Source organism: Psittacula echo (assembly GCF_963264785.1).
Source record: "Psittacula echo genome assembly, chromosome: 3".
Classification (NCBI taxonomy): Eukaryota; Metazoa; Chordata; class Aves; order Psittaciformes; family Psittacidae; genus Psittacula; species Psittacula echo.
The window spans coordinates 67,488,686-67,560,513 of NC_137736.1; the positions used below are offsets into that span (position 1 = coordinate 67,488,686).

At 39.5% G+C, this 71,828-nt stretch overlaps 3 protein-coding genes across 8 annotated transcripts; 1 reads left to right on the top strand and 2 right to left on the bottom strand.

Moving 5' to 3' along the window:
- Window positions 1-1,522: 1,522 nt before the first annotated feature.
- TNFSF13B (TNF superfamily member 13b) lies at window positions 1,523-25,910 on the bottom strand. Of its 2 annotated transcripts, XM_080612844.1 has the most exons (7): window positions 25,829-25,910; window positions 14,070-14,487; window positions 13,881-13,986; window positions 6,104-6,160; window positions 5,707-5,819; window positions 5,460-5,610; window positions 1,523-3,758 (listed from the first exon to the last, which is right to left on the bottom strand). In XM_080612844.1, the coding sequence occupies exons 2-7, from the start codon at window positions 14,448-14,450 to the stop codon at window positions 3,646-3,648; spliced, it is 921 nt and encodes a 306-aa protein (XP_080468970.1). In that variant the 5' UTR covers window positions 14,451-14,487; window positions 25,829-25,910; the 3' UTR covers window positions 1,523-3,645. The 2 variants fall into 2 exon arrangements, with proteins under 2 accessions (XP_080468970.1, XP_080468969.1); XM_080612843.1 differs by lacking the exon at window positions 25,829-25,910 and having other exon boundaries at window positions 14,070-21,142.
- ABHD13 (abhydrolase domain containing 13) lies at window positions 21,739-31,830 on the bottom strand. 2 transcript variants are annotated; one of them, XR_013956409.1, is made up of 4 exons: window positions 31,369-31,465; window positions 29,709-29,744; window positions 24,049-26,959; window positions 21,739-23,265 (listed from the first exon to the last, which is right to left on the bottom strand). XR_013956409.1 is itself a non-coding variant. In XM_080612841.1 (3 exons), exon 3 carries the CDS (start codon window positions 26,922-26,924, stop codon window positions 25,911-25,913), a length of 1,014 nt encoding a protein of 337 aa, XP_080468967.1. In that variant the 5' UTR covers window positions 26,925-26,959; window positions 29,709-29,744; window positions 31,369-31,830; the 3' UTR covers window positions 21,739-25,910. The 2 variants fall into 2 exon arrangements, 1 of the variants encoding a protein (XP_080468967.1); XM_080612841.1 differs by having other exon boundaries at window positions 21,739-26,959; window positions 31,369-31,830.
- On the top strand, window positions 31,616-40,310 carry LIG4 (DNA ligase 4). 4 transcript variants are annotated; one of them, XR_013956408.1, is made up of 5 exons: window positions 31,616-31,728; window positions 32,367-35,111; window positions 35,231-35,359; window positions 37,203-37,222; window positions 38,299-40,310. XR_013956408.1 is itself a non-coding variant. In XM_080612840.1 (3 exons), the coding sequence occupies exons 2-3, from the start codon at window positions 32,393-32,395 to the stop codon at window positions 35,251-35,253; spliced, it is 2,742 nt and encodes a 913-aa protein (XP_080468966.1). In that variant the 5' UTR covers window positions 31,616-31,728; window positions 32,367-32,392; the 3' UTR covers window positions 35,254-40,310. The 4 variants fall into 4 exon arrangements, 1 of the variants encoding a protein (XP_080468966.1); XR_013956406.1 differs by having other exon boundaries at window positions 35,231-37,222; XR_013956407.1 differs by having other exon boundaries at window positions 37,203-40,310.
- The last annotated feature ends 31,518 nt before the right edge of the window (window positions 40,311-71,828 follow it).

A 71,828-nucleotide genomic window follows, 5' to 3' on the forward strand; every position in this document is an offset into this window, starting at 1 on the left:
AAGTTATTCAAGACAATTCAACCTGAGAGATAAACCAGAAATACAGAAAATCTCAACTCCAGCAGTGTAAGCTTGGCAAAAGTATGGGACAACCAAAATTAACATCTTAAAATGGCAAATGCTGAGCAATTCAAAACAGACAAAGGTGGGGGAGCCATGTAAATGAGTATAGTCTGTATGTATATACATGTATATATATATATACATGTATATGTATATGTATATGTATATAGCAGCTATATCTGAAGGGGGCCTACAAGGATGCTGGAGAGGGACTCTTCACTAGGGACTGTAGTGATAGGACAAGGGGTAATGGGTTAAAACTTAAACAGGGGAAGTTTAGATTGGATATAAGGAAGAAATTCTTTACTGAGAGGGTGGTGAGGCACTGGAATGGGTTGCCCATGGAGGTTGTGAATGCTCCATCCTTGGCGGTGTTCAAGGCCAGGTTTAACAGAACCTTGGGTAGCATGGTTTAGTGTGAGATGTCCCTGCCCATGGCAGGGGGGTTGGAACTAGATGATCTTAAGGTCCTTTCCAACCCGAACTACTCTATGATTCTATATACCTGCCAACTGCACATTATTAAAAAGGAAAGAACAATACAAGCTCACACTTTCTGTGAAAACATACTGGAAAGAAAATGCTCAAGTCGCTTTCGTTTGCCAAGATGCTGCTTAACACAACATGAAAAAGAACAAGGGTATTAGCGCAGATTGTTGCATTTGCAGAAACGTATCTTAAATGCTTGATATCCTTGATAAGAATGTGAAATATGGTATGAACCAACTCGATACTACTTTTTAGCTATCACACTTACTTAAATAACATCTATCAAATGCAGAAAGTTGTAGTAACTCCCACTAACTCAAGCACAAGCATCATTGTGGTCTGGATGCACTTTGCTATCTCATGCATCACCAGTTTGTTAGCAGAATTATCAGGAATGAAGTATTCTCCTTTTCTTCCTGCTTTGGTTAGAAACTGCTGATCTGTTAAAACTCAACTTTGTGCAGAAGCAGATTAATTTTGAGAAGACAAGTTTTCTCAAAAGCCACCAGAAAACTAATCCAGCAACAACAAAATTGCCAGCTTTGTCAGTAGAAATATCTGAAGTCTGTTGGCTTCCACTCTCTGCGCACTGGTGGAGGTTCTCGCACTTCACATTTTTTGTGAAGAAACTTGAGGTTCAGATTTTTCCTACTAAAGGAAAGGAACACTTTTGAAATCTTTTGTGCTCCAATGAGAAATGTTTCCTCCAAGCAATACCATACCCCAAACACTTTCCAAACTTTTGCTCTGTCCACATTCACCAGCCGTAGAAGGAAGAAACATGGTGAAGAAGAGAGCAGTGATGACAATTGATTTAGCTTCACATCATTTTTGCTATGATCTGTATGTTTAAAATGTTACCCTGTGTCTGTTTGTGTCACAGCTGCACCTTCTAAGAACACAAGCCCCTTCAGAATCGTCTTAAGCTAAGCACACGCAATTTCACTGAAACCACTGAGGAAAGTTACATACCAAAAGTCAAATTCGTAAGTTTAGCCATCAAGTGTCTGGGAAATTTCTATTTTCTAATCAGACTAAAATCAACAGGCTTCTGGTTAGAGATTCTGGGCATCTCTTTAATGTACATCAGTAATGACAGACAACTTGCTAAATGCTAATAATTGTTTTATCTACATGTAGCGACACACAAACTTTGGCTAAACTGAGGGTTCCTGTAGAGGATTTAAAATGTTGGTTGTTTTTTTTTTTTTGCAAACTTAGCACATCAAAGTTAAATAATTATAATAACAATAATAATGATCATCATTAGCAGCAGCAGCTTCAGCTCCAGAACACATAAATAAATTAATTTGTATAAGGAAGACTTGCAGAGATTTTGAAACTGTAGTTAAGCTACATAAAAATCGCAGTGTGGTAATCAAATACACATATGCTTATTGCTGAAATGTCTTCTTGAAGCCCGGAGAAGTGGAATTAATTGTTTCATTAGTTTACCATGGTCCGTAATTCCTAGTTCCAAATCTCTTATTTGTTGTCTGTCACTATGAGAACTCAATCAAATCAGCATGATTTATAAAAACAGACAAGGAGATTACAATATAGAAAGCTTATTTCTTTACTAAATGAGCTTATATGACATAAGTCTCAACCCCTAAAAATATTTTCAAATTAATTACAGTTCATTACCATGAGTTTTATTATTTTATCTATTCCAGTAGCACTTCAATACTTATTTGAAGATCAGTGGAGTAAGTATTCTATGTTTGCCTTACAATAGTTCCTAGACCACCACACTGTTACCATGCTATTACCTTGACCACGCAATACACATGGATTATTGGGATAAAAATAGACATAAGTCTTACCTACTAAACTAAGCATACAGAGAAAAAAAAAACACCACCACATCTATTTAGTCTTTCTACAGGTCTGATATATTTTATAAAACAGAGTTAATCAATCTATTCAAAACTGCAGAAAAAAGCCTATAGTTAACCGAAGGATTAAGCCCAGACTTCTGCATACAACAGTATTTTTTTAGTTATAAGACTGGTTCCAGGTTTATTGGATTTTTCTTTTTACTATATTGCATAGAATGGATCATATGAAAAAGCAAGTGAAATACAAAAATATGTATGTAGTAATATTTGCATTGGATGAGCTATTCAAAAGAAGATAAAATTCTTTGCCTAAATGTCAGAGGCTTATATATGTGTGTGCCCATACTTTCATATATATACATATATATACTGTATATATATACACATCTATATATGACTGCAGAAATTGTGAAGCCAGAAATCAAGTTCACCTACTGTATTGTGTCTACTCTCACTGTGTTTCTATCCTTGCCTTGCTTATGTATGTAAGTTTACACATATACCTTGATGAGTAGCAATGCCTTGAAGAGTGAGCTGTTGAAGCATCTCATATGTCCTTTTTCCAGTAAAATTAATTCTAATTACTAACTACTAATAGATTTTAGTAATTTATACCCCTTTCATTCACAGGGAAGCAAGCCAGCCAGTGGCTACTATTCCGTATATTTCTGAAGTGTTTGTTTCCATTATCCCATACGTTAAAACTTCCCTTCCCCAAAATCACGGTGTCAAATTAAAAACGAAGAACCCAGAACCCACTTGACACCTCCATTTTCTGATAAGGAATCAACTGTTCGATGTTTCTTCCACATACTTCATACTTCAAATATTTTATTAACGAAACAAAACGAATCTATGATGTACTTGTTTTCCTTTTCAGTTACGGATAATAGTTTAATAGTCAGTGGTCCTGTTTATGCTATACTTTTTGGTCAGCTCCTTCTTTGGTTTGCCTTCTGGACAAGATATTGTTTCAAAGCCCAAAACCCATTGCTTTACAATTGTTTTTTTAGAGTCTCCCATTGCCTAAAATAAATTTTTTTTCCGGTAATCACATGATGGTTATATCTCACAACTGTCTGGTGTGTTTCCTGTTTTGGGTTCGCTTATTAAACCGAAGAAAAGTTCTCAGAAGCTGGTGGTGGATGGGAAGAGTCTGAACTGGCAGCTTTACTACAATTCAATATTTCTCTGATAAAGGCATAGGAAAAGAAGAAAACTGCATTAAGCATACTAACAAAAATGAAGGGCTTCAGAGGAGTCTAACTGCACCAAAAAAAGTACCATCTCCATCCAGGGATATTTTGGCCCTTCTCCGTGGTATTGTAAGTTGAAGTTCATCCCCTTCTTCTAATTTTGCAATGCCTGGCAAAAGATTTGGAATATTTCTAAGTTAATATTTCAAATACATTCTTTTCGTAAACCATATTCAAAAAGTCATTACACATAATTTAAAAAATATAAGCATCTTACTTGTGCCAAGTGCTTTTTCATCTTCTAGGCACAAATCTTAGAAGTTGTGCCTAATTGTCAGCTACCCAAAGCTGACACTTAACATCCTCTGTAGAGCTAGACCTACTTTCCACTCTGCACTCAGCACACCAAAGTTCACTTATGCGATCACTGCAAAAATTCGTCACAGTGGTGTACCCAGATCCCTCAATGTATGGCTATGTGACAGTCAAGGTCAGCATTGGGTGTTGTTGGTCCTAGATCATTCTGTTCCCACACTTCTGGAGGAGGTCTCATGAGCTTTACCAACCAAATGAAGTTACCAGACATCAGCTGACTGATGCAACTGCAGCGCACAAAAGTTCACTTCCTGCCAGCTGCACATCAGCTGATGTGATAACTGAAAGCACCTCACCTTCAAGTTGCAGTCACTGAGCTGAGAGCACATCTAACATCTGCTGTGACACATGGTCAGCAGCATGAAATACTGCAGTGGGATCTGGTTTTCCAGCTGAAAGCAGAAGGGTGGGAATTTGGGAAGCAGGAACTGTGAAGTGGCAGGATGGAGTAGATATCATAGTTAAGGTGGGAAGTAATACAAGAGTAAGATGACAGATGAAATTGAAGGTGGGTATGGTCCCAGAATGTGTGGGTAGAGGGACAGGAAATTAAGGAAAACGATTGGACAGCCTCACCTGCTAGGAGGAAGTAGCTAATTTATGTTTATTTGTAAATAAAATTAGCTTCCTTCCCCATGCCATTTGTTTAATGCCCCTACTTGCCAACAGTCAACTCCATCATTCAATGTCACCCATTTTTTAATAAAGCATTGAAAGAAAAGATTTTTATCTTCCAGCAAGATCTGTGTAAATTAAAAGAGAAAACTCTCAAATCCACCATTAAGGGAGAAAGACAGATGAATAGGAGCAACCAAACAAGGTTTAATAGGCTTCGATAATAATTCCTAAATGCTCATGCAGGAATATACATATATAGTGAGCACTGAGGCTGCTGGACTTGCATTAAATATTTTAATTGGTGTTTCAAATTTGTGCAGTCAGAAAGAACTCCCTATAGGAATTAACTATTTTTCATCTAACCAAAGAGTAAAACAGCAGCAGCCATTGTAAGGAGAACTAAGCTGGTAAGAAATGTCTTTTGAAATCCTGGAGTAAGGTAGACAAAAATTGGGTGGCTAAAAGTAATATATGATGTTTTAAGGTAGAACATTACTCCTAAATATATATATGGTATAACTAAATGTGGGACTCAACACCTAAGTTAAACTAATTTCTTCATTAAGCATAGTATGTACTTTTAGATACTTTAGTTAGATGCCTGAAGTAGATAACACTAAAGTATCTAATTACATTATACAGTTAATGGAGAGAGGGGAATTGTTCAGATCACTTAAGTTAGATGCATACCCTCCAACTGCCAATACTTTATATAAAAAATATTTTTTGAAAGTATTCTGTAATTTTACAATTAACCAGATCCACAAATGCAGCCCATTTTCTTTACAACTATCACAACACTTAATCACCCAACACTGCAGATTCTATCTGATACAGTTTATTTGCAAACATAGGAAAGGAAAACTTAGATGTTTACCAGCAGTATAGCAAGAATTATTCGGATAAGACTGTGGCATATTTTGGATGCAACGAAACAATGTCACCAAGCTGAGATCATCACCGAAAACATGAGCCTTCTTCCTCTGTATTAGGTGTCCCATAGCAAATGTTGTATCCGTATATAACACCTACAAAATGAAAAGGTGCAGACTTCAAACATACTGTATGGAGACATTAAAAATCTTTTTAAAAGTCAGATGCTGAGGGGAATCGAACTTTCTCACCTGGCCATAAATGAAAAAATATCCTGTTTCTTTGATCACTATTTTATTTCCTTGTTCTTCCAGAGCTGTTCCACGTTTAAAGCTCAGAAGCCAAGGGACAATGCTTGAATCATCTAAAAGAAACAGTAATTTTTGGGTAATCAGAAAGAAAAGTCACTTTCCTCATTTTCATCTGCCAAAAATTAACAAAGCTGACTTCTAGTCAAGACTTCCAGTCCCACTAACTGGATTTCCCCACTGAAAAGAGGATATTTGCAAGAGCTGTCCAGATGCAGGGACTTTTTAATTATTTTTAATTAGGTGACATAACTCAGTCACTGCTTTGAAGTTAGACAAGATCAGATGGAAGAGTTAATACATGGAATAGTTAGCTATGAATCATGGAACATATTCTTACCTTTCTGTTGAATATCACTTTTGCTGTCAGCGATCAGTTGCAAGCAGGCCTGCAGCACTGTGAAGTGAAAGCATTTTGAAATCAAAGAAATAGAAACCAGTAGTAGAATAGAATAAGCTTTTGAGACAACTTAAAAAAAAAAAAAAATTCTCTTGGTCTCACCACAGATTTGAAAACATAACCTGTTGATTTTAATGCAGATCTTACTCAAATGTACAAAAACAAAATTCACACCACAACATGTATTAGATAACCTTCAGAGACCATGCAGCTAAGCAGGAGGCTTCAGATAATAGCACAAGTAATACTTGTTTGTTTTAATCTGTGGTCCTAATATGATTGAAATATGAAGCAATAAGTCAGATGAGCTAGGATCAGATCAATTAGCCTTGTGCATTTTCTAAGCAAAAGCTAAAAAAAAAAAAAAAAACAAAACCAAAAAAAAAACCACCCAACCCTGACAACTATGACAGATACCAGATTTACTAATGATGTTTACTATATGCTTTAAAGAAATTAGTTTCCAGTCATAGTTGCTGTAAAATATTAGTCATATATACTGGCAACATGATACTTGCCAAATAAATTCTCATGTGTATGTACTTTCAGTATGTTTTCAGATACTGACATTCAGTCGACCTGTACTAAGGCTAAGAGGGAAGATACTGAGATGACTGTTAGCAAATTAATGCACACATAACAAATAGCTTAGTATCTGTCAAAACTAATGTGTTGCTCAAAACTATGGAGACCAGTGACTAAGGAGAAACTGGGAGTTTTATCAAAGAAATCTGTGGCAGTATGTTAAAACATAGGCGCCAAGTGAAACAAAGATTTTGGGGGAAAAAAAAGAAAAACTGCTAAAAGGATAAAAAAAATAAAAGGATAGTTGCATTTGCTTAGAGCAGATTTTAATGAAAACATCTGGTTCTAGTGCTACTTTGAAGGATGGAAAACCAAGTAGGAAAACTTACTGCACTTGATAGAGACCAAATGCGTTTACCAAGAGTCAAGAGCTATGGATTGCTGAATCCCTCTTTTTGTCTACCTCTTTTTGGGTAAGAAGGCTGTGGGTCAGATTTGGCCACTCTTACTGTCATGAGCAGTGCCCTACTCCACGGGATGTTGTTTCTACATGTGCCAGCAGTATTCACATGTGCAAGCAAGTGCCCAGCAGCACAAACCTCTCACTGCACAGCAGGTGGTGAGAGAATTTGCCTAGAAAGCAGTCTCTCTCTAAGTCTCCTTCCCACAGAAGCCTGCCTGAAATTACCGGAAGGGGGCTGGATGCTGAGCAACACTCGGTGGCACCAGCTGGCATCTGGGAATGCTCCAATGTCACAATAATTACACAACCTGTGAGCCTACTTACATTAAGAGGACCACTGTCCTGCAAGCCCCCATCTCCTACACTAGAACATTTCCTTGAGTTCTACTACTTCTCATAAAAAATGTGCCAAAATCTATAGATTTTCAAACCAAGAATTTAAAGGCGTCTGAATTCCCTGCCTTCTGATAAGGAATAAAAAACCCAAGCCAACACAAAATCAAAAAAGGTATTACACTTCAGACATTTTTCTGTCACACTTGTGAGCAACAGAATTTTCTGAAAAAGAAACTTCCAAATAAAATAAAAATGTGGATTTCTGGAGTCGCACAACAAAGTTCATCAGGTGATTTATTTCACAAGGTACTAACGCACTCTTTTTTGGAGCGAAGTGTCTTCCTAGTGAATGGAATTTGCTGATTCCGGGTATTTCAGTAAGCTAAATAAAAATTTTCATTCCTGCTTTTAAAAGAACTTACTAGTGTGGCCACTGGATTTTCCACTAACCGAACAAGAGAGGATTGGGTGTGATTCGCACTAACCAGCTGCTATCCAGTGGGGTACAAATGAGTAGTGTCTACAAACAGTGAAAGTTATGGCTACTTTAGCAACTCTTATTAAACCTGCTCTGCAAACTCGATTGACATTATTGAAACTACCCTGATTCACAGACTGTGAGTCTGGATTCACGTTTCAGTTGTTTGCAGCATTGAAATACTAGTCATCATTGCTGCGAACAGCCACACAGTAATTAAAATCAGCAAGTTCAGGCCCATCGAAGATATTTTCTATATTTTTAAAACACATATCAACTCCGCTTTATTCTACAGATAGCAAATCCATGTATATCCTCTGGAAAAAAAAAAAAATAAATCTCACTAGCTCTCTTTTTTAGTGTATGCAAATAGAAATAAGCTCCTACGGAATATAGTAACCTAGTTTTTCATGGAAAAATATGGACACAATAGTGTCATTCATGACAATAAAGAGAACAGAAATTGGCACAGTGTCCGTTTTATCTAAAGCCACAAAGGCCGAATAATATCTAATGAAGCATTTGACAAATTGTACAACATGCTTCAAAAATATGTTCAGAAGCCAAGACAGACACATAACTATTTCCAGTATATACAAGTACTTCATTTTTACCTCAGTGAAACTACATACATGCTTAAAATTAAGTAATTCTTTGAAACAAATTCAAAGTAAACAACACTACTATTAAGGAGAAAATACACACATACAGAGTATATTTTCTGGATAATTAACAGAGATTTCCAGTAAAAAGTTAACATTGAAATGTTAGCAATTCTACTCCAAGAAGAACCCAAATCTTACCTGAAGTACAGTATCAAGAATATATGCATTACAAAATATGGGTTGGATAGTTACTATCGGTACTGAGCAGAATAAATCAAAAGCTCTACCTGAATGCCCTTCAGCACAGTGTAAATCAAACCTGAGTGTCAGTTTTGTAGTCTAAAGAATTTGTTAATAATTAATAATGCAAGCAGAAGATAAGGTTCATAAAATGTATTTTTAAAATGTGTAAAAATATCTAGACTAATTGTCACCATAAGGTCTAGCTGTACAAAACTGTGTGTTGAAAACGATAAAATGTGCCCCATCCTCTTTTGACTTTATAGCTTTGCTTTGATGAGCACTTTTTTTTCCCCTGATTTTAATAGCTCTGCAGGCTGTGGGTGGGAAGAACATTTCAGAATCGGTCTTCTTCCATGAACAGAACAGCCAATTCTGAAAAATTCAGTGACTCCAGATGCCTTTATAAACCACAGCCAGCACATGAAGGGATGTGTTCTCTATGTGTTGAGCAATGAAACCAACAGTATATAAAAAAAAATAAGTTAGCCTTTCCAGCAGGATAAGAATGCAGCCTTTGGCACATCTGCATGGTATCCGTAAAATCAGATTTGTTCTCCCATGCAAGTTTTTGTATTAGTTAAATTGCATAATCATTTCAGTACTTTGCAATCGAACTTCACAATCCATCCAAAAAAAATTTCAAGTTTATTATCTGTGAACCCATGCATAAATTTTTAAGTTTTGCTACCTGAGGCCCAAGTTACCTGTCTCAATTTTTGCTGAAATTAAAACAGGCAAAACCTCTGTCCTTTAAAAAAAAAACAAAAAAAACCAAAAAAAAACAAAAAAAAAAAAAAAAAAAAAAAAAACAAAACAAAAAACCAAAAGACCTACATGTTTAGACTCTTTCTTTGGTCTATAACTGTTCTCTGTAGACTTCTGAAAAGACACTTAAACACTAGATAATTCCATGTATAAATGATGTGCATGTTCTTGAACAATTTGCAATTGTTCTTCTCTTAACTTCTTAATTTCTTACCACAAGAGATCTTTTATTTTTTCCTTGTGCATTTTTATAAACTGTTTAATTGGGTGCTTTTTAATTAAAAAGTCTTTATATGGCATTAATCATGGATTAAGCCAATCTCTGCACTAAAATGGTTTGGTCATAGCTACAGGTATTATTCAGATCTAACAAATACCTTCAAAATACTAGTAGCACTATTTTGACCTGAACAGAATTACAAGTAACATGTTACAATCAGAATAAGAAGAAAACAATTAAGAATAATTTATGTAGACTTCTGTTACACAGTATAAAGCAGAATATTGTTCTTAAAAATCAGAGCATATTTTGTGTATTTTTGATTGCACCTTTTTCTGCATAATACACAGCACCAATTCATTCATTCAGTAAATAGAATTATCCATGTAAAATTGCATGCATTTTATAAAGTAATTTTCTATCTTTTGACATAGAAGAGCATAATTCCTTTTGAGTATGACTGTTGTCAGCAGAAACAAAAAAGAATAACATATCTTTTCAAGAAGTAGGCCTTTTTTAAAGTAAGAGAACTCATATTTCCCCTCTTCAAACAATAAAATAAGAAGTATTTTGAATATTTGGTGAGGGAAGTTTATGTGTCATTTAGACTAGCAACAAAAAGTTAGGTTTCTTGATTTTAGGATCACTAAAATCAAATTCTATTTGTGAAATGTCTTGCTATCTCTCTGTCACAGTGACCTAAACCAATAACCTACAGGGTCAAAACACTTCTAACCAACGAATGTACCAATCTGCCAAAGCAAATGTCACCTGATTGGAGTTTAGAGAAGACTTGATGCTCACCTCACTAGTTTTCCACGGGGATCAGAATCCCACAATAATTATCAGAATGAGGCACAAATAGCGCATGTAAACGTTAACTTGATATTCACACATTGAACTGGCTTAGGTAATGGAACCTGTATGTTGTTTCTGGACTAAAGCGCACATACAGCTTAGGGACAAACATGCAGACAAGGAAATCAGTAATTGTGAACAGGGTACAAAATTCAGGAGAGGATTTTGTTGTGCAGCAATCTTCCTCTACAGGCAAAATTTATTAAAAAAAAAAAAAAAAGACAAGGCTGATTACATCTGTTCTTATGTGTCCTGATATGACATTTGCCAGAAGTGCTTAGATGATCTATCTGCCTGCATATCAATAATGTGTACCTTTCAAAATCACTCATTAACTCCTACTCATTGCATCAAGAACTCTGGTTCTGACAGCTTTATTTGGAATTGATGTTTGAAACCCATCTCTTCAACCTACTTGAGCTGGAAATTTTCTCAAGACACAAAATGTGCAGCAACTGATGACTAATAGTTGTACGCATGAACACAGTCAAATATATACCCCATAAATATATGAAAGAACAACATTGTGTTAGATCCATTTTCATTCACTTCACGTTTTAATTAAAATTTATTATTTGTGGCCTCTTTCATGTGCACAACATCAAACAAATAGAAAAAAAATATGGGAGCTCCATATGTTCAAGAAGTGCTCTGCTGGACCTAAAAAGAATCATGAGGCATCTATTTCTGGAATTTAATAATTAAAATTTAAAAGACCTTAACAGAATCAAACCACAACTTTACTTATAAATAAAATAATGGTTCTGTACGTTACTTCTGCTCTCTGTTGAAGCACAAGAGAAGCAATTGTGTATCAGTGACATTTTCAAGTATTCACTTTCTAAGGAATCGTCTGTGCTAAAGTGAAATTATGGGTCAACAATTAATTATCAGACCTAACTCTACTTCAAGAGCTTGTTGAAGCAAACAGAAATAGGACAAGAACAAAGCACCTCACTCAATACCCTAACTTATCTGCCATTGTACCAGAATGAGTGCAGTACATCTGCAGGATGATTTGGAGGCTGCCAGGATTCTGGTACTGAGAAGCGGATGTGAGAAGATCAAAATGCAGGGCTAGTAATTCTGCATACATGACCAAGTAACAGACAGGATTCAGCACCATGAACACCACCGTGCTTTCCTATTTCACTCACTCTGCTGAAACAAAATTTAACATTGACTAGTAGGGTTCATGGTCATCGGTGAAATCTGATCTGAGAAAATGTAACATTTTACTAAACTCTGACAAATTTAATCTGCTGTAATTAGAGCAGGCAGAAAGTTAACCCTGTCTAACACATGACCTTTCATATAAATACAAGATTTTTAACTTACTTTTTTCTTTTTTATATACAAAAATATGATTGTCATGTTAGAAAACAGTTCTGTAGTAGGTCAACCTACGTAGCTTTTCCTCTTAAATAAATGTCCACATTTTTTCTGTGCTTTCTGTCACCCATTCTGAACAATTTTAAAGCCTTTTTTAGGAAAAGAAAAACCACAAAAACCCCCTTACAGAAATAAGTAGCTTATATAGAATTTTATGTGAATAAAGGTAAATAGGAATAATTACAGGTGGCTACTTCATGAGAAGAATTTTAAGCCTGCCAGAAGCACAGCTAAGAAGCCCATAACCCTCCTCATACACCCTCAAACAGGAATAAGAATAAAGATGAAAGCTGCTGTGAAAGGAACTGGATAACTTGCAGAGTACTGATCCTATAACATTAATTTTAAAAAAGACATGCCTCCTTATTTTTGATGATGCTTGTGCTTTAGATCACTAGTTTTTATTTGGGAGTTGCTAGAGTGGGGAGAGCAGAGAAGCTTCGAATGATAAAACACAAGAAATAAAATTTAAGCAATCTTGTCCTCAGTCCTGTTTGTGAAATCACTCTTAACAAGACCCTGAGCCAAAGATTACTAATAGAATAGAATAAACCCCATTTAAACCTATGGATTTTGGGTAATGTCCTAAATGAATATTCCCTTTTGAGAATATTGGAGGTAAGTAGAGTGATTATACACTAGAACTTAAATTTCATTTAGCTTGCTGAAGATTAAGCAAAATACATTTCACATTGATTAGTCCCTCAAAAGCATATTTTAAGCAAAGTGTGGTTTAGTCTTTACCTATGAATTGGTCCATTTAAACTTCATGTATTAATAATTTAAGATAACAGCTTTTATCCGTTAAAACAATCTGAAAGTACCTGTAAAAGGACTGAACTGATTTAGAAACTTTTTTGAAAGAAACATTTTTGATTACTCAGTGCAATTAGAATATGCATGCAAACGGTTTTAATGAAGTTCTGTATTTCATCCCATCAGGCATCATTGTGTTTGGGAAAAAAAAAAAAAAAATAGGCATTTTATCCCCAAAGAAAAATATATTTCATTAATATTCCAGCATTATAGTACACATCAGAGGTCTTCTATGAAGCACAGTCTTCAATGTTCTCTGCAGCACCTTTTAGAAAGGCCATGATAGAAAAAATCTTACTGGATAGGCATGCCTTTATTAACTTTGCTAATTACATTAATAGATTGATTTCATGTAGAAATTATGCTAAACTTCTGAATTTCTTGTAGTCTGCCTTTTTTGACAGGTACAAGTCAGCCTTTCTCTTTGAAAGCTCCTACTTCCCTAAATTAAGGATATTTCTTGTTACTTCTCTCTTTCAAGATGAGCGTGTTTTCCCAGAAAAATGACTTGGCATTTTTAATAATAGCCTTCCCTCCCTATTATTGATCAGAGAGAAACAAGTTAGGCATTACCCTGAGTTGAGACTGATGGATTTAGAACTGAGCAATTTACAATCTGAACGATTTGAAGTTGCTTTACTCAGCTTTACCATATCATCAAGAAATACCTCCATTACAAAAAGCAGATTTAGGATCTAATATTCAAAGTTCAACCTGCAGATAGCATGAATATCTGGTACCTTAAATAGTTATGTCCCTGCTCATTGCAGGGAGCTTGGACTAAATGGCCTTCAAAGGTCCCTTCCAACCCAAACCATTCTGTGATTCTGTATGGTGACCATTAAGAGAATATGCCTACAGTTAACACCATTCATTCAGCAGTAACTGTGGAAACTGTAATGGGTTCTGGGAGCACAGACGGGCTGACAGGAGAAGACACAACTCAAGCACTGCTGCTTCTCTCAAGACAGAATCAAACTGCATCATCTCATCCCACTCCACTGGATGCTATTTACCTGTTTCTTCTGTGTGGACAACAGACCTTCTCAACCTGTTTCTGCTCCCAGTCCAGATTTCCTTTTGGAAGCTTTCAGCTGGTCCAGGACCAGGAAGCCTGGTCTCCTAACGGGGAGAACAGACAGGCAGTGAAAGCAGCCTCACATTTGCCCACCCCCTGCAAGCTGAAAACCACCCCTCCAGCTTACCTGCCTGGTGCCAGCTGCAGACACTTGCAGAAAGGAAGGAACAGGGCTACTCGCTTTATTTTCATCAGGGGACATGGGTGGCAAGTCTAGCGGAGACCTTGCCTCGACCCTGTAGATCAGCTCACTGCGCAGAGCTTCTAGTTCTGTTTTCAGGGTGACAACATGGTAAAGAGACACTGCTGCAAGGCAAGAGGACAGGAGCATTGCAAAACACAGGAATGTGACAGAAAAAAGTCCTGTAGTGCCTGAAGCAGTGCTGGGGAGGGCAGAGGAGGCGGTGTTCTTCTGTTGGATGACATGCACAAGGTCCACGGATTTCATCGCTGCTCTTTCCTCACTAAAGCCAGAGGGAGAGTTCAGCTGTCCCCTTCCGAGGTGCATTCCATGTTACCAGTTGCTCTCTGAAACTAAGGGCATCCTGAATAAGTGAACAAAATGCCCAGATCATTTCCTGTCATATGAAGCCGTTGATACAACGATTAAACTTAATGTACAGAGTGAACGTCTAAGATTCAGTCTCCGTTTAGTTCTCTTCTTTCTGTGCTGCATTTTGAAAGCGAGTACTTTCTTGTGAGTTGCTTGTTTAAGCTACCTTCCTCCTTTCACTTTCAACTATTTATGTGGCAGCTTGATATTACCATTTCCCATTATCTTTAAATTTAGGCACAGCCAGTACCACTGGTGATATCTAGAAGTGCAGAAGCAATGTAAAGTTTCCTGGCAGCATATCATCCAGTGTACTTAAGACATACACATCTGACAACGTGTGTGCCTCTGTGTGTGTGTGTGTAGTTATATAGATGTACATAGCCTATATCATATATATTTTTATATATATTCATCTATAAAGTGCCTATATGCCTACAGAAGGGACAACCTATTCAAACTAAAATACTTGTGGTTTCCTAAGCACACAGTGAAAAATATTCACAGCTATGAGTAATAAATTACTGGTCTCTCAGCTATGTAAAGTTGCAGATTCTGCAGCTCAGTTCATCATATTAACTTGAAAAGGTATGACTTTTTATTAAACTTATCTAATAAATATGGTTTCTGTACAGAATTTGAGGACCTAGATTAATGCAGAAGGGGACACAGAGAAGTGGGGAGAGGAAACTTGGGGAAGGGGGGCTCAAAGGGGTGAAAACTAGAGGATGGGAAAGAATAAGAGAGGGGGAAATAAGAAAAGGGGCAGAGGGGTATTGAAGGAAAACAACATTTAGAGAAAAATAATAAAAAAAAAAACCCCAAACAAACTAAAAAACAAAATCCAAACAACCTTTAAACATGCATACTTTAATTTTTCAGGTAAATCTTAAGTGTGACTTAAGCTCATCTTTTTAATACATTCCTAATCCCTTCATCTTAAACCTGTGCATTAGGAATGCCTTTCTCTTCTGCAGCAGCAAGGCTACCTAAAGATCCTAAACATGCTCATATGCTTTTTGCATTGTCTTTTCACAGAAAATTAAAGTTTTACTCCTTTTTTAAAAAAAGTTTCAGTGATCTGGGACAGAAAGAAGATCTAAAGCATCACAATTAGGGCTAAAATGAACAGATCAAACTGATCCTTCCCCCACTGGAATCAAGATATTTTGCACAGTGTAAGTAAACTTTATCTTTTCAAGAGAGAATTTTACAGGTCAGTCTGAATGCTGTGTAATGAATCCTGATGGCAACACCCATCAGGGTACTTCAGATCAAGCTGACTCTGTTGGGAAGACGGAGCAACAACAGGCCAATAACTTTCATAGCCTTTCCAACTTCTATTTCTTAAGACTATGAGAAATTGAGAGTTATTATAAGCTTTATCATCTTTCAGTGTGATACAAGCTACTCTTTTCCTTACTTTGCTGCTTCTAGCAACTGCCCAATATCCTGCAGAGAAAAGTGCCTAAATGTAGAGGAATAAAAATATACCACTTATCTTAAGATGCCCCTAGAAGGCCCATACATACTGTGAGAAATGATGCAGAAATCAGTGCAGACTACCATACTGCTTCTGTACCTATTTTCAAGGCTAATTTAAGGTGTAAATGGGGTTGCACTGTGAAGGAAATTTAAAATTAACTTAAGTAAGGGGTTTTTTGGAACAGAATGAGCAATTATTAGAACTAAGCAGACATGCCCTGGAGACATGCCATCAGTAGACATCAGGACACTACCAGCCCAGTACTGATTGCTTTCCAAAGATAAAATGACAGTTGGAAAAGAAGTGCTATTTAAGAAAATGAAGCCAAGTGAGAGAATGGAAGTTATAACTAGCCATCCAGGAATACTGAGAAACAATTGGCCCATGAGGTCTTTGTGGTCATTAACACATAATAACAGACAGGTATATAATTAGTATCATTTCAGTCACTTCTAAAGAAAAAAGGCTCTTCCCATTCTCTACACCTTCTTTAAATGGGGTCATTATTTGGGCTGACAAAATACTTGTGGTGACACAGAGGACTTCTGTAAGATGCCTAGTTTTATCTTCCTTATCATTCTTGCCCTAGTTTTGCTGGGATAGAGTTAATTTCCTTCCTAGCAGCTGGTACAGTGCTACTTTAGTCTGAGAATGAACACTGATAACATGCTGATAAAAAACACCAAAAAAACCCATCCAATTTTGATAAATGAGAATTTCAAAGGGAGATGAGAAAAATCAGAACAGCCCACACATGGCAAATTAAATCCAACAGGTATTTCTAGTTGAATATCAAAACAGATCACTCTGTTTGCAGCTTTGTGTTGTTGTATATTTTCCTAAGTAGTTAAATGAGTTGAAAGAAAATACAATTTCAGTCAATTTTTGTGATGACAAAAACATAATGAAACAATAACAGTGAGAGATCAGTTATGAAAAAACACATGAATTGCCTAGAAATATACATAGTTGAATAACTTTCATTTTAACACATTCAAATGAAGCTTTAGTAAATTGCAGGCTATTAATTGCATTAAAATAAAAACTCAGAAAAATTACTTGAACTAATTAAAAACAAAACAAAAAAACCCTCCTGCAGAGCCTAGAGTCAGTGCCTCGATGCTTGCCACTATGTCTTTTCACAACACACTGTCCCTACGATTCAGCAAAGCTGCAAAGTAGTCCTTAATCTGCTTAAAGCAAAATCAGTAAGATTAACACAGAGGTAGTTTCTTTTGCATTTTAAACTAATGTATGACTCAAGAGGACTAGACAGTGCTCAGATTAGCCTCCTGTTAGCAGACATGGGAAAGTGTTGACTCCAACTGAACACAGGCTCTCAGTGGAACATTCGTGTTGAAAATGAAGTGTAATATTTGGTTATATATGCTGGAGCAGAATATAAAGCAAAAATAAGAGGTAGCAGTAATTATGCTTTTGTATCGTCAAAACTGTTTACATATAGTTATGACTGCCAGAACCAAACACTGAAAAGGGTTCAGAACAAAAATCCAGAATGACTGTAAGAGGCCTAAAGAACTTATCACAAACAAGGTATTCAGACTGTAGTTAGCAGTCTGCTTCTACTGGCCAGCTTCCCTGAAAACCCTTTTGCAACAGTTTGTACCATGTTAACTGGTTTTGGCTCAAGATGAACACACCGTGCTACATATGCATGCATGCACTAAAAACTTAGGGTGACAAGTAGCCACCTCGAGCTCAGTTGAAAGGAGTGTTTTCCAAACTATTTCTAGAAAAGAAAATGCTACTGCATGAAACTGCAGTAAACACCTAGTCCTGGTATCTAACTCTGGAAGCAAATAGGAATAAACCTTAAAGTTTAATAAATACCTAAAGGTGTTCTGAAAATGTGGTCCCATTTTTTATGCACAGCACAGTTGATGCATGCACACACAGTGAATCCAACCATTTAGCAGCTCCTTAACACAAAGAATGAGCTATGTTGAACGCTCAAGGTGACTGGCTAAGAGGCCTCTTTAGTTTAGCCAAGAAAAACTATTAAGAAATGCTTTGGCTAGTCTAAGAATGTTACTTAATCATATTTTTTTTACTTTGTGAAAAAGAGCAAACTTTTCAGTAAAACTCAAAATAAGGAAAAAAAAAAACCCAAACCAAACCTCTTCAAACAACCATTACCGCTGAAGACTCTTAATGGTCAGTGTTTCACTAGGGGAAATGGATTCCTGGACAAAATCAAGGCTGGCTAACCTTCCAGGATGTTAGAGCAGAAACAAACCCTGTAATTTCTGAAAGCAAGTAATTGTTTTAATTTCTGTTATGCAGAGTATCAGATTATGCGACCACGATGGGCCCTGGTAACTTGTAAATTTATAAGACAGCATCTCTACATCTGCAGGGAACCAAGGCAGAGATAGTAAGCAATCATACAGGAAATTTGTGGTTGAACCAGAAACTGAACTCTTGATTTCCTGAAATCCAGTACTGTCTTTTAACCACAAAAGCATCCTCTTTGAGGGGGAGGAAAACCCCATAATGAAGTTTAATGTACAAAAGAGAAGCAGATGATTCAAATATGAAGACTTGTGTAAAAACCCAAAGTGTAAAGTTTACTTAAGAACAAATGTTCTGTTTTCAAAAGGGAGGTTGTACAGATGCTACAACCCAGAGATCCACGCAAATGGCCATACGAAAAGTACGCCTCCAGTGGCAAAGGTCCAACTCCACATACTTCTGAAGTAGCCACAAAATCAAACTGGTCCCTGTGGTTATTAGAGACACAAAAAGGCCACAATAACTTGCCTTACCACACATGACAGTGCAGAACAGATAGAGGATCAAAGAATAAATGAAGGTTCCATTTTAAACACATTGAATTTCAAGTCCTTTCTGAAAATGGACAACATGGATGGATGATTATCCTGTATGACAGTTTTCTGCTATTACATACATCTGTATTAGAAGTATTCATAGATATCCCTCTGAAACAGTACACACTCCCTTCAAGGACACTTAATTAGATCTTTCAGCCATTAACTGCAATTTACAAAGTAGCAAAACCAGGTAAGTTCCTGCCTCCCACACAGATCCAAAAATCACTCGATTTGTGGATACTGTGTTCCTGTGGTTGTGTATCTTACCATTATCTTAAATTTAAAGCTGTCGAATACCTTGCAAGTAAAGGATGTGTTATACAAACAGTTAAAGCTTTATTTGATACATTGCCTTATTAAAAGGAAGAAAAAACAATCCTCCAGATTTTTCTGAAGCAAAAAAGGTATTCTTTTCTCTGCCTCTGAATTTCAAAATTGCCTAGGATAACACAAGTCTCTGCACACTGTAGACATACCATGCTTGATTTACTCCTTGCCTAAGACTATTTCTCTAGACATCCAGGCAACCTTGGACCAAAATGGGCATGTATACTATGCAAAGTAAACATGCAGCTGACTTGCAGTCATCATTACTTTTTATATGGTTATTACAGTGCTTTCAAAGAGAATAGGAAATGGCACAGGAAGGAAAAGCAATTGTTATAGGTGTCACTTAAAGTATGCAGCAGGAATATAAAAATACACAAAATATAAAAGAAATACAATTTCAAAAACAAAAATACAAAAAGAAAACACAAGATTTATGTACTACAGCAGTTCAATGCCAGCCTCCTCCCTTTGCCCCCTCTTCCCTCCCCCCACCATGATGTTATGTTAGAAGCCATTCCTTCTTACTGCACAGGGGGAAAGGAGCTGTCATATAGCTGTAGCTCACTTCTCTTAACAGTCCAGCTATACGGAGTATTCCATTTCTTCACCTCTTCCACACTATGCAACTTGACAGATTTTGCACAGATGGGCTAAAAGTGTATTTGTATGGTAGCAAAATAAACAAGAAGACATGGCCCTTCATGTGGGAGTGGCTACTCTGCTGTTGCTCCAGTCTATGGACCTTTAATAGAGGGCACAGAACAGGGATCCAAGTATTTTCAAATCATAGCATTATTTCTTCATAGCTGTACCTAATTGCTACATTAGAAGGGAACAGCCTCTGCCTGATTTTTCCCTTTGAACTTTTATAAATAATTAGCATAACACAAAACAGCTGTAGAACTTCCTTTCTGTCTTCAAGCAGAAAATCTGTTGCTTAGTTGCTCATCAAAACTAGCAGCAACATCTGATGACATTTGACATCGGCAACCTTGCAGTTTTGCATTATTCAGCTCATCACTTAAGATTATTAAAAATGTACTTCCAACAATTATGAGTGGAACTGTGTTCTGTAATGCATTAAAACCAGGTCTACTCTTAAGCTGTACTGCCTCTTCCAGAGAAAGTAAAATTGCTGCTTTCTCAAGGCATAGGAGAATTATTCTGCCCCCACCCCAGCTGAAGCATAACAAATTAATCACATTAACATTTTCAAAACATTTCTAGAAAATATTCAGTGTCTCTTCCTTAACCACTTACAGAGACAGAGCTAAGACCCTGAATAAGGTCCAACAAAGGATTTTAAGTTCAGAGCAAGTAATTACTGTTTAGCTAATGGTTCAGTATTTTCTCAAAACCTTACCTACCTATACTTAATATTTTTAAAAAGACAGCGAGTCCCCTGCTTTTGGTTTAAGTTTCATTTATAGCATTTTAATGTAGATGCTCATATACCCTTATGAATCTACTATGTTTAAGCAGCACTCACTCAGAAATTCAAATACCGTATTTTATCTTTGTCTGTCGAAGGCCTGCACATATCTACTAACAAAATGCATATGACATCACAAGACATTCCAGAACACAATTCCTCTGTAGCCCACAGTTCCTTCATAGCTCAGCTGTTTATCAATTTCCAAACAAGAAAAGGCACATGCAAGACTGGTATTCTTCAGTATAGCACTGCACAAATAAGTTTTGTAGTGACCTAGTTCACAAGACAGCAAACTGCTTTTCATTCAAGGGCAGTATTCACACGAGGTATCAAATCTGAGCTGCTCCTTTACTTTCATGGCTTCCTTTTCACAAATTAGAAACATTTTTTTTTTCTGTTAAAATAATAGGGATGTTGAATAAAATATTAAGATGTACCACCCACCCCCACCTGTTTCCTAGGTATTGGGTTAAAATTGAACTGATAGTTCTATTTTAAAGTAATCCAGGAGACGACACACATTTTACAGCTTTAGAAAAGCCAGCATCAAATCCTTATTTTCTGTGTATTGCACATTAACCATGCAGGATGGGAGCAGAGGTGCTATAAGCTTAGTTATGCATTTCTGTGTAAGAAAGTAGGAGTTGCTCTAGCTCAAGTATCCCACTGCAGCTACATGACTTAACTATAAACCTGCTAGAGTGGCATTATAGCATTTAAAATTGACATTTAAAATATTACCAGCAATAGATGGTAAAACTAGTCAGAAACACTTAAAATATTACCTAATTGACATAATATTTAGGCTATCTCTCAGTCCCCCAGATAACAGAGAAATTTTGAAAAGCAGATTGTGTTCAAAGGGATGGAGAACTACCATGTATCAGTCTTATTTATTAACACTTCCTGAAAGTGAGGATATGTGACAAAACTCAAAACAGGTATTTGCAATAAAGCTTTTCCCTGCTGTAACAACTTTCCACAAACACTGCATTGAACAATGCAGATGTCTAATCCACATGCTCTGGTTTTATTAAGTAACTGAAAATGGTATCTTGAGGTTGATCAGTTACCACACACACAAAAATACCCCTGTACATGCACTGAAGACAGGCCACAAACTAGAACAAGGCATTAACAGCAGTTTCAATTTATCAATTTATTGCATATGTCAGTACATAAAAATAGAAAAGTGTTTTTTGTAAAATTAATGTTATTGTAAAAACCAGACTAGAATGAGAATGTAAAACTTTGCCACAATTAGCACATATACAGTAACATTGATGCTTTGTCTACAAAACTTAAGAATACTTTAAGACATTTTTGCTTTACCTATATATTAAAGAAAAACCCAAACAAATAGCTTGCATCATCTATTCAATGACTTTTTCTGAATTCAGAACACAAGTGTTATTTAGAACTTCAATATGTTATCGCTATTTACACTTCTGCAGGGTTCTACTCTAAATTATACAAGCAGGATGGCATTGTAAATTATTCTTAACGGGATACATCGGGCTGATCCTACTACATGACAAGCAAGAGGCACCGATTTTATATTTGGCAGAAGTGCCCCTAGCAAAATCACCTGTCATTAACAAAAATAAAAATGCACTTCAAAATTCAATTATGAAATACAAATGGAGGTATGTCTGCATCTTTTTACCAAGAGACCATACCTTGGACTCTCAGTTCAGCCTTGCATTCTTCACTGTGAACATCTGACATGATGCAAATGATTATCTTAAGAGATGCTGATATGCATATTTTGTGTAAGTACTTAATCCATCTGCCCTTCAACTGAGATTGTCCATAGCCTACCAAATGTATTTGTGCTCTATTTCTAATTTTACCTGAGAAATGGACATGAGGGCAGCTATACCAGTTAACATTTTTTCAGATGAAAGCATCACTTATCTCTCTGCATTTCACAAACAAGTATTGGAAATGTAAACTTGGGAAGCTGCAAGTATTTCCACTAATTAAAACCACACACACAAATGTGTGCTGGATGCTTCCTTACAAGGACTTTACTGCTACAGCTGTTCAACTCCTGACCCCTATTCCCCCCCCCTTTTTTTTCTTAACTTGAATTTCCTCTTATAAAAGAGACAGTGCCTTTAATGAGTATATTTAAACCAAAAGGCTTTCTCACAAACTCGTGAAAATAACTTCCTTTTCCCAAACTAGAAATTTATACATACAAGACAAATACTTGGAAAACATCTATACGCAAATGGAAAACTCTTAAGAGAAAACAGTATTAAGTGGAATAAATGGAACAGTGTCATAATACACCTTTTGGCAATTTTAAAGTTATTAGTAATACGTTGTTTGCAGTTCACTTTTTAGCAGCAGATAATTATGGGTTTCCATCACACAGACTATAAAATAGTCTTCACTTGTCAGAACAAGTTTCTTCCCCCTTCTCTCTCCCTTTAAAGAGCATACGTAGAGCAGTAGAATATTTGCATTAATCATTTCCTTCCTATTTTCTTTCCGTGGATTTCACAGCCAATGCGATGAAAGCCAGCATAATAACAGACATTCATTCATAAGCGTATGCAGCCAACCCCTTAAGCGAGAAGTAAAAATGTGCATGTGGAAGAAACCAGATGAAGTGTAAAGGATGCATATATGGCAATTGCGTCTTCGCATACCAAACACCTGCAAAATCCAACAAAGGTTCATCTTTATGTTCTGCAGATAACAGAGTGAAAAGATCTGGTTTGATAATCAAAAGTAACATTTAGAAACACTCCACTTTGAACAGCTCCAGACTGCCATAATGTAATGCCACACATTTGACTGACTTAGCCAACTGTGTGCCCAAATGAGAATACTTCATTTGCATCTAAGTGCCACATCATACTGGGGGTGTTTTGGTTTGATGTTTTTGTTCGATTGGTACGAAATAGTGTAAAAAATTGTGTTACTTTAGAAATCTACACTTAATGAAAACAAGATATTTAATGGCAAATTATGACGACTTCTGAAATCATTATTTACTTTCTCTTCATTCTATCTCCAACAAGTAATCTAATTATTTTGGCTTTATCAACTTATTCTTAGAAAAGCCCACTTATTCTCCCTGGACTCCCTCCACCATAATTCTGAAGCAATGTAGAGTAGCTGAAACAACCTATGCAACCAGCATACATTGTCATTTTAGAACATATCAGGGAAAGGGACTGCTATGTCCATTAACTCCCTTCTGTTATATAAACACACACTCACCCAGCCAAACTTCACCAATAATCTTTCCCACCTTCCTCTCCCCCTCAAAAAAAATACCACCACTGGAAGGCTGAGGAGATAGTTTTGGTTTCACTCAGACTTTAAAACTATGCTTGTCTGTAATGACTGTAGGTCTGTATGTCCAAAAAGATCTATAGCCTTTTCAACTGACTGTAAGAAAACTTTAATAATAGTATGACAAAATATACTTACCAGAGAAAGCAGCAACTTCTGGTATGTGTAAGTTTATATTAAAAAAAGAAATAAATAAATCACAGTTACTTAAAGGTGCATCACACTATCTATAAATTGCTGACAACTCTTACCCACATGTACATAAGACGTGTAATTTCATGTAATAAATTTTAGGAGGCATAACCATTAAGGCACCAGCTCAGGAAAGCAGTTTTATTCAACCAGAAAACTTAAGCACAAACTTAAAATACCATGAGGAAACATATTTTAAGTGTGTGCTGAGATGCTTTTCTGAATCAAGACAACCTGCAGAAAAGTTCCCTTAAAATTTTCAATCAGAAGGGCAATTGTACAGATTGTGTGTAAGAGTCTCCACAGTTCATTATTCCCATAGGAAATTTTTTTGAAGGGGCAAACTATCAGCTGCAGCAAATAACAAATTAAACCTGCGGAAGACATTCAAACAGCCCCACTCCCATACAGACTAAGCTAACAGAATACAACTTTCATGAGTACCTAGGAGGACTCCTAAAAACCAACCAAAACTCCCAACATTGTCAGAATCAAACTCTCTCAAATTAAGTAATGCTGACTCTGAAATGGTGGTACTAGCTCCAAAAATCCCAGCAGAGCTAAAGAAAACTCACTTCTGGTGATGCTCAGGATACTTCCACATGGTACCACAGAACTGTAAGAAACTTTCTGGAAGCAAATGGGTGCAAGTGTCAAAATAAAAGTCATCTCTTTCAGACTAGCTAAGCGTAGGTCTACTAAACAATGCACAGCTCATTTTTATTATCTTTACTGTAACAACTGGTATACATTAATCTATACTCATGTGATCATTGGTAATTATTTGGATTTGTTTCTTTTGGAGGTATAAATAAAGGGCACAGACATGTGAGTACACCAGAAAAAAAAAAAAAAAAAAAAACACCAAAAAAAAACCCCACACTAATAAAGACCCAAACACAAAAATATATTTTTACCTTGTATGACACTCCTTTCTATCACACCACACACTCTGCCTTGGGAAACCCCACCTGAGATGCACACCAGACTACCACCAAGTAGTTTGCCTGTATGTCAGTAAGGAGCGCATGGGTTGGAAAGAAGCTTAGATTGCACTGCTCTCTTTTTGAAGGTTACTTCTGTTTGCTATGAAGAAGCTACCTGGGCAAAATCCTGAAGCCATGATGTTTAGGCACATACAACTTTCCGGGCACTATTATAATACAAATAGTAAAATGAAAACAAGGAAAAGTTGTCTTTTCCTTTTCATTTACAGTTTGAAATATGTATGTATGCATAACCATAAAAAACAGTAATAACCCAGGATAGTGTACCTGCAATGCAAAAATACTCTACCATTAATGTTATTTTATATTATTTAGCACATTAAAGACTTCCTACCTTGCATAATAGAAAATTTCAAGCAATAAAACACTAATCTCATGCATGGCACACATTAAATCAACTCTAAGAGAAGCAACAAATCATTGTGCTAACCATGACTGTCCAAAAAGTTCACACATACAGCAGTGAATACTGAAGAACCTCCCATTGACCTAAACTAATACATTCTGTACTACTTTTGTAGCAAGTTCCTTTAATAGCGTCTGTTGTACATATCAAACAAATTGAATATATGGACAGAGATACCAAAAAAGTATGAGAAAGACATAAAATGGTTCATTTACAATGCTGCAAGTGTAAAAGTTGTCTGGAACATCTTAATAAAGCATCAGATCTTTCCAAGTTTAATTTCACTCTTTAGGCAAGTATAGACATGACATACATTTAAAAATGGACATTCTTTTACCACTTTTCACAAATCAAGGTACAGTGCAGGTACTCCCCCCCCAACCGAAAAATAGCAGTTATATTATTGTTACATTAGATGATGTTTTCGCCATTTCTTCAGGGGAGTGACTCTTTATTACTTCTTTGATGAACTGTTCAAGTGCAGTGAAATAACCCTGGCACTGCCAAGTGTCATTATGAGTTCCGTCAGGAAATATTGCCAACCTCTTAGTCCGAGCTGGGGATAATTCATAAAGTTGCTTCATCATAACTGGCGGAATTAACTGATCAGACAACCCAGAGATGAAGAGCGAAGGCATTCTACACTGAGAGATTTTTCTGTAGGACAGAAATTTATTTTTGTAGCACCATAAAGGAAGATACCTCATTGGAAAGAAAGAAAACAAAGTGCTGGCCATGTATGGGATGCTAAGAAAGGTGTTCTCCACCACGATAGCAGAAATCCTATGGGAATTTTCAGAAGCTAAGTGAATAGCTACTGCTCCCCCCAAGGAACGGCCAAAAAGAAAAATTTTTGTTTTGTCAAGATCAGACCGAGTCATCACATAGTCTAAAACAGCCTCAGAATCTAAGTACAAACCTTCTTCACTTGCTTCTCCTTCACTTTTTCCATACCCTCTATAATCAACAAGAATTAAGTTTACTTTCAGGTTTACCAGCATCAACAAAGCATTGGGCAACCTGTGGCCAATGTTGCCTGCATTCCCATGGAAGTAAATGATGGTTGGAGAATAAGCTGCATTGTCCCCTGTGTACCTCAGTAGAATAAGATTGAGAAGAACTCCATCTTTGGTTTTGATGAAGATATTTTCATGTGGTATACCAGTAGGCATAGGAACATAAAGGCGTGATGAAGAGGGCTGTTCAGGAAAGTAAAGCAGCACATCCTGGAATTTATATAATATACCCGCTATTGATACAAATATTAATATAAGTAGTATAATGCCTCCATATAAGTGAAAAGTTACTATCAAGGGTAAGAGACAAATACGGCAGAGACTCCAAGACCAGGAAGCCAAAGCTAGCAGCCATCTTTTAACAAAGGTCCAAAGCATCCATGACTTTTCCATTGTAGAAGTCAGTGATCTTTTACTCCAAGTAAATCCTGAAAAAACAAAACCCCAAACATATATGTGTAAATACAGGGGAAAGAAAAAGGAAGTGATTTAAGCATTCATGCTTGCACAAGATAAATGGCAAGTCAATACACTGAAGTATAAACATTAAATTTGGTGGCAAATTCTTCGAATTTTTGGAAAGCATTCAACTTTAAATCAAGCAGAAAACCAATCATAATGAAAAAGCCTTTAGAACTCTTCAAAATCCCATTTACATTATTTCAGTGAGCAAGTTCCATCAGAAGCACTAGAAAATTGGTTGACTGGGACCATAATAACTTACACTTTCCACCAGTCTTCCCTACCAACCAACAGAACATCCATATAGACTGTATCACCAGTTTCTCAAAGCTTCTCATACAAGTAATTCTAAAATCCAGAAAACACAAACAAAAATACCCCTTTTTTCTAAGTTGCTGGCCAAGAAGAACATAAATAAGCCCGTGCACTTGACTCTACAACCAGTGGAGGTTCATACTGTGTATCAGGTCTGCTATCGTTTCATGTTTGCCTTTCAGAATCTAGATCAACTAATGACAAAGCAACAACTGGTCAGAAGAAAGAGATTCCTTTATAGCAAGATACCACATTACAGTTACATTTATGACAGTTGTTTTGCTAATTTGGTTTGGTTCTGATTTATAATGAGTTTTCCACTATCAGATCAGTAATCCGTACTAAAACTTTAGCTGAAAGATTGTATCATCATACAAGACCAACTGGAAAGAGTCAGCTACCTACATTATTCTCTGAAAAATGAAAAGCACAACTGCTGAAAAGTCCAAACATGAAAACAAACTCATGACAAAAACAAACACACAGCATAAAACGAGGATAATGTTAACGACAACAGATTAAATCTTCTTTCCAGCCATAAGAGATAAGTTACGTCTCACAGCATACACAGAATCTCTTCACATTATTCACTGCTGGTTTCAAGTGTAATACAGAAATAGACAAAAACTGCCAAACATACACGAGAACTATAGTAACCACTATATCACTGACTTAAATAAGCATGCTGTCTGGAAGTGACAACACAGGTTCACTTGTTTCAGAACACTCTTAAGTTATATAGCAGATAATGATTACAGTTTAGACACACTCAAAATTATAACTTCCTAAAATAACGTAGTGCGGTAAGAAGCTGAATTAAATCTAAAGGAGCCTGACATGCAGAGATGCATCTAAGCATTCAATTAAATCCCAGACCCACACCAAAATAAGCTCTACAGTCTAATGCTACTGGGGAGGGTTGCAACTGCACCAGCCATCTTCGTAGCATCAACTGATAGAAGGTCACAGCCTCCACACTCCATAAACATGACCAGGGAAAACTGCCATCTCTATTTCATGCAGCAATTAGATATAAATTAGAAATAAAAATAAAACTGTTACATCTTAAGACTCATATACTAACCAAAGGCAATGTGAATTTATATAGTGCCTCTACTCCAAATACGTAAAATTCGTGAAATATAGTCTAAAAAGCAATTTTTTCTCTTTTTTCTTATATTATTTATGAGCTAACATTCAATATCCACATCCAAGTACGCACAAATATTTTCTATATGAAAATTTAATTCCTGTATCCATTTCTTTAGTAAAGAAGTCACAGTAACCAGGAGACCCATAAAGTCTATTTTGTATATAAAGTCTATATTAGGAGACCCATAAAGTCTAATTACTCTAATTTGTAAGAGAATTTCCTAATGAATTCGACAAACATTTCCTGCACAAAAACATTGATAACAAAACAGTAAAAACACTCCCATTATCTATGCTATTCAAAATTTTGCTGTCTTGCAAAATGAAAGACTCAAAAAACTCTTTCTCAACAAGACATTCACAAAAAGCAAACTCCCTCATTAAAAAGAAATACTGAAAAGCAAAGCAGTAATAAAAATCTTACTTAAGGTGATTAGGTTTTGCAGATGGCTATTCCATATATGCTAAGGATTGCTATTTGAAGACTAATACAGCTGATTTTATAAGCCATGCTAGTTTCATTTGTGCACTGCTTTTATTTTAACCTCACAGAATCCTAGAATGGTTTGGGTTGAAAGGGAACTTAAAGATCATTTAGTTCTAATTCCCATGTCATGACAGGGACACCTCCCAGTAAACCAGGTTGCTCAAAGCCCTATCCAACCTGAGATGGGGCATCTGCAGCTTCTCTGGGCAACTTGCTCCAGAGCCTCACAGTAAAGAGCTTCTTGCTTGTATCTAATCTGAATCCACCCTCTTGACTTTAAAGCCATTCCCCCTTGTTCTGTCACCACATGCCCTTCTCAAAAGTCCTTCTCCAGATTTCTTGTAAGCCCCCTTTAGGTACTGGAAGGCGGCTCTAAAGTCTCCCCAGAGCTTTCTCCAGGCTGGAGAAGCCCAGCTCTCTCAGCCTATCTTCATAGGAGAAGTGCTCCAGCCCTCTGATCATCTTCATCGCCCTTTTCTGGACTCAGTCAAGCAGCTCCACATCCCTCTTGTGTTGGGGGATAGGTGAGCTACAAATTCCATAATTTTAATAGCAGTGTCCTAATGCTAGTCTTAAATGGTTAATGTCATTATCAACTAAAGATCATAAACTCAAGTGCATGCTTACAGTACTTGGGAATAATATTTCTTTCTTTTCGAATGGCAGGTGCCACAAATTCTGTTGTATTTTTTGTCTTCGTCTATATTTTTAATATTTAGAAGTGCTATTTTTGTACACTAATCACAATATAAAACATTTACCTTTGGATGTGATGATTTCCCAGGCTTCATCTCTGCCTGAAAGACAATTCCATTTATGAACTTTGAGTAAAATTACTTTTGAATTACACACATAATTACTGTTTGTCTTCAGTTACTTGAGAGAAAATTAATAAGTGCTAACAGCCAATAATCCTAGAAGCTGCATCTGCTTTATGAATGAAACCATACATATCGTGTTCGTGCTCCCGTCAAGCTCAGCTCTTGTCTGGAACATCTGCTAAACTTCAAAACAACATCTTATAATGAATTTAAAGAATCATGTCAAAATGGTCTGGACTATACATACAACGTACAATATAAAACATACATAGTGCATAACAACAGTTATACTAGACTTACACTGCTTCCTCAAAGCTAACTTTTAGAGTATGAGCACCCTTAAAATTAATCCTAAGAGGAGCGTTCAGGTGTTTACAGCTACCTTCTCATTAAAGAACTTAAAAAAAGTAGTTTGCTTTAACACTCCCTACAATCCTTTCCACTTCAGGGTTTCAAAACAAAGGTATTTCTTAAGAACACAGCAATATCTAAGGACATCCATTTCTTTCACCCTTTCACTGCACACCCTTCCCCTACACTCCACCTTGTCCACACACAGACAAGACTTACACAAGCTTCATGTTTACTCATATTTATTCATAAGACTCCCGTAAGTAGAAATATTAAGTCATTGTAAGTCAAAACATAATTAGTCTAGAAGAAAATACAGTTTCTTAGTACTAAAATCTTTAAAATCTTAGAGACTCACATTGAAAAAGAAAACCAAACAACCAAACCCCACTTAAACCAGCAGAGTAGCTATTCCCAACCAAGGAATAAGCATAGAAAGAACAACTAAGTGTCAGACAATTCTAAAATTGGCAAACCACCTCTCCTACTTACTTCAAACAGAAAACTTCCACAGCTTGGCAGCAAGTGGTACACATTTATAATTAAAAGTGGTTTTCCCTTAATTCTTTAATAGCTTTCCCTCCCAACTATCAGATCTTGATGAACCTTACTTGATTTATGCTGGTACTGTGTAAAAAAAGCCGAAAACAACAACAAGCCACAGACAGTTATCATATTAGAGCCTTAGCTTTCTAGTGAGTGTGGGCTCTTGAAACATATTACTTTTCCAATCACGTTAAATTATTTCCGATTTTACTTAAAAGAAATATCCCCCTCAGGCTTTTCAATATATTCACTTGGCAACATTCAAGTTATCACCATCTACCGCATCTTCGACAAGCATCCCCGTTTGCACGGATCGCTCCATCTGGACAAAGGCAACACCAGAGTAAGACCTTGCTGCGAGGATGCAACAGGTCTCCCGAGGCTCTGCAGGAGAGCACCCGAAGGAACTTCTAATAGCGTTGTCAACGCAACAGCTCCCCAGGAGACACGTCCCGGAAGGCCGGCACCACGGCACAGCACCCCACTCGCCACCCACTCCGGCCTGGTGGGGAGCAGCATTTAATCACGGCGAGACCCCAAACACCACATCACAAAACCAACCCGGCCGCTGCCCTCCTCCCCTCCCGACGAAAGCTCCCTTCAGTTCCCGCCCGCCCTGCCACGGCCAAATGGGAACGGGTCGGGCTCACCACCCCACCTCCCGCCCGGAGAGAGACCTGAAGCAGGGCGAAACAAGACCCACCCGCCGCATCCTTCTGCGCTGCCTCTGGCAGTGCCTCAGGCCGGTACAAACCCGACGCGTAACTTCCACCACCACTCCTTCCGAGACGGGAAGTCGCACCGCCTCGACTTCCGCTTCCGGGTCTAGGTTCCTCCGCTCGCCTTTTTCTTCCCTCCCTGGGCTCCGCTAACGTTTTCTCGCCGCAGCAGTAACTGCGCAGGCGCGGCCACTGACGCCTCGATAGGCGGAACCACTGCGCCCGGGTGAGGAGCACGGGCCGCTGTGACAAGCGGGGAGCTTTTCTCCTTCCGGGGCGAAGGGCGGCCGGTGTGACACGGGTTATACAACTGTCTCCGGCTTCGTGGGTGTCCCCGGCTCCGCGTAAGTCTTGGGGGTGGGTGTTCCTCCACCGTCCCGTCCGGCTTCCCTCACCGTCCCGATAGTCCGCCCCGGGGAGCAGGCGGCCGGTGGCGAGCGGCAGGTGTCCCCCGGCTGGTGTCCGTTCTTCCCCGCCCCGTGGCTATGGCAACGTCGTAGCGGTGAGGGGCGGGGCGCGAACGCCCTGACCGCTGCTTCCAGCGTGAACTGCATCCGCCCTTGCAGGACCCTGCTGCCTCAGGGCGGGCTCGGCGAGTCCCCTCAGCCCCCGGGCAGCGGAAGCCGGGGCAGGAGTGGGCCGAGGGCGGGCGATGTCGGGGACGGGCTGCGCTGCGAGGAGGGAGAGTAGCGAAGGGAAGGGGTCTCAGCGGTGAAGGCTGCCGCTGCAGCGGGAAGGAGGCGCGGTGCTTTCTCCAGACGTGCGGTCCTGTTTGGGTGATGCCGTGTGCAGCGCCGTAGCTTAGCTGCTGAGTTTCACCCGTAAGGACGGACAGCGGTACCTGCTCTATGTAAAGATACGGTTACATCCTAATTAGCAAAATGAGAAAATCAGTAAATCCTAATTAGATATATATACATATATTTTATTCAAGGCAGAATAACACGCTGGCTCTTTCTCTACGAATATATTTTTGTTGTAGCTGTTCTTAGTGAAGAACAGACTCTGATGGCTTCTGCGACTGCTTCACAGCCTTCTCCTAAAAGAACAGTGGCCTCTCACGTGCCTTTCGCAGATCTGTGTTCTACTCTGGAGCGAATACAGACATGTAAATCTCGTCCAGACAAAACCAAGTATTTCAAGGAGTTTCTGGATTCCTGGAGGAAATTCCACGATGCTCTTCATCAAAAAAAAAAAGATGTCACAGATTCTTTTTATCCAGCTATGCGACTTATTCTGCCGCATTTGGAAAGAGAGAGGATGGCTTATGGAATTAAAGAAACTATGCTTGCAAAGCTGTACATTGAATTGCTTCATTTACCGAAAGATGGAAAAGATGCTGCAAAGCTTTTAAATTACAGAACACCTGCTGGCTCACGTGGGGATGCTGGAGATTTTGCAATGATTGCATACTTTGTGTTAAAACCTAGAAGCCCAAAACAGGGCAGACTGACAATAGAGCAAGTCAATGAACACTTAGATGCAATAGCTAACAATAATGTTGCTAAAAACAAGGGTCTCTTAAAGAAAAGTCTACTTCAGTTAATTACCCAGAGCACAGCACTGGAACAAAAGTGGCTTATCCGGATGATTATAAAGGATCTAAAGCTTGGTGTCAGTCAACAAACTATATTTTCAATTTTTCATCCTGATGCTGTTGAACTGCACAATGTCACAACTGATTTGGAAAAAGTTTGCAGACAGCTGCATGATCCCTCTGTCTCACTTAGCGATGTTTCTATCACGTTGTTTTCTGCCTTTAAGCCAATGCTTGCTGCTATTGCTGATGTCCAGCAAATTGAGAAACAAATGAATAACCAGACATTCTACATAGAAACTAAGCTGGACGGTGAACGTATGCAGATGCACAAAGATGGAGATGTATATAAATATTTTTCCCGAAATGGGTTTGACTATACTCAGCAGTTTGGCGCTTCTCCCCTTGATGGTTCATTAACACCATTTATTCATAATGCATTTAAGAGCAATATACAAAATTGCATTCTCGATGGCGAAATGATGGCTTACAATCCTGAGACGCAAACCTTTATGCAAAAAGGAAACAGGTTTGATATAAAAAGAATGATGGAGGACTCTGATCTGCAGACTTGCTTCTGTGTATTTGATGTGTTGATGGTTAACGATCAGAAGTTGGGGCATGAAGTACTAAGCAAAAGGTATGAAATCTTAAGCAGTGTATTTACACCGGTAACAGGCAGGATACATGTTGTCCACAAAAGAAATGCCAGAACAAGAAAGGAAGTAATTGATGCTTTGAACGAAGCAATAGATGACAGAGAGGAAGGGATTATGGTGAAAGATCCCATGTCTACCTACAAGCCTGACAAACGTGGGGAAGGCTGGTTAAAAATCAAGCCAGAATATGTCAATGGGCTGATGGATGAACTGGACCTTTTAATTGTTGGTGGCTACTGGGGGAAGGGCTCGCGTGGTGGGATGATGTCTCATTTTCTGTGTGCTATTGCAGAGACGCCCCGTCCAAATGAAAAACCTACTGTTTTCCACTCTATTTGTCGTGTTGGCTCTGGCTACACTATGAAGGAATTGTATGACCTAGGTTTGAAACTGGCTAAACACTGGAAGCCCTACCATAGGAAAGACCCTCCCTGTAACATTTTGTGTGGAACTGAAAAACCTGAAATGTACATCGAACCTTGCAACTCTGTCATAGTTCAAATCAAGGCAGCCGAGATTGTTAACAGTGATATGTACAAAACTGACTGTACTTTGAGATTCCCCCGAATTGAGAAGATAAGAGAGGACAAAGAATGGTATGAGTGCATGACTTCAGACATGTTAGAAGATCTCAGGAGCAAAGCAGAAGGGAAGCTGGCATCCAAGCACCTTCATATAGATGATTATGAGCCACAAGAGAAAAAAAGGAAAACTGTATCAAAGGTGAAAAAGATAATTAGAATAGCTGAGCAATTTAAAGCTCCTGATCTTTCTAGTGTAAACAAGATTTCAAATGTATTTGAAGATGTTGAGTTTTGTGTTATGACTGGAACGGAAAGCCACTCAAAGCCTGAACTGGAAAGCAGAATAGCTGAATGGGGTGGCAGCGTGGTACAGAATCCAGGGCCAGAGACTTACTGTGTCATTGTAGGAGCTGAGAATGTCAGAGTGAAAAACATCATTGCTTCCAACAAATACGATGTGGTGAGGGCAGAGTGGCTTCTGCAGTGTTTTCAAACCAAAATGCTGGTGCCTTGGCAGCCAGCATTTATGATTCACATGTCTCCTGACACAAAAGAACATTTTGCTCGTGAGTATGATTGTTATGGAGATAGCTACACAGCAGACACAGATGTTACACAACTCAAGGAAGTGTTCTCAAGAATGAAAGACAATAAGGTTATTCCTTTGGACATGATTGCAGAGTTAGAAGAACGTTACTCATGGAGCAGCTGTCAGCTCAGTATATTCAGAGGCAGCACTATTTATGTGGATTGCTACGCTGTTGTTAATGAGCCCAGAACCAAAATCCGTGGAACAACACTATCAGTTAGAGCTCTGGAGCTGCGTTTTTATGGTGCAACAGTAGTCTCTCACCTTGAAGAGGGTGTCTCCCATGTTGTCATAGGAGAAGATCATTCCCGGGTAAAAGAAATGAAGAAACTCAGGAGAAGATTTAGGAAAAAATTTAAAATTGTATCTGAGCTGTGGGTAACAAAGTCAGTAGAGGAAGAGGTCCCAAAGAATGAAAGTCAGTACTTAATATAAAGCAGTTTTTAAGCTTGGAGCAAAAGCATTCTTGCTGGCATGACTGGATTCCAATATTATGATGTTGCCTTAAATCTGTTGTGTGTTTTGATGTCTGTTTAGAGCTGGCCCTGGCTAAAGAATAACACTGTATTGTTGAAACCAGAGGAAGGCTTTTAATTAAACTGTTGCAGAAGCAAAAGAATGCCAAGCTATGTTGGAGGAGAAAAAAATGACCACAAGATAAATTATGTAAGCCTTTTACTTCACAAACAGGTCTCAGAAGAGATCTAGTATTTTATATAAGAGAATTCTTAGGTATTAATAGTGCTTGCCTCCATTGTTCAAAGTGGAGACAATAGTTTACTATTTTATGGCAATTATTTAACATACTGCTTATTTATCAATTTACAATAACATGTTTTCGTGAGTTTTGTGTATGTTATATATGCTATAGAATTCATTAATTTATAAACCTTGTCTGCACTATTTTAATTTGTTTACATAGGTTTTAGTATTGAGTCTCATACAGGACTTTAGTTTTAAGCTATTACATTGATCCCATGTTTCTTTGTGTAAATAACCACTGTAAAATAGAACACGAACTTTTCATTGAGGTGCTAATTAATAATAATCTATATGTTTATAAAGTTCAAATCAATTACTTAAAAACTGTAGTGACCTGTGCTCATTACGGGTAAAGTTTAACCTTGAAGTGTGGCAGAGCTAGGCTTTTATACTTAATTATAAATTTATTTTTCAAATAATGTTTCATAAGCTATTTTAGTAATGTGGGATTAATTTCCAAATATACAATTCAATGTATTGGGTTTTTTTTCAACTATTAAAAATCTGTTTTAAAGTCTGCCTGGTATTAAACAGAACTGCTCTTAGGCTGATTACAAAGAACTGGTTTTTAGCTGACCTGCCTTTTCAGTGCTTTTTTTGGTTCTGGTCATATAAAAAAATATTGTAAAAAGAATTGGGAAATGGTATATGAAAGGCTAACAGGAAGGAAGTTTAATCTCATTTTCTTATAGTTGGTGCAAACATTAGGAGAGTCATTATTTTAAATATACTAAACACTTAAGTTTTAATAACCACTTAACTACTCAAGTTATAAATAGTTAAAAAGCAGAATATCTTTTGTATACATGAAATAGTATATGCTGAAAGGCAGTGCATTATTTTTTCCTCAGATAATTCAAGTTAGAAAATGGTATATGTGAAGTATAGTACTTCAGTGTTAACTTACTGGGCTGCTTCTGTGTAATGTCATATATTCTGATTTATAATAACAAGAGAGATAGCCTTCATACCCACACAGATTTCTCTTAAATGGGTTTTAGTAAAATATGTATTTTAGGTGATCCTGGTTAGGAAAGTTAAGACAAACAAAGACAAATATGAATTATAGCTGACTCTTGAGACATTGTCAAATATCTCACATTCAGCTTTAAATGCTGTTTATGGAGATGTATTTTAAAAGTATTGATTCCAGGTTGTCTTTGTGTTCTCTCAAAGATATGTCAGGCTGGGGAATCTAGAACTATTAACTTACCAGCAAAATTGTTACTGTTTTTTGCTGGCTTCTCAGTACACAGTTTACTTAAGGGTTTTTTTAATATTTATTTAAACTGAAGGTTTACTTTTTCACACAAAAAAAACACCAAAACAACACCCACCCCCCCCCAAAAAAAAAAAAAAAAAAACCTAACCAAAAAACCTCACCAGAAAACCCAAACCCTTGCAGATGCAGTATGCTGGCTTAGCTTGTTTTATTTTGTATTTTGCCTCAGTTCTATTTAGAACTATAAATTAATTGTTAATGATGCATATTTGTATGTGGCATCATAATTAGCATACTGGATAATGTGAAGCAACTTAGGTGTGTATTTATTCTTTTAGCTACTGTTTGGCAAATTTCCATTTACTTTAAAATGTTGAATAGGAAATGCTGTACTTAATACATTAGCATAAAAAGAGAATCTTGCTACAATACTGTGAAAATACAGGCATTACAGGTTGGGTTTTCTTTTCAAATGTTTCTTTTACATGGTGACTTGGATGGACTGCATGGTTCTATGGATGAAAGTGGACCCAGCTGTTATTAAAGTAAGTATCTAGAATGTAAGCCATGGAACAGGAGAATCCCTGGATCCTCTAAGCAAAGATATGCTCATGAAAGAAAGCAGTGACAGGAAAATAGGAGATGTGGGGAAGAAGTTTGTGGAAATTTTGATTTGTACTGAAGGAACAAAATTATTTCAAAAGTAAGAATATGTCATCCAGACACAAAAGTTTTTCTTAAAAAACCAAATTAATTAGGGAGGTGTGCAGAGAATTTCAGGCATGATGTCTGAAGATGAATATAAGACTTGACTTGTAGGTAGCAGTAAAAGCAGATGTAGATCAAGGGAGTGAGAACAAAAAGTTTCCTTTGTTTTGGTCAGTCTAATGAAAAAAATATAAAATTAGCTGTCGTGGTTTGCTAAAAATAAATTATATGTTAAAAATGGTATGTTAAAAATATATTTGTATAAAAATATAAAACTAGCTGTCGTGGTTTGTCGTGGTTTGTCCTAGGCTGTCCTACCCAGGACACTAGCCTTTATTATTAGGCAATCATCATCCATTAAAATAGTGTTCAAGAAAGAGGAAAAGCTGGAGTCAAAATGCTGAATTATTCACCTCATGTTTTAACTTCAAGAGGACCTCCTCTGATGATACATAAAGTATCAGCTTATTGTATTTTTTACTGCTGTAAATACTCCTGTTTATTATGTTTAGATCTTTGACAGTAAGTGTTTTGTTGAAGATTTCTTAGGTTATTCACATTTTTGTGCAAAGTTGGTTTGTTTTGTTTGGGGTTTTTTTGGGTTTTTTTTGTTTTTTAATAGGCATTTTGTTTGAGCAAGCCTTTCAATTTCCATTTTAATATAAAGTTTTAAGTTTATTTAAAGATGATGTTCCTAAAGAAGTGCGAAATAAGAGAAAAAGAGACTGTAGACCTTGCAGTTTTGGGGAAATAGAGAAAAGTTTGATAGCGTTCCAGTGTTCCTACTGATTAGCTTTTAAGTGGCACTTTTCAAGAATGCTGCCAGTGATGAAGGAAAGAAGAGTGCAACTGTCAGGACCTGCTGCAGCAGGACATCTAGCAAAGTCACAATTTCTTGATCCTTTCCTTCTAGAGGCCACCCTTCCCTTTTGGTACCAACTCAAGACACTGTGGATTAGAATCAAGCTGTCCCTTCACAGCTTCTCCTGTTTCCAGCCTTCAATTATGACAGCTTTTGCAACAGCACTGCTGCTGCAGTTACCTCCAGCTTGTCTCCCTTTGCCTTGGCTGCAGCTCTGCTGTTTCAAACTGGTGTCCTCAGCACGCGCCCTCCATTGCACTTACCAGTACTGCTGTGCTGTGGAGATTTATTTGCACTAACCCAGGAGACAGGGACAGAGAGATATGGAGATAGAGATGTAGAGACATAGCGATAGAGATGATACAGCTATAGATAGCGTGTTTCTGTTTGTGTGTGTTGTTTTTAACGTCTTGTTTCCAAGAGGTGATTGTGCTCACTTGCTACCTGATCTGGGCAGAGGCAGTAGCATTTTCTACTTTTGTGTGTGAAAAACATAGGTGTTTTTCCTGAAATAACAGTTTATTCAGACAGACACAAAACTTTCTTCATTTCAGACAGGAATGCAGCTGGGGCTGTCTTCTGCAGCCTAGAGCAACATCTTCAGTAACAAACTTGGTGACTTTCCCCTTTCCTCCCCCAATAGACCACTCAAGAAATAAGCCCATGGCAGAGAGACCAGTGGTCATTCTGCATTTCAAGGATTTGAACAAATGTGCTGGGGGGATTTATTGCCACTCTCTAAATCTTTGTCCTCTCTACAGTACCCTTACGTGATACTTGGCTGAGGGTTTTAAAACTGTTCTACGCAACTGAGTCAGTTACTTGTTTTTCCTGAGTTTTGCAGGGAATAGCTGCTCAGTCTATGCAGTTAAACTGAATTGGGATCAAAACACTTTATTGAGCTATCAAGAACATGGAATTAGGCAGCAGTCAGTGAAGTGTTGCATTCAAGTAGTACTACAAGAGGTAGACACATGAATGTTAATAAATGCAAGCAAATATCTAAACACCCTGTGTAACAAATGCAGAAGAGATTTCTTAAATTCTTCTTTCCAAGAAGAAGACTTCACCATAAGCAGCATAGCAGCAAATGCCACTTTGTGTACTGATAAGGAATGGTGAGGAAATCCTGTATGCTCTCTATGTTTCTGCAGAGTTCATGCAGAGGGAACCAAAACCCATTTCTTTCACCTCCAGGGATCACCACACTCAAGTGACTGTACGTGTATAAACACCTTTATTGATACAGTCTGAACATAGGGATTAATTTACAGGGACACCCAGCAGAGGTGCCCAGTGTGTGGCCTCCATGGGCAGACACATCCCCCTGGGCCTCCTGGGCACAGGCGCTGCCTCAGGGCCAGCACCCCAAAGGCCTTTCTCCAAGGGATGCTGGGCAAAGGGGCAGCAGCAAGGCTGCGGTGGGCAGGGCTGTGGGGGCCCTGTGACCCCCGTGTCATAGTGCCACCATCCACCAACGCAGCATCACAATGCAGTATAATGGCAGTATAAAGCAACGTCCTCCCGTGCCCCAGTGCCAGAGTGCCTGGCTTTGCCACCAGGACAGAGCTGGCAGCCTGAAGGCACCCGAGAGGAATTCCTTGAGGCACCCGTGGAATTACTTGGAGGGGCAGAGGGGGGAAGACTGCCCGAAGCTGCTGGAGGTTTTCTGCTGCAATTCCAGCCCCTGGAGGGGCCACACGCACAGCTCATTGGAAGGATGGAAATTCTGCTTCAGTCTTCAGGGAGCTCGCCGTCCTCATCTTCTTGGAGATAGTGGCAGCAGCCATAAGAAATAGGATCCACAGATGGCCCAATGCTCTCCCCTGGTGCTTTGGAGCTCCCACTGCCAGGCACAGGAAAGATTCTTGCCCCTAGGTTTGATCAGGGCAGCGTCATTTTGCTGTTGTTGGAAGCCCCTGAGATGGCTCCAGGTGGAGGCAGAAAGGGCAGGCCCAGTGTCCCCTTTAGAGGCATAATCAGCCTGTGGGCCAGGAGCAGGTCTTGCTCACATGCTCAGGGAGTAGCAGATTGCCAGAGCCGGGGTCAGGAAGGAATTTTCCTGTGGGGCAGATTGGCACTGGTCCCTGGCGTTTTTTGCCTTCCTCTGAGCACTGAGCATGACCACTTGTCAGGGCTCCTCAGTCCATTCTGGCTTGGCTATTGCCTGGTGCTCATGCACCACAAAGGTGGCCCCTCGTGTCCTGCAGCTGGGTGGGGGGAAGGCTTTTTTCTCCCCAGGGTGGACCAGCAAGTGTCCCCGGGGTTTTTTGCCTTCCCCTGCAGCCGAGCACAGCCCCTTCACGGGCTCCTTTGGGTTATCGTGACCCAAAGGCAGCTGCTTGTGCTCCACGCAGCTGGCCCTCGTGCCCTGCATCCGGGGAGAGGCAGCAATTCTGCACTCCCAGAGCGGCCTCAGCATGGCCCTGGGACTCCCAGGGTGGCCCCAGCATGGCCCCAGGGCTTGCTGCTGTCCTCTGTAGCACTGAGCACCACCCTTAGTCTGGTCTTCCCTGGCCCTTTCTGGCTGGGTTCTTTCTTCCACCGCTGTCACACCACCACAGCACCGCTCCTGCCCCAGCTTTCCTTTGTCAGGCTGCAAGGGATGTTTTTTCCAGCTAAACTGAGGGATTCGTCAGCCTGCTGCTGGCTATGCATGTGCATTGTGTTAATGCTTGTGGGCATCAGCTCTGAAAGATTTAGATATAATCTAAACTAGATTAAATATTAATATTAAATATTAGATAAAATATAATCTAAACTGGACTAAAATTAACTAAGATAAATAAAATAACTTTATTTATAAATAAATAATATACTCTTTCCTCCTGTAACCTGTCCGATTTGTGGTTTTGAGTGTTTTTGGTGCTGAAGACCCCTTGGCATTTCAGGTAAATAATGGTCTCATCATTACACAACTCATTGTGAGCGCAGGGAATGGAGTGGAAGAGAATGGAATGGAACGGAGCAGAATAGAACAGAACAGCTATGTTACATTACGCACGCAGTTCCGCATGACAAGCTCTGATGTAGGTCAGAGGGGCTATCTGCAGTGCAGGTCCCAAGCATTGAGGCCTATGAACACCCTCTGGACCCAGAGGCTTGTGACCCCTTGCACAGTTTGGGCCTGGAGCAAGCTTCTTCCTCTCAGCTTCCCTGACATCTTTCAGCTATTGACAGCGTCCCGCAGCTCAGCCCCTGCTGCAGGAGGGCCTCCACCAGGGAGCACCAAGTGCAGCCCTGCCCATTGTGCACCCTCGCCTCACAAGACCAGCGCAGGCACTCTCTGCACTCCAAGCTCTGCGTGCAGCCTCCCCTCTCATCGGCACTGTCTGGTGCCGACGCGGCCACCGCCGGGGCAGCCAGAGCACAGCTCCCAGACAGGGCCCCGGCCCTGAGACGAGCCCTCCCGCACCTGCCCGCTGCCCGCCCGCGCTGCCGACTCCAACTGCCGTCCCACCCGCTGTTCCCGCTCGCCCCGGGGCAGATTTTCCTCGCCCAGGACGAGGCCGTCCCTTCTGGCACCGGCCCCTGTGAGTCCTTGCTCACCTCAGAGGAGCTGCCGGCTCCTGGGCAAGGCCTGGCGAGGGTTCGAGGTTCCCTCGGTGGCTCTCGCCGCTCAGAACTGAGGCTCCTGGACTCGGGGTTTCCCCTTGCTCCTGGATTGAAGGCTCCTCTCTGGAGCTGCTCACCTTGGAAAATCGTTTAGGAAATTTAGGTTAGATACAAGGAAGAAATTCTTTACTGTGAGTGTGGTGAGGCACTGGAACAGTTTGTCCAGAGAAGTTGTGGCTGTTCCATCTCTGAAAGTGTTCCAGGTTGGATTAGGCTTTGAGCAACCTGGTATAGTGGTGGGTTGCTCATGGTAGGGGTTTGGAACTATGTGATCTTAAGGTCTTTCCAGCCAACCATGCTATGATTCTATGTAACATATATGAAGTGCAGTTTTCAGAGCTGAAGTTGCCAGAAATTAGATACCAGGGAAGAAAGTATTGTTACATACCAAATGAGTGTGTATGGTATAATGGGTTGTGTATTCCACTCTCTTCCTCAGTCTTGCTCAGAATAAAGCAAATATACATAATCCACTTCAGTGTAGAATTGTCCTATCTGGAAAGGTTAACTATGATAGTACAATCACTTTTTATAAAGTTCAAATTAGCCTTTTAAGATAGATTTAGGTAGAAGGGATTTGTTTTTTTGGTTGTTTTTGTAGTTTTTTGGGTTTTGTGTTTGTTTTTTTTTTTTTTTTAGAAGAACTTGTGGTTCTGATTTATTTCCTTTTTTTTTTTTTTTTTTTTTTTTGTCCAGAGCACTAGATATGGTTCATCTCAACTTTAGGAAGGCTTTTGACACTCTCTAATATTCTCATAGACAGCTGATGACGTATGGGCTAGAAAATTGGACAAGGAGGTGGACTGAAAACTAATTGAACTGCCAGGCTTGAAGAGTTGCCATCAGCAGCCCAGGTACAGCACAAGAGGCAATGGGCACAAAATGAAATGGGGGAAGTTTTGTTTAAGACTAGGAAAACATTTAACCCTCCTTGATCCAGAGGTGCTTAAGAAACAGCTTCTTTCTTGCAGTGGTAGACTTTGCAAACATAAACAGTACTCCAGAACAGTCTGAATCTCTGTGGGCAAGGTCTCTCTAAAGAGGAGGTAGGATTTCTCCACGCTCTTGCATATGGCAGCTTCCTCGTGCAGCCCATATGCTACAGCCTGCCTTTCCTCTGCAGGCTTTGCTACAGCAGCAACCAAAGGAACATGTTCTTTCAAATACATGTTTCAAATACATGTTTTCAGTCCTTGCAGCTTATACTGCAGTTAATGAACCAACGGTCTGGTTACAAGCAGGTGGATAAATGGGTTGTGTGTGTGTGTGTGTCTATGCATAGATACATGTATTCAAGTAAAAGACAGCAATAGATGTGTAACTTAGGTAGTTTCAGTTCACTTTTTGTGGTTGCTTTTGTCCTCCCTGTGCTCCCACAGCTTCTCCCCAGCCTAAGATTCTTTTGAATAGTGTATTACAGATTTTGGGTACCAGATCTTCCCATCCTGGAAAGAAGAAATGATACAAATCTTTCACATGCCGAAAGAACTCCCCCCTGTTTTTCCCTCTTCTCATGAATGCGGTCCACCCAAGGCTCAGCAATACAGAAACAAGTTTCTTTGGCTGTGACACTGACTCCCCTGCTCCAGTCTGCTGCTAAGTGCTCACATGAAGAAAGAACTATGAATGCCCAGCCACAGGAAAAATCTCATACTTCATTAAGCATCAAAGTATCTAATCAGTAATCTGCAAAACTCTTTGAAATCACTTTTATCTGGTCCTGTTGCTTAGAGAGCTATGTGTGCTCAGCATTGCTGCAATGCGTGATGCATCCTGATGTGTACCACTCTCACAAATGCTATAATTTTTATTTACTTTGTTTATGCAGGCTCTCAGAACCTGGCAGACTCCTGCTATGTAATGGTCTGCTGTAACCTGGTGCTGTTTGTCATTTTTATTTAGTAAGAAAGATACTAAAAATGCAGTGCTCTCACATCCTTTTTATGAATATTCTGTGAATTCTGATCTGGTGGAAATAAGAGTACTCATATCAGAAGGCAATTTCCACCTGGACAGAAAGAGCCAAAGATGAGAGAAGTAGACTGATAGACCAAAAACTGTTCCACAGATTGTTCGTTTTAGTTTAATAAATAATTGCCAAACCCACAGCATAGGAAGGATGATTTTATCAACAGACATCCCCATCGAAATTATATGATTCAATTATATTTTGATTTAGATGGTATTCCAGTGCTTCACTAAAGTTACTGGATATTTTGCAGGATGAAGAGCTGCTGCAGCATGAAGAGCTGCTGCAGCATTCAATCCTGCAGGAGAACTATTTTGTATTTTTGTTGGTGATGCAGTTTCAGAGTATTTTTCTCAGGACAATGCAGTTTCTTCCATATAAACTTTAGAGCATGGGATTCAGCCCAAGACTTTGGTGTTGCTGTGCTTTTCCTTAAATGGTCATAATAATATGTCACTGAAAAGCATTTTTTGAGAAGTTGGTCTTCAAGATCCAAACTTATGTAGAAGCAGGTATGATAATATAATTCCTTCTTTACCTTGTTCCTACATGATTTTGATAATGTCACAGTGTCATTCTTGCCAGCTTTAATATTCCTGTGTTCAAGAGGTATATCTGTGTTCTCCATGGTTCACAGTGTAATGGTTTTTTTACACTAATAATGGCAGCTTTCGTTTAAGGAATAGTTAAAAGAGCTATAGGGCATAGGTTTAAGAATTTAAAAAGTAAAAATAAAAAGGTGTATTCCTATGGATAAAGGGCAGTTCCCAAACTCATCTCCTGATTAAAGGATGCCCGCTTTACTGTGCAAAACTTGGTGATGTGATCCATAGAATAAGCTAAAATTTTTTTATGGTATTGGAAACAGATGTAGTAGCTAATGTTAAAATTAATTGTCCCAGGAAAAGCAAACTCAAGAGGGAAGGAAACACCTTTGTGCTGTGAATGCTTTAAACATTAATGAGTACATATTCATTAACAGTGATGATTGTCAGCACTTAAAACAGAATAAAACATCGATGTCTTCTTTTAAAGACACTCATAAAGAAAATTCTACAGCAGAGTTGCATGAAAGTACTTAAAATTGAATAACAGTCAAATCAAGCAACGGCTTTGGGGTTGTTTTTTTTCTTTTTTGACTGGTCATTCTTGTGCTCTGTAATCCAATATCACTGACAGCAGCTGGCTCTGTGAATGCAGACAAAAGATTCCTTATGCATACTGAGTTGACTAGGTCTTCTGATAAATCAATTAAGGGAATACATTTATACATGAAAATTTAGCTGACATATAACAAAATGCACTGTAGTAACATAACTTTAACCTCCTGAGCAAAGCTGCTACCCTTTATGTTTTGGAAATTATGATGACTACTTAGGATCTGTAAAGATTAAATGAATGAAGTATTGAATCCACAGTTCTTGAGTCATCAGTCAGCATTCCCAAGTGCAGCAGTGAACAAGACCAGGGTATGAACTAAAGCACTACAGGAGTGAAACATTTAATCAGAAAATCCATGTTTAAAAGACACTGGTCAGCTTGTACAGGCTGGCCTCTAGCTCCGAATTTGTAGTAGGTCTAATGCTCTGTGAGTTTGCACATTATATCATTGGTTGGAAATGTGGCGCTCCAGAGCAGCCTTAGTTGTGGCTATCATGAGATGGTCGAATTCGAGGTCCTCAGGACAGTGATAAGAGTGTGCAGCAAGCTCACTGCCCTGGACTTCAAGAGAGCAGACTTTGGCCTCTTCAGGGACCTGCTTAGTAAGGTTCCATGGGATATAGCCCTAGAGGGCAGGGGGGCCCAAGACTGTTGGTTGATATTCAAGAATCACCTACTACAAGCTCAGGAGTGTTGCATCCCAACTAGAAGGAAGTGCAGCGACAGGGCCAGGAGACCTCCTTGGATAAGGAGCTGCTCAGGAAAATTCAAAGGAAAAAAGAGGCTTATAGAAGGTGGAAGCAGGGACAGGCAGCCTAGGAAGAATACAGGGATGTTGTCCGGGAAGCTAGGGACCAGGTGAGGAAAGCTAAGGCCCAGTTAGAATTAAACTTGGCTAGGGTTGTTAAGGATAACAAGAAGTGATTCTATAGATACATTGCAAATAAAAGACAGACTAGGGACAACGTAGGCCCCCTTCGGAAGATATCTGGAGAACTGGCTACCCAGGATTTGGAGAAGGCTGAGGTTCTTAATGACTTCTTTGCCTCAGTCTTCACTGGCAAATGCTCTTACCACACCACCCAAGTCTTGGAAGGCAGATGCAGGGACTGTGAGAATGAAGACCTTGGGCCCACTGCAGGAGAGGATGTGGTTTGACATCATCTTAAAAACCTGAATGTGCACAAGTCCATGGCACCTAATGAAATCCACCTGCAGGTTCTGAAGGAGCTGGCAAATGAAGTTGCTAAGCCACTGTCCGTCATATTTGAAAAATCATGGCAGTCAGGTGAAGTTCCTGACAACTGGAAGAAGGGAAATATAACCCCCATTTTCAAGAAGGGGAAAATGGATGACCCGGGGAATTACAGACCAGTCATCCTCACCTCTGTGCCTGGCAAAATCTTGGAGCGTATTCTCCTGGAAAGCATGCTAAGGCACACGAAAAAAAAGGAGGTGGTTGGTGCCAGCCAGCATGGCTTCACTAAGGGGAAATCCTGCCTGACCAATTTGGTGACCTTCTATGATGGGGATACAAAACTGATGGACAGGGGCAGAGCAGCTGATGTCATCTACCTGGACTTGTGCAAAGCGTTCGACACTGTCCCACATGACATCCTTGTCTCTAAATTGGAGAGACATCAATTTGATGGGTGGACCACTCAGTGAATAAAGAACTGGCTGGATGGCTCCATGCAAAGAGTTGTGGTCAATGGCTCAATGTCCGGCTGGAGACCAGTAACGAGTGGTGTCCCTCAGGGATTGGTGTTGGGACCTCTCTTGTTCAACATCTTTGTCGGTGACATGGACAGTGGGATTGAGTGCGCCCTCAGCAAGTTTGCCGATGACACCAAGCTGTGTGGTTTGGTTGATATGCTGGAAGGAAAGGATGCCATCCAGAGGGACTTTGACACGCTTGTGAGGTGGGCTGATGCCAGCCTTATGAAGTTTAACCATGCCAATTGCAAGGTCCTACACCTGGGTCGGAGCAATCCCAGGCACAGCTACAGGTTGGGCAGAGAAGAGATTCAGAGCAGCCCTGCGGAGAAGGACTTGGGGGTGTTGGTCGATGAGAAAATGAACATGAGGTGGCAGTGTGTGCTTGCTGCCCAGAAAGCCAACTGTATCCTGGGCTGCATCAAAAGGAGTGTGACCAGCAGGTTGAAGGAGGTGATCCTGCCCCTCTACTCTGCTCTGCTCTCGGGAGACCTCACTTGGAGTATTGTGTACAGTTCTGGTGTCCTCAGCATAAAAAGGACATGGAACTGTTGGAACAAGTCCAGCGGAGGGCCATGAGGATGATCAGGGGACTGGAGCACCTGTTGTATGAAGAGAGGCTGAGAAAGTTGGGGCTGTTCAGGCTGGAGAAGAGAAGGCTGCGTGGAGACCTCATAGCAGCCTTCCAGTATCTGAAGGGGGCCTACAAGGATGCTGGGGAGGGACTATTCATCAGGGACTGTAGTGAGAGGACAAGGGGTAACGGGTTCAAACTTAAACAGGGGAAGTTTAGATTGGATATAAGGAAGAAATGCTTTACTGTTAGGGTGGTGGGGCACTGGAATGGGTTGCCCAGGGTAGCTGTGAATGCTCCGTACCTGGTGGTGTTCAAGGCCAGGTTGGACAGAGCCTTTGGTGAGATGGTTTATTGTGGGCCGTCCCTGCCCGTGTCAGGGGGGTTGGAACTAGATGTTCTTAAGGTCCTTTCCAACCCTAACTATTCTATGATTCCATGGTTCTGTCATTCATATTTTCTAAATCCTTTGACATTGTTATCCTCATTTTTTTAAAGTTGCAAAATGGGGTTTAGCTATTACAAGCTCACCTCAGGCTAATTAGCACTGCAGTCCTGGAAGACCTGTTTAATTGCTACCAAAAGCTACTAAAGCTTTTTAAGTTCCTTGGTACATTATCTTAAAAAGCATTTTGTCTCTTGCTACTGAATATGGAGTGCAGCATCTCAGTTTTCACAGCACTGAGTACTGCTGATGAAGGCTGATAAGAATCCATAAATAGTATACCCATCTCTCTGCAATGGCTCAACCCAGTTAGCACTTCACAGTGAGCCTACTGGTGTGAGTTCAGCCTGACATGCAATGAAATTCACTGTTTCTTTAAAGTGAGGCTGATTGTTGTCAAAACAAACATTGTCATGCAGGATGTAGGTGACCTGTGTTGAATATCCTGTGGTTGAGAGGCTGCAGGCTCACTTGTGCCAGCTTTCCAAGGAAACACAGATCGTGCCAGGGGCCACGTGTTACTGTGGGCATTCCTCACCCTACCTGCAGAAGTTGTTGAGGACCACTGTGTTGCCAGCTCTGCTTCAAGAGCTGTTTATACGTTTCATCCAGTAACAGCTTAATGCAGAACATATAAACAAGCCTTCACAAATAGATTCAAATGTAGAGCTTCTGCATTCTAAACCATCACAAATCTAATGGATTTAAATTGCCACTGTACATATATTTTTGTTTAGACATATTGTATATACATATATATAACGTATATATGTATATACATATTGTATATGTATATACATATTGTACATGTATATATGTGTGCAGTACATCTATATATGTATATATATGTATAAATATATATACATATATTTGTATGTATGTATGTATGTACACACACATATGTCCTCCTACAGAAGAGGTCCCAAATATAGTTTTTAAATTTTTAACTAGATGGAAATGCCTCTGGATAGCCTAGAGTCCTGTGTCTAAGCCCTGGAGGTAGGTGACCTCTCAGGCACACTTATGTCCTTGCTTACTTGGTGATGCCTCCTTAGTAGTCAAAGCAGAAAAAAGCAACCCTTTTTCTACGCGCACCTGTGTACAATTTTGTTTCCTTACGCCTTTATACATACTGTCCTGGGTTCAGCAGTGGCAGTCAGTTTTTTTTTCTCCTTCTTAGTAGCTGTTGCAGCACTGTGTTTTTGACTTTTGGCCTGGGAACAAAAAACTGATAACACCGATGTTTAGACTGACCAAGGACTTTGTGAGTCTCATGCTCTGCCAGGGAGGAGGAGGGGCCGGGAGGAAGCGGGGACAGGACACCTGACCCAGACTGGCCAAGGAGGTGTTCCATACCACAGCACGTCATGCCAGGGGATGTAACTGGGAGCTACCCGGAAGGGCACGTCCCTTTTGCGGTCGGGCTGTCTTTTCCGGCAGGCGGTATCGTATTCTCTTCCCTTGTTATTTCTCTTGTCGTTGTTATTGTTGGTGGCGGCAGTGGTGATTTGTGTTATACCTTAGTTGCTGGACTGTTCTTATCTCAACCCGTGGGAGTTACATTCTTTTGATTCTCCTGCCCGTCCCTCCAGAAGCGGAGGGAAGAAAGGTGGGGGGGAAGTGGACTTCGTGGCTCTGATTTACGGCCTGGGCTTAAACCACGACAGTTCAATTTGGCGCCCAACGTGGGGCACGAAGGGTTGAGATAACGACAGATCTGACCGGAGTGTGTCTAATCGTATTTGTGATAAGCATTCAGTGTTTTGGATTGATAGTCACTTGTCACAATGCTGATTTATTGGCTCTCAAAGTTGTTGTTTTTGATCTCACAGTCTCAATATGCCGTAGGTTACTTAGAGCCGGTATTTGCTGTGTTAGTGTTTTTCAAGTGTGGGGCTTGGGCTAAGGTTATTGTCTCATTGTATTTTATGGTAATGACTTGTAATACAATAGAAAAATTGATCATGAAACTGGTCTGGCTTATGTTCCCAGTGTGGTCACCACCTTTATACTTTGGGAGGTATATAATACAAATGCTTAGCAACTATACATCTTTTTTCTCCTTCCTGGGTGGTCAACCTATGAAGGAGACATTCTTTTACCCTCCCAGTGCCCCTTCCAGACCGTTTACAGCATCGTTTGAGAGTTTTGAAGTTTTTGAGTGGCCTTTTAATATTGTTGAGACCTGTTTGCTGATTGTGATGGGGGTCACCATGTTGGCACGCATACAGAGTGTGTTTTGTCCACAACCATTACATCTGATCTCAAGAGTTAAGCAGAGTCGGGTTTGGGTCTTGTCTGGGGTTAGACGACAAAATAGGGGGACCGAGAGAGTGGCAGGGTGTGTGGGATAGTATGGGCAAGTATCTAGGTCAGTGGGCCCCTCCAGTGTTTTGGAACTTCACCACCGAACAAGTGCAAAATCCAGAAGAATTAGTAAAACACTTAAATGAGGTGTGCTGTCATCCTGGTCATACCAGAGAGGGACAAATCATGTCAACGTGCTGGGGCTTGGCCTATGCTTACCGGGCCTTGTTCAACACTATCCAGCACCTTCAAAAGGGAAAAAATGTCCCTGGATCTGAGGGCGAAGCAACAGACAGCGCAGCTACTCCAGCTCCGAGCACAGCAGCTACACCACCCCTAGCGACAAGTACAGCCACTACTCAAACTTCGACTGCAACAGACAGTGCAGCTACCCCAGCAACAAGTACAGCCGCTACTCAAACTTCAACTGCAACAGACAGCGAAGCTACCCCAGCCCCAACCACAGCAGCTACACCACCCCCAGAAAACGGTTTCATAATGAATACATTTTATTTTGCATTCAGGATTCTGAGGTTTTGGCTCTTGAAGAGGGTTCATTAAGCTTTTAAAAGGCTTTATAAAGCTTTAAATTCTTTTGATTCTCCTGCCCGTCCCTCCAGAAGCGGAGGGAAGAAAGGTGGGGGGGAAGTGGACTTCGTGGCTCTGATTTACGGCCTGGGCTTAAACCACGACAATACTAAGAAAAGTATTAAAGATACTCAGAGCTTCCAAGAGGTATTCAGAGACAAGTCACTTCTGACTAATATGTAGAAAGAATTTAAAAATATTTGTGATATAAATCAAGAGTTTAAATCTAAATTGACCTTGCTGTCAAAAAAAAAAAAAAAACAAAACCAAAACCCAAGTTATTGTGTTTATAGAAAGCACATTTTAATAAAAGGAAAATAAAAGAGAAACACATCTATATACTCATCTTTATGCTTTGTACATCTGTATGAGTATTGCTTTTAAATTAGAAAGATGTTGGTTTGCATCAGAATGCTGACTTTTGAGAAGAGCATCACTTATATTCTGGTGGTATCATCAGTGAAGAAGCAGTGCATCTGCAATAATAATTGACCTTTTCTATTTTCTGCATTTCAGAGAGCTTGAAGATATATTGCTCTTTCATTGCTGAAAACGCCTTTGCTGATTTTGCTATGACAAATCAACACAAGCAAAAAACCCCATGTCAGTTAGTGCATCGAGAGCAAGCAATTTCATTCATGTATCATCCTTGTAATAGACAAAAGATCAGAAGCTGTCAAAAAAGGCAAAGGAATTCAGTGCTTTGGCTTGTAGCATTTTTGTTGATCTCATCCTGCCAAACTGTTTAAGCGTGTGGCTAATTTTTAGCGTGGGAGCAGTTCTACTGATTCGTGTATTTTCAAATTAATTTTTAAAAACCATGTTATTAAGCATGTGTAATATTGGATTAGAATTTTAAATTTTGCTTTCACATCTGTTAGGAACAGATTATTCTGGACATCCGTATGCACACACAACATTTTGAACCAAGCCTTTAACTTACAAAAGTGAGCCTGGCCCAGCCATTGACTTTGATTGAATGGTACTTTCGCACACTAGCTGTGATCAAACTATTTAGTTTAGAGCACAGTCAATTTTGGGTGGATTTGGTTGGCAGATCCTTGTGGATGAAAGCACAAAACAGTGTGGAAGCAGTTTCCTTGTCAGACAGTGTTTTTGGAGGCAACCTGCAGGGTTCAGCGGAACAGAAACAGCAGCAATAAAACTGAAATGCAGTTAATCTATTCTCTGCTCTGTTTTGACTAAACCAAAGCGAAATAAAAGGAAAAATAGAAAGATTTTAACAGAAAGAATGTTACTAAGAGAGATTCTCTTGACTAATGTTTGTCTAACAATAATAGAAGGTGTACTTGCTTTAAAAGAGTATGTACTGCCACAGAGGTGCTATCGAACACATGTACTCATAAATATTAAAATACTTAATTTATGAGGCACCTACGTAAACCTGCTTCATAAATTGTAAGACACCTATAGAGAGAGTAGAAGGGGAAGGAAAATGCTTCAAGATGAGGCATGTCTCAACAAACATTATGGTTATTAAGTGACAACAAGATGACAGGAAATGGCCTAGATATTTCAGAGGTATGGTATCTTTCCAAAGAGTAAGACAGTAAGACAGAGGCAATTACAAAAGTAGAACTGAAGCAGAAGCGAAGTTTGCTTAACTTCCGTCTCCCAAAGAAAATGTTGATATTTCTGGTCCATTGTTTTACAGTCATTCTTCCTATTTTTTTTCTTTTCTTTTTTTTTTAACTGAAAAAGAAGCATCTTACACCAAAATAGGTGGATATTTCTTTTTCATGTTCAAAAGGAATAAATAATTAATTGTTGTGTTTGTTCTTAGTGCAGTGCAGTTTCTAGCATTGTGCATCATGGAACAACACTATTCCCAAAAATACATAGTAGTCAAAATACAGGACAGGTATTTAAGAGAGCAGACAGTATTAGGGTTCATGTTTAAGATAAGAAGGATCACTGTTTTAAAAATAGATACGGAGGACAGAGTGGACAAAGAAAGGAACTCAATTTAGGGACAAAACCAGTAGAATCAACAGATTGAGAAGAGACAGATCAATAAAGAAATGGGGAAAGACTGCACAAAAAGGAGATCAGAAAACTGAGGTAAGAATTACTGTAATTAATGGCTAGGGAAAGGAGGCATGGCCAGCAGCTCCGTTACATTGTATGCTTCGAAGAAGTTTCCTTTACTCAGTTTGGTAACCTAAAGTTTTTAGCCATAATTTCTTCTCTCACAGAAAAGTCTTACTGATAGAAGTATCTCAGAAGATGACAAAGAGCACAAATCACTTGAGTCCCCCAGCAACCTCTTTGCTTGTAGTCTGTATTGAATCTCTCTTCAGTTTATTAAGCTAATTCTGATTCAAAGGTGACTCACAGTGTGACACTGAAGGAATCCTGACTAAGGAGGGTATGCAAGTAAATCCAACAGATAGCCTTTCCTTTCCCCATTCACTAACAAGTGGAAGGAGAGATCTCCAGATTTCCTGGTGCAGTGGATCCCAGGCAGCACATACCATTTCCTACAATGTTCAGGATAGACAAGCCCTAAGTGAGGTGTGTTTCAGCACATTTCCAGGGATGACACCTGCTGGCACTGCCACTGGTGGTAGTAATGCTCAGACAAAAATGCTTGGGATGCTCTGCTCTAAGGAAGAAGGCAATGGAGCTTTTGAAAGAATGCACGAACCTATGGCAAAATGTTTTGACATTGTAACAGGTAGAAAAGGGGAGCTTTGAGAGTTACTAAACCATGAGGAAATCAATCAAGTCTAGCAAGATAATGATTATGAATGAAAGATTTGGTCTATAAATACAGCGGGAGAAAAAAGAAGAAAAAACTAACAGAGACGTTAGATGAGAAGAAGGAAAGGCATTCCATTTTGGAAAGGCTGTGCCTGAAATGACCCCTGAAGTCACCATGAAAAAATGTGTCCAGAGGCTGCCTTAAATGTTGACCTGGAAAAAAGGAGAAAAGAATGACAGGAGTAGTTTTGGTGGGGTTAGTGGGTAAAACAGTGGGAGCAAATGAAGTTGTTAAAGAAAAGAGAAAATAAAGTGACAAGACCAGTGTCATAAATAACAAAGAAAAGGAATAATTTTATGATTTATTTAATTATTGTTATTAATCATAGCACTTAGAACTAAACACATTTTTCCTGTTTTAGCATGGATAGATTGTGAAAAAGCACACAGTGGCCTGAGTGGTTGATTGCACTAGGGTGGAAAAGCCTTTCCATATTTTTGGCTAAATGCTAGTTGTGCCTTAGCTACACTCTAACAAGTGTAACATCCTATCAGGATACCTGCATAGGCTTGTGGGGGAACTGGTGACCTCGTCCTGCTGTGTGGGGCTGCCTTATTGATGAGATGAAGATATAGGAAAGTACCCAGCCGTGGCACTACCGTTAAAATCATATTTCCCTTGTGGGTATGCTCAGACTATCATTGGAGTGGAAGAACCATTTCCCCGATGCCTGGCCTACAATGAAACCTCAGTGAAATGTATGCTGCAAGGCCAGCAGCACAGAAGAAAGTAGCTGGGTCTTCACTTTACAGGCTCCTCTGTTCCTACCAGTCTTCAGTTGTGGTTATGTCACCAAAAACATCACATGTTAGGAAAGAGTTTTCCTTGCTGGGCTTTACTCTGCTGCTGCCATGGGCAGGAGGAGAAGGGAGTCTAGAGAGAGCTGCTATTGCCTCCTGCTGTTCTTATGGCTCTGCTAGCTCCTGCTGCACCACAGCAGTTTCCTACGCTGTGGAAACACCAGAAATGTGTTTTCTCAGCTCTAGACGTCAGAGTAGAATAAGCCTACAGCCAGGTCCAGCTCAGCAAGGGGATAACTCTGCTCTGCCTGACCGCCTGGCAGCCTGTGGCTGGTGTGGTGTTAGGCTCTCTGCATGGACTGGGAAGACTGAAAATTCTACACGTTGCAAGACAGCCATGTGCTGGAAAGATTGGCAGTGGGGACAAGATGTCTGGGATGGTTTCTTGATGAAAAGCAACCTGTATAAACTAGAACAGAAACTGGATTTGCTGCAGGACAATATGCTTAGCTTTTCTTATTAGCTCCTTTTGTCCTTTTATTTTCTAATGTAGTGGTAAGTACTACATATACACAAGCATACTTAATACAATGTAAATCTCTTTCTGCTTTATTGCTCTTCTCCCCTAAGCTCAATCCCCTTTTTTTCCTCCAAAATCTTGAGTATACATAAGGACCATTTTCCAGATTGTGAGAAACAGTCTAAGCCACTGACTTGATAGCACTTGCATGGATTTATGCCGGCTAAGGATTTGGCAGAAGAGTTGTTTACACATAATTCAGCTTCTTAATTGGAGGCAGACAAACATACCAGGAAGAAAACAAAGAAGCACACATTAAAATAGCCATGTAGAACATGTCCCTTGCCCCTACAATATTCTTGTCCTAACAAGTCATGAAGAGATGTCTAGATTTCCTATTTCTTATCTTTTCTTTGCATCAAATGGGCAACTGATTAAAAGAATAATTATTTTAATAATTGATTTAAGGAAGAAGTTCTTTACTGTGAGGGTGGTGAGGCACTGGAACAGGTTGCACAAGGGATTTGTGAATGCTCCATCCCTCACAGTGTTCAAGGCCAGGTTGAATGGAGTCTTGGGTGAGATGGTTTAGTGTGTGGTGTCCCTGCCCATGACAGGGGGTTGGAACTGATGATCTTAAGGTCCTTTCCAACCCTAACCATTCTATGAGTCTATGATTCTGTATTCTGATTTTTTTGTCCCTCATGGCTTGATTTATTAAAAAAACTTCTGCTCACCTTGGAGCAATTGTTAATTTCTTAAGTGATTTTTTTTTTGTATTTGGAAATAATTAAATTTTCATCATTATTATTAAATAATGTACTATCAATTTCGTATCTACAACAGAACTGTTTCCTAAATTTCAATGCATCTTAGAGACAGGCAAGCTCCAGCTATTACAAATCATATATAATTAATGAACTACTAAGGTAAGAAAGTATTTGAATTACTAGATAATTAAATTATCATCAGAGAGAGAGATCAACAATCTAGCTGTATTTTCTGTCTAAGGCTGGCTACCTTGTGCAGCTTTAAAAGCTTTGAAACTGCAATGGCAATTTCAGTTGCTTACAGCAGGTGGTAGTATGTGCTATTAAAATAAAATATTTACTTCCAAGAAAGACTGCTGCTTAGTTAATAAGAACATGAGTAGAATGGGCAAGAAAATTACTGCTATAAATGTGTTGAAAGCCTGTAGATTAGAAAATTGAGTATGTATTACTTCTTTATTTTTAAAGCTTCCTGTTTCTATGCCATATGACTAAAGCACTAACATCTTCTGGGACAGTTATAGACAAGCCACAGACATGTTACCTAAAATAACTTAAATAATCCTAACTCTTACAGAGTGGTTTTCAGCCATAAATCTCACAGCCTTTTAATCCCACAGCCTTTTATAAAAGACAGACATGAAGAACTTTAGAACAAGATGTAAATGGAATTTAGGTAGGTAAAAACAAACTGGTAATTCTGATGATCCTCTTTCCATTGCTGCCTGAGGCTGGGGTTAGCTGAATCTTAGGAGTCTCTGTTGCAGAGGCCTACGAGTGCTGTTTCTGCACATCTGGAGCTCTGCCTTAACCTTGCCCAAAGCTGAAATTCAAAAATTACTGGGCCTATTAAATGTTCCTACAGCAATATCCCTAAACCATTGTGTGTGTGTGTGTACACATAATGCATACTGCCAACAAGATGAAAATACTTACAAAGGAAACTGCATGGATTCTGAGTAGAAAAGATACCTTCCTGTGGTGTTTGGGGATGGACTTATTGTATGTCTCCGTTTTCACTTTACATATGCTCTGCATCCAGAATATACCAACTTCAGACAGATGTGGGTCTTTCTCTCTCTACGCCTTAAGAAGAAAACCACTACAGGACTGCAAATTCCTGTCATGGGGACTATATATGAAAAACAGGGACAGAGGTATCCGCTTTCATTGTCAGACCTAGTTTTGTATGGCTTTGAACATGGGTGTCCACTGTGCAACTACTAAATTTTCCATTGGGCAGATGAATTCTGACAGCATCTTCCATACTGGATTTTAGAAGTAAGATAAGGGGCAGTATGATTAAAGACTAATTAGAATCAGCAAGATGTCTAGCAGCTTCCAGGTTGCAATCGATTCAGGGTGAAGCTAGCAGCAGATATGTAGGGTAAGTTTAGCCATAAAATTACAGTTGCCATGGCATTTCAGATGCCTACAGGAGTCATTAAGCAATAAAGATTGTTGTTGAGCAGCTCAAAGACACAACTGAAAACCTGAGTTGTTTTGTGAAACTTTGTAGGTTAGTTTTCAGTCTCTAAAGGCCTTTTGCCCTCTCTTACTACCTTACCACCTACAAGAGTCATTAAGCAATAAAGATAGTTGTTGAGCAGCTCAAACACATAGCTGAAAACCTGAGTTGTTTTGTGAAATTTTGTGGGTTAGTTTTCAGTCTCTAAAGGCCTTTTGCCCTCTCTTACTACCTTAGTACAATATGTCTAAAGGTTGTTCCCTTTGTGATATTAGTTCAGCACAGCAGGATCTTTAACTGAGCCACTTTCTTGGAGTCCACACAGTCATTGCAAATACACAAACCAATCAGTTAATTTAAGAAAGTTTTGGTTGTGGGTTGTTTTCATTTTTTTTTAACAGAAACATCTAATTAAGATTTTTAGGATTCTCAAAATGATCTCTGGCTACTAGTTTTGCTCAAACATGGCAAAGGTAAGACTCAAAGGGCTTCTTGGTTGAGTTAGTGTCAGAGTAACAACTAGTAAGAGCTGCAGAGGAAGCTGAGTTGCAGGGGCACCTGAAAGCAAAGATTCTTCATAAGCCATCTCCATTCTTATGTACCATTAATTTTGTACAACTAAAACTTTCTTCCCCAGCCAATGTGCTTCCATTGCAAAGTGGAGAAGTATTTTTGTCTTCTTTGCCTTTGAAGGCTCATCTTTTAAACCAAACCAATACAAACCAAACCTCTGCAAATTGCAATCCCCAAAAGAGCAAGATTTCCCTTCACTGAACAGCATCTTAAAAGTCAGTGTCAGCTTAGGCTGAAGCTGGGCTGTTTCTCTGACATCCTTTCATTTTATACTGACCTACAATAACCCCATCATTCCCATACTCCCTTGGGCAAAAGTTAACATTTGTATCAAGCCATGTTGTGGTATCTTGATTGCAAATACCCACTAGAAATTTAGCTGAAACACTCTTGGCTTGTGCATTACGTAAAATTTCAGTCATGGAGCACTGTCAGATAAAAGAAACTATAATCAACTGTGAATTATCTGTGGGTTGTTTATCCAGTTGCTGATTAATCACTCCATTAATCCTTTCACAGACAGTGAGCTAACTCGGTGCAGACCCAGTTTCTGTAAGCTGGGCTTCTAAACTCAAGTGCAGTCCCCTATGAATCTGGATATATTTGCCCAGAAGTAGTCACTTCTGCACAGTTTGGCTCTTGAGTCAGTAAATGTGTCATTTAAGAGCTCTCGAACTGCTGCATGCAAGCCCATCACAGATTTCCCCACACTCATTCCCATTACTGGCAGCTCAGGGAAGAGTGACACAGAGCCCCAAAGTGATAATGCATAAAGCCAGTGCAGATCCAGTATGGTCAGGGTGAATAAGGTCACAGGTATCTGAGGAAAATTCTGAAGAAACACTTCCCAGCAGTAAAGTATGGCTTTACCAGTCTTGGTAAAAGGGTTTTCCATTTCAGGAGCAGAATGAGGAAAATGAATGGAGCCAAACAGAGATGGACTGCTGTATTTGACCTAGTAAACCTGTGTGAATCCAGAAGCCTGATGCAAGGAAGCCACTGTGAGAGTAATTTCATTTCCAGTCAGTGATTCAGTGATTATTGTGAACTGAGTTATATAATTTATAAAACAGAGTTATTTGGAAGCTTCTGTGTAATGCTACCTGGCATCCTTATGATCTGGGGTGGTTCACCTGCTTGCTTACCCATCTGTCCTAATCCATTCCATTACCCTGTATGGAAAACTTGTATGGTTCTCAGATGCATCATCTATTTGTCCAAATTCAGTGTGAGTTTCACCTACAGCAGGATGATAACAAGCCTTCAAAAGAGCTGTCAAGGCTGCAAAGTGAAACTAGGAAAACTGATGCAAAAATATCACAGTAAAGCTTATACTTCAGTTATTTGCCAGTTTTTGAAGCTTTAACTTCAAGGTGAATCACTTTTGTGAAAGGCATGTCAGGGTCTGTCTGAAGGTACAGGTCTGAAAGAAACAGTAGACACCAGAGGACAAACTAGATAGTCATATTTGGTTTTTTCAGTTTAAAAAGTCAACATGGTGATGCCAGCAATAGAGATAAAGCATGCAGGAAGTTCTGCGAGTCAGATCTATTGATTTACAGGACTGATGAGTCTCAAGTTTAAGGTTTAAACTTCTGATTTGTATGTCTAACTATTTATTATGAAGAAATAATTGTAAGGAAGGTGAAAGGCTTTCCAAGCTCTCCCTTCCTAGCCAAAACACTCTGGTATGACAAAGGCAGGTAGGCAGGCAGTAACAAGTGACTAACACCCTGCTGGATAATTACATCTGCCACAGGCTTATCTCTTAGCACCAAATGCCTTAAAATTAAAAGCAGGGAGTGTAAGATAAATGCTGGAAATACCGAATTAAACAGAAGGGGGGGGCAGTAGCCTGTAGAGAGTCAAAAAACTGCATGAGTTCAGATGGGTAATGAAGATTGTAATGCTGACAGAGACAGAATCTTTAGTGTGAAAGCTGTGTGAGGGAAAATGTTCAAGACCAGAATCTGTGAACGTATTTTGGGCCCCTAAAACAAGTGTGGCAATGGACTGAAGATAAGGCTCTTCCTCATAACAAGCTAAGTCAAGGTGAAGTGCCTAGGCTTTCAAAACAGTGGGGAGAGAGAGAGAACTGCTTTTACATGTCTGAGCAAGGCACTTGTTCTTCACTGTGTAAAGGATTTCTGTAAAAGGGTTCAGTATTTCTTATACAGAAACCTACATCCCTGATTCAGAACTTCACAGTAGGCATCTCCATTTCATAAAGCTGATTCTTTATCTAAATGTAAACCAAATTGAGAGGAAATCTCCTTTTTGGCACAATTTGTGTATTTGCACCATGTGAATAAGCAGGTAATTTGAAATACAGAATCTCCATAGCTCGACGCCTTTTGAAGTACCTACTGTCATTTTTTAAAAGTGTTTGAACCAGAAGACTAGGTGTTATTCCAGGAGGAGGGTCGCTGTGCATCTCTCCTGTTGAAGGAAGACCATTTTACTGTGCTGAATGCTAAATTTCTGGCCTGCTTTTGTAACCATGGCTATTCTCTCAAAATAGATACCCACTTTCAAAAGGGCATTCCCCACAGTAGATATCAAGTGGGTGAAGATATAACACTGTAGCCCAAGAAAAACATGCTGGGGGTGGGCCTCATCTCCAAAAGTTTTAGCACATTTTTCAATCTTTAGCCTTCTAACTGTGAATAACAAATGCATCTTATAAGAAATGCAATAACAGCTTCTCCTCATCTTGGGGAAAAAAAAAAAAAAAGAAAATAATGGAAAGGTACTGCAATTTCCCCACCTTCTTTTGTCAGTCTTTACTACCCCAGAAGGTATGGTTAATAAGTGCAGAGTACACCCTGTCCTGGAGACAACTGATTTAAACATGTTTCTAAATAAAAATACCCTGGAAAGCTCTAAAACTGAAGTAAGTAACTTGCTGATGTCTAAATATTCTATTTTTTAAACAGAGGGATCTAACTCACATGCCTTTGCTGACCAGTCACAGCAATAAGATACATAGAAAAGCTTTGCCTTGACACAGGTATTCCCACTGCAGCTGTGTCTTACTAAATCAAACCTAAATCTTAAATGCTGTTTGGGAATTGCTTTAACTTGCTCTTATGGGATTCAATACTCAATATTCCACATCAGCATTAACAGGGTTGAGTAAAGAAGCCAGCTTTCCATCTCAGCTGAACCTGTTTAGCATATTAAGAAAGCGTCTTTTGCTGGTGAGGTTTTAAACAACTGATAAGGACAAGCAGATATACCTAGGGTTTCCTGACCATGCTCACACATTTGGGTTTCCTGATAAAATGCTTGCTTTCCATGTTAAGACCTGTCTCATTTAAAAACAAACAAACAAACGACAAAACAAAAAAAAGCCCACACATACCAAAACAACTGCACTGGTGATTTCAGCCATGTTAAGGTAGGCACTATTTGGAAATTAATTCAGACAAAGTGGTTGATGAACTATGGCTGGATGCAGCCTGGCACAGAACACATTTGAACTGTAGCAAGTAGCTTTTCAGACAATGAGCACAGAAATATCATAATTTAGGGAGGAATTTCAGCTATGGACTTGAACTGAGTGATCTTTCAGAGTCAGAAAATACTTGAGTGACGGTAACTTGAACTAACCTGTGTCTTGCAGGCTTTTCTCCTGTACTGGAGTAGCATACATGTATGATTCCTGAGGAAATTGTGTTTGTGGATGCTTACCTCCAAGCCCTGTCCAAACCCTTGAAGATTCAGTACTGGAATAGTGTTGTCCATTCATACAATTCACATACAGAAAAGAGCAATGGTGCTGTTCATCTGCCTTCGAAATGTGGGCAGTTTACGAAAGGCAAAAGGCAAGACAGGAACTGAAAAGAATAATATAGGGAGTGACCACAGCTGTTGTAAAGAAAGCTGAACTTAACACAAAGGGAATGGAGAGTGGCCTCTGTTTTGGATAAATGTCTGTCTCAGCTGAGTGGATCAACTGGTTGTGTAAATCACCTTCTCTAAGTTAATTCAAAGGGGTGCCTTCCTGAGCCAGCCAGACCAGCAGTGCCTGCACTTTGATTCAAACACATAAGGAACTAGTACAAAGAAACCTAGTTTTCACAAGGATATTCTGTTCATGCTTGCATGGAATACTTTTCTTCCATGTTCATATTGAAATTCTTTAAAGTTTTCATTTGTTGTTAAGCTGTCAGTCTACATTTTTTTTTTCCGTCTCCCCAGCTTGCATACAAAGTTTCTTGTATGTATACTATAGTGTGGGAAGTAAATTAGACCTTAATCATATCTAGTAAGACTGTGTTCTTGCCAAGAAATAAACAAGATATATTGATCACAATTTTAACTGTGCACAGTTATACATATATTGAAATGTCTGCAGTTATTATTCTGTCAGCATTGTCCTACTGCAGTTGCAGAACTATCCATCACATAAAATTCAACACAAGAAGTCGAATTGAATCATCCAATCTCTCAATCATTTCCAATCAAGTGAAGAATGTTCATAACATAATTTCAAAGATCTTGCTACCATTCCTGCCCTGGCAGAAATAATAATTCATCTTTCACCTTTAGGTACAATGACAATTGTGAAAAAGAATTGTTTATAGGCTATCAAGGATGCTTAAAAGACTGATCTGGTTCTAAGCTTGGATGACAGTGAAGGAGACCGAGTGGTTGTCCTTGTGCTATGTCTTAATATTTATGTAAGATTAGTCAGTAGTACTCAAGGCATGTAAAGATGTGGAATTTAGTTAAACTTATACAGACGTATGCTGTTTTACTAGCTTAGCTTCAGAGGTAGCTAAGCAATCATATTGGTTTAGTGTCATTTAAAGGACTACCTTATCTTAGTGGGGATTTTTGCAAGAATAATAGTTAATAATTTTCAACAAATTTGGAAGAAAAGGAACCAGGAACACAGTCATTTTTTACAGGTTTCTGACCTTGTTTCCTTTCCTTTAAAGCAAAAGCTGTTTGTCAGCTTTATATAATAAGCCGCTTTCAAGATGAACATGCCCTTCAGGTGAACACTGAAGGTAAAAGAAATTACTCTTTCAGTTGAAAACTGGACATGATATGCACAATTTCTTACACAGCTAGGTAATTTTTCAATAAAACAGCTAAGATCAATAGATATTAGATATAATATATAATAATAGTAAATTCTAAACGGTAAGTAGAGGAAAATGCATGATTTTACAAGTTGAACAGGAAATGCAGATGACAAATAACATTTGTCTGGATGGTTACATTCTGATTTTCCAAAATATCATGACACTGCACAAAGTTTATTGTGGCTGCAAGTTCTAGTGAACTGTAATTCACTTCTATATTGATTTTGGTCTGAAGAGGTCTTTTCTGGTAGATCCTGTCAGTTTTGTTTCAAAAAGGTTTTTATGTCAGAAAATTAGTATTTTTCAAAATAAAAACATTTTTTGCTGGAATGTTTTATTTTTCACAAGGGAAAATCAAATTCAGAGGCAGAAATGCAGTTACTACCCAGGAAATTAATGGTTGTGGAACACCTCTAGAGGTTGACAAACAGTCCCAAGTCTCTGGGTTTTTTCCAAGCTATGGGCCAGTGGCTGTTCTGATGTCAGAGTCACTTTTTTTCTTGTTTTCTCCTTGTAGGAGCATCTTGAAATCTAGGATTTTTGTCGTCACAGAATGGGAAAGATCTTTTGAAAAGTGTGTCAAAACATATCACAGGCTAGGAAAGCTATTTTCTGCTTTTTTTTCTCTGATGATACAAACAGCAAGTAATTGGGATTCCCCTTGGCATGCAGGGCACCTTATGTGTAAGCCTGGGTTCTAGGATAGTGACTCTGGTATAAATCAAAAATGTGTTTGCTGACAAAGTCTTTATTGAAATTCATTGGCTTTTAAAGATGTGCAGTAAGGTCTTGATGGTCCTTTTCTTCATGATCCAAAGACCATGTCTCCATTCACACACACTGGCTGCAGATCTGTTACTCAGCTGAGCTGTGGGCATATTGCCAAGAGATCTGGACCAGACACTTCTCACCGAAGGGTTATAAAGTTATTCATTTTTATTCTCATAGGAAAGCAGTTCCTCACATTTGAAAAAAAATATGTTCTTGTTATAGAGGGGAGCATGAAAGGCAACATTTTTGGTCTCCTTTTGCTATACCAAATCCTCTGAGGTGTTATAAGCAGAAAATGCATGTACTTCATCAGATACAGCTCTAGAAGGTGCCTTTCAACCTTCCGCCAGAAAGAGGAAATGAGTGATTATTTACATGCCACTGTTTGGTTGAGGAACAAGCTTTGGTCAACAGGCAGAATCTCTGAGGAGCTGTAGTTTGCAAGAGATTACTTAGGAAGCACACTAAATCAGTTCATTTCCTTTATGCCATATGTGCATATGCTATCATAAATTTTTCTGACAACTAGCACTTTCTTCTTCTGGGGACTGTACTTCAGGACCTCTGGCAGAGTGGAGAAAGCAATAATGGAGCCACCAGCCTTGCGGCTCTGCTCAGGGGTAAGGGAGATGAACCTTTGTGAGGAGCATAGCCATCGTTACCGCCTTGCTTTTCTGTTGAGGTTTGATGTGAATGTATGCCACATATTGTCTTTCACCTATTATTTCTCTGAGGCTGAGTGCTGCTGCTAACAATAAAATTTTACAGGCTTACTTTAGCAGAATATTAATAAAAATCTTTGAAATCTTCACACATACACATGCAAGGCAGCAGCTGCTTTTGGTACTCTGAGAAAGATTTCAAACATTTACTTACTGTCGAGTTTTATGCATATACGTGCATGTGAAAGGTCAGAGACGGCCGTTCTATCATTTGGGATGAACACAGCTGAATTGAAATGTCACAGCAGTTGTACCTAGCAATTTAAAAGCTTTGGAGTGTTGCAAGCCTGTGGATTCTCCTGCCAAGCAAATAAAAATCAACTCTCTGACTGTACAAATTTACATGATTACAGATAATATACTTTGCATCATGCTTGCAGAGTTTCTGAGCACCAGTAGAGCACAGGCAGCTTTTGGAGTTGATTGGAGCTGAGAAGCTTGCTGTGCAGCTCAGGAGCAGGGAAGCAGGCTGTTATAGCAGACCATGGAAGGCATCAGTCAACCTGATGTGCAGCTGATAGATGATAGCCTTTTTAGACCTCTCAGACATTACAAAGTAACTCTGCAGAAGAAGTCAGGGGATATCATGGTGTAATAAAAGAGCAGGAAGGAAATTAATTTTAAATAATTAATTAAAGGAAAGACAGTAAGAAGGGCTAACCTAAAAAGATATCATAATCCCTTTGTCAAAAGGTATATCTGGTTATTTCAGCACTTTCCTTGTGGAGAATGAATGCTGTGCAAACAGAGTGCAGGAGCTTGATGAGAGGACTGCTGGAATATTTATAGATGCTCCTTGCCTCAGGAAGCACTTTGCTGAAGAGTGTGGTGACTGGTTCAAATTGGGATGGGGAGGGTGGAGGTAGACACCTTATCAATGAAAATGGGAAAGTGCCCGTTAAAAAGTTAAAACCAAATGTATAAACACTCTACTAGATGAAGTATATTATAATTTTGTGATTGTGTAAGGAAAATGAAATCAAACAGGTAAGAACAAGCACCTTGGATTCCATCTTTTCATCTAAGATTCATCCTGAGAAGGAAAACAATTGAGGCTAATTATTTTAGAGACTGGAGTGAGGGCAAACCATAAGGAAACTCATCTCCATGCAGAACTGAAATCTGTACTGCTGATTGTTTGTGTAGTCATTAGGCATTTTTCTCAAACAGTCCTTCAGAAGGCATGATAGCAATAAAGGTCTGTGTAAGTTCTGTAAAAATTGTTTTGTAACCTATGGAATTTAATAAAAAGTGTGATAATACTTATAAGATTTTTTTTATGGGTTTACAAGGCAGAAAAGCTTATCCATCTAATTTACTATAGGCAAGATATTTTATGATTGTCTTATTAAATTCTACAGATAATTTCTTAAAGTTTGTATATCTTCTTCTCTAGTGAAGGCCGATATTATTTGATTAGGGAAAAACAACTATTATTAAAAAACAGGCTGTTGTTCACCTGCCCACTCAGCATACATTCTGCTTAACAAGTATAAAATTAGGTTGTATCTTTGTACATCATCCATTAAGTCGATGTTTCATGGCATCAGTGAATCTCAACATATGTTGTTTAATGACCTGTAGCTGTCCTGATTTCCAGCATAACTATCTTTTATATTCACATTTGAAAGCAGTATCTAGCTGAGAATAAGCACAAAATAGCCATAAAAACTCAGAAGGGGTGGTCAGACTGTCACAGATCTAATATCCATTAATACATTGGTCCTCAACTGTTCCTCTTTCTTATTTCTTTGTGTAATTATTTAGGACAAGAACTAGTTCTTCCTTTTTCCTTGCATAGTGAAGCTCTGATTTTAGCTGAAGACATTGTGGTGATAATTTTGTTGTTTCTAGTAAATAAATAAAGCTTTGGAAAAAGATAATTTCTATTCACTGTGATTGCTTTCAGAGGCAGAGGACATAATCTACCATCACATAGATTAAATGTCCTGCAAGGAAACAGATATCAAGCTATTCATCCACTCTGAGCAACCCTCTCAGGCAGAGAAAGACCATTTCAGAGCTGTCAGACATTGCTAAAATCCCAGCATCCCGGCTGCTATTTTATCATTAGAACTAATCAAACCTTCAGAGAAGATGGGAAGGATTTTGAAGTTGCTAATTTCAGGAGTGAATGAAGCGAAGAAGCTCACAGATCATTTGAAAATACTGAATAAAGACAGCCGGCTGAGGAAAGTTGGGGATAAAAATGTGGATGACTCACCTGGGTAGGGGTAATCCCAGGCACAGCTACAGGTTGGGCAGAGAAGAGATTCAGAGCAGCCCTGCGGAGAAGGACTTGAGGGTGTTGGTGGATGAGAAAATGAACATGAGCCGGCTTCAGTGTGTGCTCGCAGCCCAGAAAGCAACCGTATCCTGGGCTGCATCAAGAGGAGCGTGACCAGCAGGTTGAAGGAGGTGATCCTGCCCCTCTGCTCTCCTCTCGTGAGACCTCACTTGGAGTATTGTGTGCAGTTCTGGTGTCCTCAACATAAAAAGGACATGGAACTGTTGGAACAAGTCCAGAGGAGGGCCACGAGGATGATCAGGGGACTGGAGCACCTCCCGTATGGAGACAGGCTGAGAAAGTTGGGGCTGTTCAGCCTGGAGAAGAGAAGGCTGAGCGGAGACCTCATAGCAGCCTTCCAGTATCTGAAGGGGGCCTATAAGGATGCTGGGGATGGGCTCTTCATCAGGGTCTGTAGCAATAGGACAAGGGGTAATGTGTTTAAAGTTAAACAGGGGAAGTTTAGATTGGATCTAAGGAAGAAATTCTTTACTCTTAGGGTGGTGAGGCACTGGAATGGGTTGCCCAAGAAATTTGTGAATCCTCCATCCCTGACAGTGTTCAAGGCCAGGTTGGATGAGGCCTTGGGTGAGATGGTTTAGTGTGGGGTGTCCCTGCCCATGGCAGGTGGGTTGGAACTAGATGTTCTTAAGGTCCTTTCCAACCCTAACTATTCTATTATTCTATGAGTCTTTTAATAATGGTAATGAAACAACAGAAAAAAAGCCTTCTTAGTATGGCCCATTAGACACCAGAGGCACCTTGGAGGAAGGGTTTGGAAAATCTAAGAAAAGCCCCTCTTGCCTGGAGAACTCTGGCTGTAATATCTGCATTCCTGTGGCTGCAGGTAAGAGCAGGTGGGGGAAAAAAAAGCAGCAAAGACTTTGTGGGGTAGCCCACTAAATGCAGTATGTTTTACAGAGAGGGAGGGATGAAGTGCAGCATGGCCCATCTCTGCCAGCTAGTCTGTTCTTGATGTGTTTGGTACTGTTGATGGCATAAGTATCCATGTTGCAGCTAATGCCTGTACAGATGAGGGAATAGAGGTAAAGCAAAGCATGACAGTATTTAGCCCATTATTGTTATATATATGCACCACAGCAGCCCAGAAAGCCAACCGTATCCTGGGCTGCATCAAAAGGAGCGTGGCCAGCAGGTCGAAGAAGGTGCTCCTGCCCCTCTACTCTGCTCTCGTGAGGCCTCACTTGGAGTATTGTGTGCAGTTCTGGTGTCCTCAACATAAAAAGGACATGGAACTGTTGGAACAAGTCCAGAGCAGGGCAACAAGGATGATCAGGGGACTGGAGCACCTCCTGTATGAAGACAGGCTGAGAAAGTTGGGGCTGTTCAGGCTGGACAAGAGAAGGCTGCATGGAGACCTCATAGCAGCCTTCCAGTATCTGAAGGGAGCCTACAGGGATGCTGGGGATGGACTCTTCATCAGGGACTGTAGTGACAGGACAAGGGGTAATGTGTTTAAAGTTAAACAGGGGAAGTTTAGATTGGATAGAAGGAAGAAATTCTTTACTGTGAGGGTGGTGAGGCACTGGAATGGGTTGCCCAAGAAAACTCTGAATGCTTCACCCCAGCGGTGTTCAAGGCCAGGTTGGATGAGGCCTTGGGTGACATGGTTTAGTGTGGGGTGTCCCTGCCCATGGCAGGAGGGTTGGAACTAGATGATCTTAAGGTCCTTTGCAACCCTAACTATTCTATGATTCTATGATGCTCTGGGACTCTTACAGGACTCTTCTGGACTCTTACAGGAAAGTGAGAAGTTTAGATGCTGTCAGGTTGAAAAGGTGCCATGTATGTACAAACTGTTAGACAGATATGAATTTGTACTCAAGTGTAAAGAAAGGTGAGCTAAGGGAAGAATTGCCCTCTAAATTTGGCAAGGAAACCAAGAGGATTTTTGCTGCTCTGAGTCCTACTTTGAGAAGAGAAGGTATAACCTTAGTTTTAGATGTAACTTTTACAACATCTGCCATAGACCCCTGAATTAAACAAGACAATTGGTTGTCCTATTAAGCTTCAGAAAGCAGGAAGTTGCAAGGTTGCTGACAGGCAGTCAAGCACCTGCTGGGTAGTGTGGGGGAACTGAACCAGTGGATGTTTTCTTCTCTCCTCCACTTTGAGTGTACTGTGACAGATGGCATTTAGAATTGATTGGCATACGTTTTAGGGTCTGTGTCAATTTAAATTATCTTTCATTTATCATATAAAACACTGGTGAACTGTGTGACTGGGTGAATCAACTCACTGAGAAAGAAAGAAAACCCACTTTGAAAAAATCCCCAGATCTGCAAGCACAGAGTCTAAATGTAGGGGTGGAGGGAGAGAAGACTTATCTGAAGACAAATGCACTACAGCTTGTAGATGAGTTGTGTAGAGTTGTCATTTTGCAGACTCACCAGGTGACTGCATCAAGTCATTGAGATTGCTATCAAAGACAAATGGTCTTATTCAGAAAGAAGAGTGTATACAGTATACAGAGCTGTTTCTTTGTGATCAAAATTTGTTGTATGCCTGAAATGAATTGGCTTAAATAAACCACTTATAAGGGAGAGGATTGGGTAGCATTCCCATCATCTATTTGTATTAAGTCTTAATTTTTCTGGAATGAATATTTTGCATAATATTCTGCACTTCTATTTTATTGTCAGTTTGGTTCATGTTCAAACAGGTGCTGTAGATTTGCTCTTGCTGCTGGCTTATTGGAAAGAATTGCCCACTTGCCACCATTTTAAAAGTCAGGGAGAAAAAATCAGGATGAAGCCTTATTAGAACTGGTAATTAGAAGCTGTGACAGCAGCACAAACTGCTTTACTCTGTTGGCTTCTAAACTCTGTCAAGGACTACACTTTAGAGAATAAAATGGAAGTGCTTGTCAGGGATATCAGTGAAGTTGCCCCATTCCTGCAGAGGTCTCGCAATGCAGAGCCAGAGCTGTCCCAGCAAGACTCCTGGCAGCATCCCAGCCCTGCTGCTGGCATCCCTCCCCTGCTGTCAGTGCTGCAAGGCAGGTCATTGCCTTCCCTCCTCCTGCTCTCAGCTGCCAGCAGCAAAGGGACAATATTGCTCGGCCCAGCGCCAGTTGCCTAGTGTGACGGTGTTGGATCAGCTCCTCACCTGACATAAGCCAGGCAGAAGGAAAGTAGACAATGTTCCGAAAGGTGAGAAGAAGCAAGAAGAAGGTGACAGCAGCCTTGCTAGGTGTCCAGGAAGGAGGGGAGGAGAGAGAGAAGGGTAAACATAGGAGGGTCACCTTGAGGGAAAGCACCCACTTCTCACAGCACAGTGAGAGGTGGTTATTTGTCTCTTGTGAAGACTGCACTTGGACCAGAGAAAGGAAGAGAGAGGTTGTTTTTTAAAATATGTAATTTTCTGGTGATTAAACATTTCATGAAGCAAATATTGACACTTTAAAGTAGATTCCACATTCACAAGAAAACAGGGGATATGATTTTATCAGCACTATGCTATAACATCTTTGTTGCAAACATATTCCTAAAGCCACAGAGATGATCCTGAACTGAACTCTCTACTTGGCGCTTTCATCTTTTAGGATCTTCTTGACAGACAGACTGCCAGTTGTCACAGTGTCTGTCAACTGTGAAAGCTAGCAGCATATGCTGAGACAAGCTGGGAAGGGCAGGGTAAGAGAGATGACTTCTCTGTTTATATAACAGGAGCTCAGCAGAGTGTCTACACCAACCCTTGGGAGGAGCAGGCGCATCTGAAGGTATGAAAAACAGACACTTTCAATTACTGCAGAGAAATTCATTTAATGCCCAAAGTAAATTGTCCTAATTAATCTCCAAAACTAAATAATGCTCTGTTTTCTTTCTGGTGATTCACTGTTATTATGTATATTATTGTTTACTGCTACAATCACTTAGCCTATCACTTTGTCAGGTCTCTCCTGTGCAGGTCATGTTATCAATGCTTAATGGGCATTACTGATTAGAAGGGGGTTTTACACTTTAAATATTTTCAGCCTTGTATGTTAGAAAACAAGGTGAAGCTGCCTCAATATTATTGAAGAGACCTGTAAATCTAATGAGCTACCCTAATGTACTTTGGAACAGGAAATTTCTCTGTCTGAACCCTTGAAGTCTTTGTAGTCATTCGTGCACATCTCTCTTCAGCCCGTTGAACTCTTCAACAGATACTTTATCTAAGTATCTAAGTTGTCTTCTTAAAGGTGGGCAAGATCAAAAGAATTAAGACCTGTGGCCTGCTCTCCCCATCAAATACCTTTGGCAAACAGGTTATCATCTCTGTCTATATTATATATATATCTGGAGGCAACCTGAGACATCTGCACTTGATGTAGAGCATTGCTAGTGCTACTGCTAAGGACTTGAATATCTTGACATAATGAGTAAATGTGTGCCAGGTGTCTCCATTTGTGCATTCAGATTAGAAAAATAAGCTTTTTATGCAACACTTGAAATACAGTACCAAAATGGTCTCTGAGGCAGTGTGTACATTTTGGTGGCCAGATTATCGTGGAGACTTTACAACACTGATATGAAGCAATGCCTACTCAGGGTAGCAAAATTCCCACAAGAACAGGGAAAGCCTCCTTCCTTTCTCCCTTCCTGACCTAAAAGTTTAGTAAATATCGTAACTGCGTATTACCTGATAGCACATGACCAGGCAAAAGTTACAGATCTAGTGACACTGAAAGACATTTTGCAGCTATACAATTGAGGAGGCTTATCAAGGCATACTTAGCAGGAAGTTTTCAAATCTACTGCATTTGGGAATTTATCATGAGACAGCAGTATCAAGTTTTAATAAGTGAAATTAGTTAAAGCATGTACAGTGCTTTAAAGATATGAAATACTATTTACATTATGGGAAGTCAAATCAAGGTAAGGAATACAGGCTGAGAAATGAAGAAAGAAATATTTTTGTGTAATGATCCAGTGACTTCATGTACAATGAAATACTATGTATTTCTTCATCAGTAGAGAGTCCACTATCACCTTTTGGGTGGGAATCTTCTCATTTTGCCATTGTTACCTTTGACTGAAAACCAAGGCATTAGCTGTTTTTTAGATTGCATCATTTCCACTCTTATGTCCTGGGTTCAGCAGTAGCAGTTGTTTTTTCTCCTTAGTAGCTGGTGCAGCACTGTGTTTTTGACTTTCGGCCTGGGAACAGAGCTGATAACACGGATGTTTAGACTGACCAAGGACTTTGTGAGTCTCATGCTCTGCCAGGGAGGAGGAGAAGCCGGGAGGAAGCAGAAACAGGACACCTGACCCAAACTAGCCAAAGAGGTATTCCATACCACAGCACGTCATGCCCAGGAGGTAGAACTGAGAGTTCCCGGAAGGGCTGGATCATGGCAGGGTGGGGGTGAGGTACCGGTTGGTGAGCGGTTGTATTCTCTTCCTTGTTATTTCCTTTATCATTGTTATTATTGGTGGTAGCAGTAGTGGTTTATGTTATACCTTAGTTAT

What these genes read in the sequence shown, in the direction of transcription:
- LIG4 (XM_080612840.1), top strand. Translation starts at nt 32,393, where the DNA reads ATGGCTTCTGCGACTGCTTCACAGCCTTCTCCTAAAAGAACAGTGGCC. An exon ending in AGAGGTCCCAAAGAATGAAA is followed by an intron (nt 35,112 to 35,230) that starts GTCAGTACTTAA and finishes ATGTCTGTTTAG; the next exon opens with AGCTGGCCCTGGCTAAAGAA.
- TNFSF13B (XM_080612844.1), bottom strand. Translation starts at nt 14,450, where the DNA reads ATGCACCTCGGAAGGGGACAGCTGAACTCTCCCTCTGGCTTTAGTGAG. An exon ending in AAGTGATATTCAACAGAAAG is followed by an intron (nt 5,820 to 6,103) that starts GTAAGAATATGT and finishes TGTTTCTTTTAG; the next exon opens with ATGATTCAAGCATTGTCCCT. An exon ending in ATTTTTTCATTTATGGCCAG is followed by an intron (nt 5,611 to 5,706) that starts GTGAGAAAGTTC and finishes TTCATTTTGTAG; the next exon opens with GTGTTATATACGGATACAAC.
- ABHD13 (XM_080612841.1), bottom strand. Translation starts at nt 26,924, where the DNA reads ATGGAAAAGTCATGGATGCTTTGGACCTTTGTTAAAAGATGGCTGCTA.